Source organism: Ostrea edulis, chromosome 6, assembly GCF_947568905.1.
Source record: "Ostrea edulis chromosome 6, xbOstEdul1.1, whole genome shotgun sequence".
Lineage (NCBI taxonomy): Eukaryota > Metazoa > Mollusca > Bivalvia > Ostreida > Ostreidae > Ostrea > Ostrea edulis.
In genome coordinates this window covers 59,024,854-59,092,956 of record NC_079169.1, presented here as the reverse complement: position 1 = coordinate 59,092,956, position 68,103 = coordinate 59,024,854, and the positions used below count along the sequence as shown (strand labels likewise).

Here is a 68,103-nt window from a genome sequence, read left to right as displayed (position 1 = left end):
GTAGAAGCTTTTGAATAAATTGTGCCTCACAAGAATATAAAAAACAGGCGAGCTAGCAAAGGAGCACAATTCCTGCCCATAGGAATTCCAACAAACAATTGAAAGACGACTACGAAGATATTGTCAATGAGGATTGATTTTATATTGTTTAAGTGTCACTTGCCCCTTCCCTTCTCTGCGTTTGGAGCCAAGGTACAAAGGAGCGAAACTGCGAGTGCTAATATCGTTCCTTCGCCATCGCAACTTCACTCCTTCGTCTTCACATCTTCAAACTTTCGCCTTGCCCTAAATCAAAATAATATATATTCCTTTACAATTTAAAAAGACTTGTTCAATATTTATTTCAGTGAGGAAGAGTTTGCACATCCCTGCAAATGGTCACCCTGGTATATCTGACTAATGTGGGGGAAAAATACATTTTCTGTGAAGATTTGCGAGACCTCTCCTTCAGAAAGACGTTGTTTTAACTTTTTTCTTAGAACATGAATACAATATTCACCATACTTTGTTTTCAATATACGAATGTGTTTGGGAACTGTTCATGGGTTTTAATTCCTGGATATAATCATATTACTTTGACTTCAAGATAAAACGTCATCAAAGTTCAATACAAAACTGACTATGGAAATAGCAAAGATGTGAAATTACCATAGTCCATGGCTTTCGTAAGATATTGTTTTAACCTTCGTCTACTACTGAGATCTGACAAACCTGACAATGCTATAATCATTCACAGTTAGAAGGTCTCATAATAAACATACTACTGAGGCAAATTAGCCAAATTCATAGCGCGTAATAACACCAAAAGAGGACATGGAACATGAACAAGAAAACAAACGGAGCATACATATAATAGTTAGTAGTTTTAAAAACACGTCTGCAAACTTCTGTCAGTGGCCTTGAAATAGGTAACGTATTACTTGAAATTTAAACAGCAGTTAAGCGCCGAGCATAAAATAGCTTGTGAACACTTCTCCTGCATGGCTCATCCGAGAGACTTGAAATTTTGTACAATACTTCAACGCCATTTGCAAATGTGCATATTGTAGGAACAGGAGGATACAATTGTTTTAGTGGATCTGAGGGGTGGAGGGTGTAAAATATTTTGTGAACCCTTCTCCTATGTAACTTCTGGGAGTTCATATTTTCTATGTTCCTGCTCATGCTTTCTCCTCCATACCATGCAATGCATGAAGGGGAGGATGTCTCATCTAAAACACTTCCAACTGGGTGGGTGGGGGGGGGGTGTCACAAAAACAATATCTAGTTATTTAAGTTACAGGTCGTGATAGTAATGACTTCTGAAACATCACAAAGCTTAAAGTAAATCTGCATACATGCACGATAGATCAATACTACATGTAAGTGTAATTAAACTGTAGTATAAAACAAGCACATTCTCTAAAACAATGTCAAGTTCTAATACAATGTGATGATGAATCAGTTATCATGTCTGCATCAAATATTTAAAATCATGATGCATTTTGATTTCAAATTCTGAAAATTGGATTGCATATAGTACAGACATTATTTGATTTTCACGTACATCAATCATTCTACTATGACTTTTACAATATGACAAAAGGAAGTCATTTGCGTACTTTATAAAATTAAAGTAATGTAAAATGATATTTTTTTTTCCCAATTAGATCTGAATAATTAAACATCTAAATTGTAATTCATATCAGATTGATTTTAAATGTGAACCAATCTGGATAGGAATGCACTACCAAGCAGACGTCGTCTGATACACGCGGTCATTCTTTAGCAAGGATTTTCCTCCTTAAAATCATAATACTTAACCTTTAATCACACCTCCGATTTATCAGCATATTTCATATCTTTTAAATATAAGGCACCTCAACTGTTCATGCATGCTTACGACATTTATTGCATTACACTTTCAAATTTGTATTAATTTCACACCATGCATGCTTATTAAAATACTTACAGGCTTTTCCAAAGTTATGCACTTTTGCAGTCACTTTCTCTTTACAGGAACTCTTTCTCAAAATATGGGAAAGAGTTGCAAATCTTTAATGTATTGAATACATCTCGTATATTCTGCATTTCGTTTGAAAAATCCAAAACTCATCCACACTAAGCTATTGCAGCGTGATCTCATTCCGTTCTCAGCGTTCCTGTCTGTCTTTGCTTTCTTTCCCTTAAATGGATATTCTTTAATAAAAATTGATATTATCTACTATCAGGGCCGTAAATTAACCTTCAATTTGGAGGAGGCAGGAAATTAGGCGGGGGTCTGGGGGCCGCCCAGGCCCCCACACGCTGAGCACATTTTGTGCACACTGAACACATTTCGTGCAAAATCCTTGATTCTAGGGCCTTCTAAGATGTTACTTGACTAACTCATTCTAAAAGAAAGATTTGGAATGCTTTTTAAGGGAGGTATCATGTTCTTAGTTATTGGAAACAACATAAATTCTAATGAACTTTAAATTTTAATTTTTTTTGGCTCAAAAGTTGGAGGAGGCAGCTGCCTCCTCCGCCTCCATGTAATTTACGGCCCTGACTATATATATATAAACGTAAAGTTGAGTGTTATAATTGTTTGTTTGTGCTTTATATTAAATATTCTATACAATTGCATCGAGAGATCCACTCTCCTTATATAAAATATCTTAAACACTGAATGACACAGCGACTGTGTGAGATTGCATCAGTGTGTACAAGTAGCGCTTTAGGAGCATAACAAAACTTCCTTTTTAGGGAAGTCGTTGTGGCCAAGTGGACTTACGCACTGGTTTGACAATCTTGCTAGGCGGTGGGTGCTGTACGTCGCTGGTTCGACCCCGGGCTGGGGCGAAAATTTTCAGTACCTAGTTGTGATTATTAGTGTTTTATATATATATATATATATATATATCATAATGTAAAAATCACAAACGATTTATGTGCGTTTTTCAAGTAGACGGTACAGAAATTTGAGTAGCCTCTCAAAAATGCTTTCATCTTCAGAAATGTCGATTATGTAATCTTTATTTTCCCCGCTGATAACCTTTTTTCATTTCTAAAGCCTGAGTTATCTTTAACTTTGCCTTTTCACAAAATTAGCCATAGCTGATAAGCGAGGTCAACCGAATACCAGTCAATATAACTACATGTACGTAACATTCAAACAGATATCGTTAAAATTCTGCATTTCTGGAAGCGGTAGCGATATTTCGCATTTACTTTTGGTTGTGACGTGGAACAAGACTACTTCAAATATTGTTTGCATGTATACAAAATGCAGTTTATTAGTATTGGTGTTCACAAGATGCAATTTTTCTTTCGATTTTCATTCAATGTACGTCTAATGAAGTCGATCGGTGTGGCGGTGACACAACACCAATTTATATTCGACTTTAATCCGACATTGCCGGGAAGTATTTTTTTTTAAATTGAAAAAAAAAAAATCATTGCCATTTTGTTTTATAAAATTGCTTTTATACATTTGTATATTTTTATATAACATAATAGTTTACGTAATTTTACAACTATGAAGTAGCTTGTGGGGGTCTGGGTTAAAATAGGTCCTCAGTACCCCTTGATAGTCATAAGAGGCGACTAAATGGGGCGGTCCTTCTGATGAGACTAAACAAATGAGGTCCCGTGTCACAGCAGGTGTGGCACGATAAAGATCCCTCCCTGCTCAAAGCCCTAAGCATAGGCCTAAATTTCGCAGCCCTTCACCGGCAATGGCGACGTCTCCAAATGAGTGAAAGATTCTCGAGAGGGACATTAAGCAATATACATACAACTATGAAGTCATTTATCTAACGTTGACTTTATCTATATACATAGTCACTGGTAGTCATCAAACATCTAGTGGTTGGTTGACAGGGGATGCTTAGTCCTCCTAGGCACCTGTTCCCACCTCTGGTGTTTCCAGGGGTCCGTGTTTGCCCATCTATCTATTTTGTATTGCTTGTAGGAGTTATGAGATTGATCTCTGTTCGTTATCTTCACCTTTCATTATTTAACGTCCTGCTCGAGAATTTGTCATTGATATGAAAAGACCTATGCTCGGCTCTTACACCTTTTTAACAGGGGAATCCTTATCGTGCCACATTTGCTGTGAATTTTACGGTCTCATCCGAAGGATCGCCCCCATTTAGTCGCCTCTTACGACAAGCAAGGGATACTGGAGACTTATTTTACCCCGGAGACCCACGGGAATTTAATAGCTAAAGGAATGCAATATAATATGCTATTGTATCGTTGGCATTTAAAAGTCTGTGAAGAGAAAGATGTTGGACGAGTCTAATTGGGAAAAAAACCGCATTGGGTACACAACATTTATGCTGACACTAGTGTAATTTATTCAATGTGGTTTTGTACAATGCCGATTTATAATGAACATGATACAGTACACATAATATTATTTTACAATCAAGGCCAAATTCATTATTTACACCATTATGGTTTAATTATCTGGAGATCGTGTGACAGTTTAGTAAATGACATTTTTGTGTTTGTCCGACACTCAATTTTGTATTCCTTATAGGAGTTGGTACCGTATAAGTTTTACATTATGACCCCTGGGTCGAGGCCTCTGCTGGTGGACTGTTAGTCCCCGAGGGTCTCTACAGCCCAGTAACTAAGTACTTCGTTACTAGCTTGAAAATACGGATGTATATTTAATTGCTGTTATAAAATTTAGAAATTCATTTCAAAATTAAGGATTACCTCCCTCATGCATAGCTCTTATCCTTGGACGAATTTGGCTCCACTTTTTTGGCACGCTGTTTTTGGCTATATTTAGCTCTAAAACTTCATAGTTATTTCGGATTTCAAACATTTCGGTTGAGCATCGCTGAAGAGACATTATTTGTCGAAATGCGCATCTGGTGCATCAAAATTGGTACCGTATAAGTTTTACATTGATCACTGTTCGTTATCTTCATCTGTTCATATCTATGATAGTGAGAATATTGTAACAATACGCATATACTATTGTTTAGAATTTGTTAAAGGACTTTTCAAAGGAGGATTTTTTTTAGCCTATATACACAGTCTATATGACCTTTTTGAAGTCAGTCAACTGTAAAATAATTATAAATAACATTTTTCTTCAGTATGTTTTAATAGTTCATCATATTTATACACCCCGCAACAAGTTGGGGGGGGGGGGTATCCTGGAATCGGGTTGTCCGTCTGTCTGTCTGTCCGTCCGTCTGTAGACGCAATGGTTTCCGGGCTCTAAAGCATTATCCTTTCCACCTACCGTCACCATATCATATATATGGACTACCCATGGGATGAAGATGTTCCCCTATTGATTTTGGGGTCAAAGGTCAAGCGCACTGGACATCGAAGTAGCAATATGGTTTCTGGGCTCTAAAGCGTTATCCTTTCCACCTACAGTCACCATATCATACATATAAACTACCCATGGGATGAAGATGTTCCCTATCGATTTTGGGGTCAAAAGGTCAAAGGTCAAGCGCACTGGACATCGAAGTAGCAATATGGTTTCCGGGCTCTAAAGCATTATCCTTTCCACCTACAGTCACCATATCATACATATGGACTACCCATGGGATGAAGATGTTCCCTATCGATTTTGGGGTCAAAAGGTCAAAGGTCAAGCGCACTGGACATCGAAGTAGCAATATGGTTTCCGGGCTCTAAAGCGTTATCCTTTCCACCTACAGTCACCATATCATACATATGGACTACCCATGGGATGAAGATGTTCCCTATCGATTTTGGGGTCAAAAGGTCAAAGGTCAAGCGCACTGGACATCGAAGTAGCAATATGGTTTCCGGGCTCTAAAGCATTATCCTTTCCACCTACAGTCACCATATCATATATATGGACTACCCATGGGATGAAGATGATCCCTATCGATTTTGGGGTCAAAGGTCACGTGCACTGGACATCGAAGTAGCAATATGGTTCGGTTTGTCATGCCATTTGTTTTTTACACTCAGAAAAGAGGTAGTTTATACCTATTACCAACACCCTTTGGGAGATTGGGGTAAGCGGGGGGTATTCTTAGTGAGCATTGCTCACAGTACCTCTTGTTGTATCATGTTTTATATACATGTAAATATTTTTTTTATGCAGTAGTTTGAAATATACGACCAGTCTCATTTATTGCAGAAGTAATCATGACGCCAGGATTTTCATCAAAAAGTCGATTCTCAATCGACCTTTCGTTTTCAACTTTCTACGTAGGTGGTCACACGGTACGATTTTAATCGAAAGCAAATCGGACGAGAAGTTAGAAGTAATCGAACAAAATAGCATCGTGTGACACTCATTTACACGTCACAATGAAAGATGAAGATAACGAACACTGATCACCCTCATAACTCCTATAAGCAATACAAAATAGAGAGATGGCCAAACACGGACCCGTGGACACACTAAAGATAAGATCAGGTGCCTAGAAGTAAGCATCCCCTGTTGACTGGTCACACCCGCCGTGAGCCCTATATGACACATCTTCGCTAGCCAAGGGTTTACGATCCGCTCCGCTTTACTACAAACCCTTGGCAGATTTAGCGCGATTTTCGTAGCCTCAACTTTCAGCATATGATTGGACGCAGGGAAAGTCCACTGCTCAATCAGAGAACGTGTTACGTTAGATCACGTGCAAAACAAAGGAATTTAAATACTTACAACTGTCACTCGGCCGTGTATCAAATACATACCCAAACCAACGATGCCACGTGCGCAGTTCAGACTCGAATCTGCGTAAAGAAGTGTATTTTATTTTCTACAATACCGTGCCATAAGTTTAATATCAAACATCTCTTGTAATTCGTTGTCAGATTTAGACAGTTGCGTCTGAGCTATTTTCCTGAATTTGGATTTCACCTTACACACGTGGGGTTATTGTTAGACGTCGACTCAACGACTACATATATTTCATGGGTTCACACATGTTTATTTTCTAAATAATATTCTCACCGATTTCTTTTTCAAGTATGCAATTAAGAGATGGTTCAATTTATTATTGATATTTTGAATGATTTGCATACCACATTGCGTTAGTCGCTGAGCGCAGCCATTTCCAAACATCTTTTAAACAGTAGTTGAAACACGCATTTTCATTGGATAAGCATGATGTAATCCAAACAGGGTTGTTTTCTCCATCCGCTAGAGGGCGCCACTCAAAGGTACGAAAATCGCACTAAATCTGCCAAGGGTTTGTAAAGAAGCGCAGCGGATCGTAAACTCTTGGCTAGCGAAGATATATATGACACCGAAATCAAAAGAAAAACGGACCAGCAGGGATCAAACGTTGATGACCATGGTTATTGCAATATTTTTGAGCCGTAGTAGAATGGAAATAAAATTCTTGTTTGTGTATATTGAAGGATAGCCTCCTTGGTTTCGAAATGTTATTTGAAATATAAAAACCTCGCCTTTTATATTTCAAACTAACATTTCTCGACCTCGGAGGTTATTCTGCAACATACACGAAAACGCTATCATTTCTTAATCAGCCTTCCAAGTACGAAACGGGTACGTTCTACAGTTTTCCGTTGCACAAGATTCATTTTACACATAAATCCTGATTTGCTTCGTCGTGACCTTAACCACACTGACCTTCTACACAATAGGGATCATGTGGAAGACTACCAAGTATGGTTGATTGGTTATATATTGTTTCGAGAATATTCCACTCATATGGAGACATCATCATTGCCGGTGAAGGGCTGTAAAATTTAGGCTTATGCTCGGCACTTACGACCTTTGAGCAGGGAGTGATCTTTATTGTACCACACCTGCTGTGACATGGTAGACGGTTTTTGCGGTCTCATCCGAAGGACCACCACATTTAGTCGCCTCTTACAACGAGGAAGGGGTACTGAGGCACCCGGATCCCTACGGGATTAAATTATCTACTTATTATTTCAGTAACACTGTGCGGTGTGCAGAATTTCATATTTTGCAAACTGTTTTAAGTCCCGTCGAGCATATTCAGACGTATTGCATAGCGATCGAGGCCGTAGCAGTGAGGGATCCTTAACGTGCCAATACTGCATGGGACCTCGATCCAGTATTAAAATCCTATCAGAAAGACCCATTTACTCACTTAATGCCGAGCCCCGCCCGATCCAGGGCCGCGTCAAACTGATGAGGGATCTGTTTTTTTCTGCCACACATGTTGTGACTGGGGGCCTCAAGTTTTTACGGTCTCATCCGAAGGACTGTCCCATTTAGTCGCGTCTTACGACAAGCATTATTCTAACCCGGATCCCCCTCGGAATTGGAAGGAGGGGTGTGTGTGTGATATGAACAGGTTATACACTGGAATCGCAATAGTCTGAATAGATGTTAATACTGATACAATGTAATAATCATCATCACTTTATGCTTATTATACATGTACATGTTCTCCATGAAAAGTGAAGATAACGAACAGTGATCAATCGTGTAACTCCTATAAGCAATACAAAATAGATAGTTGGGCAAACACGGACCCCTGGACACACCAGAGGTGGGATCAGGTGCCTAGGAATAAAATGTATTTTGCTTTGTTATTTACTTCTTACATTGACATACATTTGTAAAAATAGATCACACGAATTCTTTCTGAGAAGTGTTAAGGAGAAATTTAATATGGATGAAAAGTGGAGGATATGTAAAACAATATTTTGTGAAATTAAAAACTTTCAAATTAACCTTTTATAGTCCAAAAAATGCAATTATAGTAGAAGTGAATCTGATTTTTTTTAAAGACCCTGCTGTACTCGAACCCGCGATCTACAGTTCAGTAGTCGACGTGTTAACCTACGGAGCTACTCAACTAGACGATTATTTTTTAATGAATAGGCAAATATTGCTGATATTTCTATTTTCATCCACGTGTTAAAAGGAAGTCAGCCATTGTGATGTAGAGTAGCTCCTTAAGTCCTGTCTCTTTGGCGGCGGGCTGGAACAACAATACTCACCGTTTTATAGTGGAATGTAAACACATATGTAACACTTAAGTGTTATAAAAGGTTAAGCCCTTTAGGGGATGCATACACCTCTTTGGAACTTAATCCCACCTCTGGTGCGAACAGGGATCTGTGTTTGTCCTACTTTTTTATAGGATTTATAAGATTGACCATTGTTCTCACTGTTTGTCTCCATATGAGTGAAAAATTCTCGAGCGAGACGTTAAGCAAGATACAATCAACCAATCATCTTTTCATTACCCCGTGGGGATCCGGGTTAGAATAGGTCCTCAGTACCCCCTTGCTTGTTGTAAGAAGCGACTAAATGGGGCGGTCCTTCGGATGAGACCGCAAAAACCGAAGTCCCGTGTCACAGCAGGTGTGGCACGATAAAGATCCCTCCCTGCTCAATGGCCATAAACGCCGAGCATAGGCCTATTTTGCAGCCCTTCACCGGCAGTGATGACGTCTCCATATGAGTGAAATATTCAATCAATCAATCATCTTTTCAATGAAAGTATTTTCAAAGTGAGCATCAATAAAACATGGGGGAAAATCTCTTTTTTTTGTTTTTTCTAGCTTTTACAATAAACTTTTGTTTTATCCACCAAAATGAGAAAGGAATTATCTCATTATGAAGAAGGGCCTTTACTCCGAATAAAAGACCTTGTCAATATAACAATGCATGTATTGCACATTACGGTGTAGCATCATTAAAAGTTCTACGTATGTTCTTGGGAAATTTGTTGTTTGTGGGTTTTTGTTTTATTTTCATATGTATAATCATCTGACGTAATTATCGCGATCCATTGAAATTTTCATCACAGGTTTGGACATTAATTTCAGGATAACACAAGACAAATCATCTACAAGGGAATTCCGTTTAACTTTCTGTCCAATCAACAATAATGCATGCCTTGGTGTGTTTTCCGAGCTGTTGGTGTCCACCAAACGTGTGTATACGCAGTGCGCCGTAGGTCATAATTTTTAATTGACGACAATGGAATTTCTAATTATAAAATTTTCTTTATGATCCATAATTAGGCTAACGAATGATGATGATTTGCAAATTTTTAGCAGACGTTCAATTCTACAGCCATCACATCCAATTTACAAGGTTGGAAAATATTTGCATGAATATATGATTGAAGACTAGTATTTTCAGGCCCCCTTTGAAACAAGAACTCGGTTACATACAGTTTTGACATTTATTGTATACAAATAAATGACTAGAAGACTATATAATCTTCACCAGAACACGAGATCCATGTTCCATATCAATCACCTAAGCAATGGTAATTTCCCATGTAAACCTTTCAAACCATATTTCACCCTAGCTGACCCCGAGTTCATGGTTTCAACATACTGCAAGATACCCTGTAAGCGGATGCTTGCATATGTACTCTTATGTTTTTTCGGAATATATTTAAAAAGCAATGTTCTTCCGCATACCTACATTTGTATGTATAAATTTGAAAGTCTTATTGTAATCCCACTTTGGCTCCGGGGGTCATAGTTTGAACAAATTTGAATTCTCGTAATACAAAGGAAGCTTTCATGTCAATCATGAAGTCGACAGACTTCATCAGTTTTTAGATTTTCTGTGGTTCTTGGGTTATTTTCCTTTGTAAAGAGTTCTTCATTTGAACCGTCTTGAACCCTATATGCTTTATGGCAAGTTTAAAATTGACCCACTGGTTCTGAGAAAAGTCCACGCCAAACAGACAGACGTCGTAAAAGGTTCATGTTTTGTTTTATTCTGCTTAACGTCCCTCTCGAGAAATTTTCACCCATGTGTAGAAGTCACCTTTGCCGGTGAAGGGCTGCATTTAGGCCTACTAGATGAAACTCTGCGTATGCTCAGGAAATCACAGTTAATTAACATTGCATAAAGAATGTCTTATATTGCGTGTTTAAATTGTTGCACATGTACATGCTTTGAATGAACGATATCTTGTAATTGAAATGAATTTTAGATTTTTCCTTAATAACTGCATGTAATAGTAATGTTATATTTATTGATATCATATACAGTAAATAAAACTTGAATATTAGAAAGTCACTTGGAGCTCCAAATTAAATTTCCTCATGTAACATAAATTATCTCTCTAGATTCTCGAGAGGGACATTAAACAATATACAATCAATCTACGTATTGAAAATGATTTTACGAATATATAATATGCAATCCGTCATGCCGAATAGCTGACCAAAGACAAAATGAATGGTCGTTTATAATTTCAAAATTTGAAACGCAGTATAGCGATTGTGTTTATAATGATAGTTTTTGTCCAGTGCGACAATTTTAAAAACTATGAATACACGTCGTTTCTTCTCGTCAAACGCAATAATCCAAAAACATAATGCACTATATGGATGCCAAACAGAAAAACTGCTATATCGTAAACAGTGGCCAGATTTCTTGGACATTGTCAGGTAGTGTACAACCTGATTTCGGTTAAAAAAAAAAAAAAAAAAGAGAGAGAAGGAAGTTATAAGACGCAAACTTCCCAGAACAGTCCCGGGCCATTCGATAGATTAATTGTATCTTGCTCGAGAATTTTTCACTCATATGGAGACGTCACCAAGACCGGTGAGGGGCCTCAAATTTAGGCCTATATGCTCGGCGCTTATTGCCATTGAACAATGAGGGTTCTTTAGCGTGCCATACCTACTGTAACACGCGTCATCCGTTTTTTAAGGTCATCTCCGAGGACCCGTGACATTCACACCTTGATGCCGAGCATTTGGCGATGGAACTGCCACTACCTGTTTTAACGACTTTGGTTTGTCGCGGCCGGGATTCGAACCCCGGCCTTGGAACCGCATGCGGTGCGAACGCTCTAACCTCTCGGCGACCGCGGCGTATTGGACAGCATCCGACTTATTAATTACTTTAAAGATATGTTTCATCACAAAACATGTTCAACCAAAATAAAAACTTGTTTGTATTTATTCATGTGATTGTGCACATAATAATAATAATAAATTCTTTTATTTATACAGGATAGCACAATTAGTACAAATGACTAGTTTACATTGTGGTCCTGTATAAAACATATTCACAGACAGATAAATGAGAGAATAGAAAAATAGATAACATAATATAAAATATATACATAAAATACACACACGATATCACTGGGGGGAAAATAAACATATACATATATATATATATATATATATATATATATACATATACATATACATATATATATATATATATATATATATACACACAGACATCATATCCATATATCACTTATTTGAGAAATAATGCTGCAAATATGCTGATTTAAAAGATGTAATAGAACCACAGCTTCTGACAGACTTGGGCAACTGATTCCATAAAATTGTGGAGGATACCTTAAAAGACTGTTTATAATATTCAGTTCGAACTTTTGGTAAATATAAAATGCCACTATCACTACTTCTTGTTGTTCTGGAACTAACTTGGCTGACAAAATTAAAAACGTTCATACATTCTGGTGTCATGTTATTAAGAACCTTAAAAGCAAGCACTAGTTTTCTATATACAAAATAATCATGAACAGGCATCCATTTAAGAACACTAAAAATATCAGCTGTAGAAGTCTGAGTTACTTTCACCTTCAATATAATTCTGGCTGCCCTTTTCTGTAACTTAAAAAGTCTGTCAATATAAACCCTGTTTTTGGCTGAGCACCAAACTGCGCAACAATAGTTAAAATGAGGAAATATAACAGTGTTATAAATTTTCAATAATGCTGCATTATTTGTCGCGGCCTTGACATCAGTGACTGTTAATAAATTATTACAAAAATCGTAACAGTGACCTATCATTAGGTCAAGTGCTGTGTGACGTGTTTCATGCCGGTTGTTGGACCGTTCTTGACGCGCTGGTTTTGGCTGCGGATGGCTCCGTTTGTCTGATCGGGATGTGGGGCTCGCGGCGGGTGTGACCGGTCGACAGCGGATGCTTATTCCCCCTAGGCACCTGATCCCACCTCTGATATATCCAGGGGTCCGTGTTTGCCCAACTCTCTATTTGTATTGCTTATAGGAGTTATGAGATTGATCACTGTTCGTTATCTTCACTTTTCATATAATCACGTAGAAAATTTAGAACATAGAAATCGCTTTTAAAAAATTAGGCCTATCGATGTGTCAGATCGTTGGTCTAGGTATAGGGGGGACGTCCTTCGTTGAATGAGATGTACGGTATATAAGTAAAATAATTATAAATTGATAAATATGGGCCGTAGTCAAAACTATTATAAGTATAACTAACACTGAACACCCACACAATTTTATGCCGATCATCGCAACTTCTCGGCTTGCCGGAAAGACCCGAGAATATGCGATTGGTTGTAGCGTCGCTTTGTTTTGGAAATTTCCATAAGGCAGATTAAAGATGGAAGAAACAAACAAGCATATTTTATTCAACAATCATCAAAACTTATTTCTTCTGTAAGATCAAAATCAAGCATCGATAAACAAACAACGAATTAACTTCATATCGTATTATCTTTTAAGTTGTCATTTACAAAATTAAGGAAACCTGGCTTAGATCCGCCACTTAACTTTCATTATTTTTTTAAATTTTTATTTTTTTGCTATTTCTGGGTAGTTTATTGAAAACGAAAGTAGGTTTCTAATTGATTTTACTAATCAAATAAAATTCTATTATAGGTTAAGGACTTGACCTCACATATGAAACAATTTTAAAGGTGCAAGCAGTAACTCTGGAGCAAGCGTTTCGGAGTTGTTAATTTATAAGCATAGATGTTTGGCTCTTACGGCCTTTGAACTAGGAGGGATCTTAGGGCCTGGATTTATGCGCTTTCATCCGAAGGACGCCCCCCCCCCCCCCCCCCCCCCCCCATTTAGTTGCCTCTTACGACAAGCAAGGGGTACTAAACATTAAACCAGTTACCGCAAAAAGGTGCTTGAAAAAAATCACACGTACAATCAAGTTGCCGTTCTTTTCTATTAAGACTTTATTTATACTTTGTATTCCCTAGACATATATTAATTAACATTTGCAAGATGCAACACAACTTTTTAGAAAATGACGATATTACTCACAAAAGATTTAACCATACACGATACGTTTAGCCTTTGATCGGTAAAACCATTTATATAATGATTATAACCTTTTCATTTGTAACATATCAGAAACAAATGTGGGCTCTAAATGTCAAACTCAATGATTTTTACAAGTAATTCCTGTTTTTGAAAATTGTAGTATTATAAGGATTTCTTTGGCATTATAGGGACTATTTTTTTCTTCTTCTAGAAATGCACATTGACATCCGTATAGTAGATTTCAGATTGGTCATGTTTCCATTTACGGCAAAAAGATTTTTGCGCCCAATAATGCAATCTTAGATAACAATAATTGTATAATTTATGGTTTTAAAATATAGATCAACTTTAATTTACATATGTATATTCAACTTCATCAAATGGACGTAATGATTTATCATGTCATTTGTTTTCACTACATTCGTATCCCGTGGGAATTCGGGTTAGAATAAGTCCTCAATACCCCTTGCTTGTCGTAAGAGTCGACTAAATGGGGCGGTTCTTTGGATAAGACCGCAAAAAGCGAGGTCCCGTGTCACAACAGACGTGGCACGATAAAGATCCCTCCGTGCTCAAAGGCCATAAGCGCCGAGGAGAGGCCTAAATTTGCAGTCCTTCACCACCAATGGGGAGATCTTTAAGTGAGTGAAAAATTCTCGAGCAGGACGTTAATTAACATACTACATTCGTAAAACCAAAGAAAGGCGACAGGTCATCGTGGTTCAAGCGTGACCGGGAGGTTGTGAGTACGAGCCTCGCTTATGCCTTTGCCATGTTAAATAGACGTCAAATACACGTGTAGAGTACGAATACTATATATTTAATATAAAAAAATTCTTAACATATTTTCCTACTATACTTGTGTCTAAACATACCTTCAAATATTCATTAAAACTCCCAGCTTCAAATGATTTCGTTTGTTGATATGTTAAGAATTTTTTAATATTATTTATGAGACAGCAACTCAAGAATACAACGATATAAGGCCTCAACCGTGCACCGTAAATCGAAGGTTTTTATAAGGAGTGGATCTGTAGCTCTCTGTTATATCAAAATATTTTTCAGAGAGCTACAGTTTTGCAGCTATTATCTCTACAGCTTACAGAAGGTTGAAACTGACTATTCAGAACGACTTATGAGGGTGATCGGTGGGGAAATAACATATTTTGGATAAATTATTGGTGCTGTATAAAAATAATTTCTTTCTAGAAGGGGGGTATGTACATAAGCTCTATACAAGCTATCCACACTTCAGGTGCCTGTGGCCAAAATGGGACCATAATTGCGGTTCAAAGAGCATGTAAGAAATATCTTTACAAATCCTCTGAAAAACATTAAGTCTACAAATTATTCAGGTATCCTCATGTAATGCAGGTTTGGTTTTTAAACCATGATCCCTTGGAGTTAGGGGAAAGAATACATAGCGATATAGAGAGAAAAAGGTAGAACCACAAGCCTACTATTTATAGAATAAAATTGCATGTATTATCATGTAAACAGTCTCTTTTCGGGAGTATTTGTTGTGATGGATTCAGCTTTCAAACCATGACTCTTGGATTGCCCACAACTGGGTTTATTAGCTTTCCACAGAAATATATCTGGAAAAGCCTTTAAAAATCGTCCCCTCAACAACCACAAGTCTACAATTTGTCAAATCATGATGTTAAATTCAAAGTCTGTGAAAATAAGGATCCCCGGGGCCAGGGTGAGACCATTGTTAGGTTTTACATAGCAGTGCATGAGGGGAATATCTCTTTTGAAAGTCTCTTCTTAGACACCACCAGTCAATGATATATCAAATCATTGTGTACTCAGTATCCCCGTGCAGTGTGACACAAGTTAGTACGTTTTAGTTAATTACAATATGATACACGGTTTTCTGTTTATAAACATTTCAAGTACATTGAATGAAATGTGCAGTCAACCTCATGTGGTGTAGATTCTAGTTGGTCCACACCACGATCCTGGAGACGGGGTTGCACTACAATAAGACTTACAAGAATTAGAGAGATTATCCACGTGAGCGTTGTGGCCCATTATTGTTGTTATTTATATAAATCTACTATGGCATTTTTTTTAAAGAAAAGAAATGGTCAGTTTCCTCCTGTTTTGCTCTGAAATTACTAACTCTAATAGTCTAGTTTATCATATTTTATATTGTCAGCACAATAGAGTGGTTAAGTTCAAGCAATGCTATTCAATGATAAGAATACATGTATGTCCATTTGCATTATGGAATTGCTACACGTATTTGTACATTGCACGTGTCAATAACAGAGACGAATTTCCTCAAAATTACAAGATCCCTCATTTCATTAATTTTTGTAGAACATTTAACCGGTTTGCAGTGTAGACCCCCCCCCCCTCCCTTAAAAAGAGCCTAGGTTATATTTATCCCTGGAAAAATGGGCCCAGCATAGAATTTCACCCTAGGAATAATTAACCAGAATCCATCTTTCTCCCGTAGAGAAAGGCTCCCAAGTATAGAATTTCCCCATCCCCTTCTATTTTTAGCTATTTATCCGTTTCCGGTTCTATTACTAGAATTTACAAAATAATTTCTACTGAAAATGTGAAATCTTATATTAAAATTTATTTAATATAATTGTGTATATTTTGTCGACTTAATTGATTAACATATTGAAATGAAAATAAGTATATATATTTGAAAACAAATTTTCGGTCAAAATAATCGATTTGCTTGACAAATAAATAAACGAATTAATTACCTCTACATGTATTTATATTACAGTATATCTACATGTATTTTAGTTTTCAAAAGATTTTGAGCTTATCCTGTATTTCCACGTAAGCAAAAATAAAAAAAAACATCTCGTGATCTCTAAATGTTCAGTAAATATATATGGTGATGAAATCCCACGGACTAAATAGAAAGCATGAGTGAAGAAATTCTATGACACATTCGAACATATTCCCTACTTAAAAACTTTTTCTGCATTCATTTTTTTCTCTCTCTTAATCCCAGACACTGTGCACTGTAATTTGCTGTGAGGGAGACATATTCATTTTCAAATCACACATGAAGTAAAATAAAATGTCACCAGACCCTCACTGTCTTTTCTTAATGAACAAATTACAAGTTAAATGAATAATGAATTTGTTCACCTTAAGTTTTGTTAATGTTATGCGAAGTTAATTTACAAAAAAAGCATTTAATTACAAACGTGAAATGTTGAGGCCAGAGTCCCGAGATCCATAATCTTAATGTCTTAACCAGATGTTCTTCTAAGTGTCAGTAGTCGTCGGCAATCATAAATGTTTTCAAGGATTTGGAATTTTAAGAGTTTTGGTATTCAAAATTTTTCCAATTACATTCAGTGATATTTATCAAATAAGATTTGTCCATGTAATAGAAAAGTGTATGAAAACAATGCAAGGACTTTGACTTTGAATTACGAAAGAAAAACCCAACCGACAATGTAAAAAAAAAAAACACCCCGAAAATACAAAAACAAAATCTCTGATTGAGACAATATCATTACTATATGTAGCGCATAAAACCTACTAAAATGCTATTTGAATATTGTTGTGTTTATAATCATAATATTCTGTATACCACACCATGTATGCAAACCCGACGAGAATTCAGACAAATATTTTATTCTACAAAAAACAATTAAAAACAAACAAAAAGAAAAAAGGTATTTCAAAATGATTTTCACAAAATGGAATAAAAAAAAACCCTCATAATGACAAAGGCTCATTTGGACAAAGAAATATAATTTCGATACGTTGATAATCGTTCCATGAATTAAAACTGTCGCAAGATTGACAGTTTCCAGTCTATGAGCCATTCCTGTCATATTCATTAGTAAATTGAGAAGCCCAGAAGGTATCGATTATTTTGTTATACCATATTGAGGCAGTTGATTCTCATATCATATGTACATTATAACATTGCTTATAAATTGAACTATTTAACTTGAAATATCGTGTTTTTACTCAAAACTTCACCAGAATGAGGAAAACCTTAATGACAATGTGCTGAATAATGCACCGTGACTAATCACTCAATCGAAAAAGCTTAGAGGGGAAAGCCAGGATAAAATTTACCTAAATATAAATAAGGAACTAAACACGATGATTTACAAGTCCCTGACCTTTCCTTTCCCGCCAACATTATCTACGAGTAATATTGTCACAATAAGAACGGGAACACGTGTACCTTAATAGCAGAAAATAAATAAAAATCTGTACCTTCACAGGCTGGACGGTCAGCATCAGCGTATAAATAATTCATTCATTGACATTTGTCAACTCTTTGCTTTTTGCGGAAACATGAAGGTTCACGACATTTTTATCATCATTTAATCATACCACAAATACTTTTATAGCTGTTTGTTTAAATATCAATCATCCATGGTGTTGTATTAATTAATAATGAACAGTTCATGGCACTGATAAATGTACAGTATCATTGCATGTTAGACACAGAATCATAATAAATTTAGCATAAACTATCATGCATATTTCATCAATGCAAATGATAGAACAGAAATTTGTAATAAATAATGAAAACTTGGTTGAAGGGTGCGGATTTTATTAATCTTTATCAACAAACCGGGGCTTTAATGGGTTTTTTCAAATTTGAAAAACAAAAATCCGCATGTTTGAATATTCAGTGTGCATTTCTTATTTACTGACCACAGCATCACAAATCAAGGTCATGCCCAATTCATGCTCCGAATAAATAGTGAGAATTCATTAAATTAATTTGATAGTCTACAGAGATTAATCAAAATGAAAATAAGAAGCCAACCACACACACACGCAACATGTGTAAATGAAATTATTGCGATTAAGGAAATGTAATCTCAATCAAGTAATGACAAAATGACTGTCCTCTTACAATCAAAGTTCACACCCCCACCATCAAATGTTTTAATTTGAATTTAAATGGTGTATAAACATTTGTTCTCAGAAATAGATATGTATTGTTCTATAGAGACTGCTAATTTTTCAGGTGAGTAAGCATGATCCTTTTGCAATGCGTCCATTCTTTGACTACAATTTTCGCTGATCAGACTACTAATGATAGAGGAACTGCTAGTACTAAATTGAATATTAGAATGTTGTAATGGTAAGTACTAAGCTGCATGCTAAGTGCCAACCAACCACTAATAATACACGATATACGTACCTAACGATGTAACCTCTCGAAAATGTGATCAGGCCCTCGACCCGTCTCACAATGTACCAAATATCATAACGTACACAATTTCTATGGACTTGGGTTTTCTCGAGTTCGAAACTACCCCCCCCCCCTCCCGACTGTATGTAAGGAGACAGGTTTTTTTTCACATGATTGGATATGCGTGATTGTTCGTCTTTATAGATGTATAAACAAATTTCCATATGATAATCTACTTCAAGCATCAGAAAGCTCATCGTCTCAACACATGCCAAACTACCGGGCAGAAAGCTGATCTATTTGTTACAGATGTACCCGTATCGAGTACAGAAACACGGTACATGTATAAATCACCGACTTCAGACAAAAATAATTACCTCATTTGCAGTGAAATGAAAACGAAGGTCAAAGAAATCATCAATATTGAACTATGATTTTGCAGTTATTAATAACTGAATAAATGACGTTTAATTATAGAAATAGAAACCATGTCACTCGAATGACTTTACCAAAAGCCGCGTAATTAAATATGAGAAATACGTTGCGTCCTTGAAGCAGGAAATGGTTTTGGGTGGGGTTAATCCAAAATGCAATACATTATTCTAAGTTTGTTCACTTATTCTACATGCCGCAGTAATGGCAGCTACACAACTGATTGATTAATGAACCAGATCATTGCATAATATAATCCAACTACATGTATATATACAATGATAAGAAATCACATCATCCTTTATCCTTCCACGATAAGAAAAATAAATATTTTCGACACAATTTCAAATGATAATATCAGGTAGCCACACTTCAGACATTAAAATTCGTTATTCCAAAGAATGTTTTCACCAATAATTTTCAGAGAAACCTTTTAAGCGTAATGGTGTCTTTTGATATTCCGTAAGGAGCTAAGTGCACAATGGAAGAAGAAGCAGATCATTTTATACCTCAGCAACAAAATTAAAGTATTTGCCATTTATCTTTGTGACACTTGAAGTTTCAAGGTCGGGATGACGTATATGCGTATTTTAATTTAGAATAGCATTTTCATCTTCCTTCGTCATCCCTCCTATGCCTGACACAGGTATATATAGGTGCAACTAACCCTTCCCTATCAAAAATAAGAAAACAATGTGACATTACACCCCGGACAATACACAGTCAAGAATTTTTATCACCTTTTTCACATGCAAGTATATATCGGGATTTAAAAAAATCTGTTATACATAGCGAAATGCTGATCCGGGTAAAAATAGATCCTCCTTAGGTTGTCCTAAGAGGCGATTAAATGGAACGGTCGTTCGGATGAGACCGCAGAAACCGAGGCCCCCGTGTCATTGCAGGTGTGGCACGATAAAGATCCCCCCTGTTCAAAGGTCGTAAGTGTCGAGCATAAGCCAAAATTTTGCAGCCCCTCACCAGCAATGGTGACGTCTCCATATGATTGAAAAATTCTCGAGAGGGACGTTTAACACTATACAATCAATCGAATACCCCCTCCCCAATAAGGTGAATAAGCCTACTACTCTTCTCCCAATGAAAAAAAAAATCGTTGGATAAAAGAATCTCCAAAGCAGAAATTGAGAGACTTATTACGGTGGCGAATCATGTGACTTTGGCATGACCTAATACCCGGAAAAATGATGACGAAAGTCAACAGAAGGGATAATTCAAACGAGTAAGTAACACCTTTATCAATAACAATTTGTCCCATTACTAATATCAACATTTGAAGGATTTTCTCAGAAACAGTTATACACGAAATTGGCAGTACTACGTGAGATAGAAGCATAGAACATTGACAGGTTTTTGTTATCTGTCAAAAACTTTCCGGCCGGCAAAAAACTGTCATTGTTCTTTGCTTCTGTTTCACGTATTACGGAGATTCTAAGGGGTTGTAGCCCCCCCTCCCCCCCCCCCCCACCATCCCGGAAGGGGCTACGTTATTGCAGCTACATATGTGCTGATGAAATTTTATTAAATCCTACGTATACCATTCTGGTCATGGAATAATGATAGCGTTTTAGTAAGTCCTGCCATTCTGATATAGGTTTGTGCAAGTTCAGCCTTCACCTGTGATGAACAGATGGAAGAAATTCCATCATATACGACAGGGGATGCTTACTCCTCATAGGCACTTGATCCCACCTCAGGTATACCCAGGGGTCCGTGTTTGCCCAACTCTCTATTTTATATTGCTTCTAGGAGTTATGAGATTGATCACGGTTCGTTATCTCCTCCTTTCATACATCATGTGCATCTATAAGTTTTCATTTTTTATAAGCCCGTCTTTAGACTGAACGTATTATGGTACAGCGATGTATGTCCGTCCGTCCGTTCGAGGTTTTCTGTTTCTAATCTCATTTCTCTGTTACATATCAAGCTGAATCTTGCTACATGTATGTAGCTTCTTTGTGGATTACTCGAGATCATGCTGCAGTTTTTATTTCAACCTTTCTTGCAGGAGTCTAGCCCTTTATTTGAAAATTATTGTTATATGGAGGGTACATAATCTGACCGGTTAACTCTTCCCACAATTCTCAAATGAGGGCTATCTTGTTTTTACAGAGTGTTTGTATGGATATTGAAGATGTGCATGTGGCAAGGATTATGATTTTCTTAATTTTTTGAGAACATTACAAGTTGTTGAACTTCGTCCGTTTTGAGGAAATATATTTTGAAATAAAACGCATGGTTTGTCCTTTTAACCCCTCTCACAGTTTAGAAGCTAGGGTCTTTATAAATAACTTGAAGATGTGCATAGTGGAACTATTTGAATTCTCATTAATTTATTCTCAACAATTTTTAATTTTCTGTGATATTTAAAATATTTACAGGTTGTTGAACTTGGTCAAAGAAGATGGGTGAACTTGGCGAACAATAAGCCTATTCATGATTGGGCACCGATCGCGAATCGGGAGTCTAAAATCCACATTGATGTTACCCGTATTTACAATAGATACGGTACCGTACTGAAACGCTGTCCAAAATATTTAGAATTGAAAACAAATATATAGATCATACTTCAAAGAAGAATATTTAATCAAAATCATCATCATAATTTCTTTCACAGGCAGCACCATGTATATAAGACATTAAGCGGTTTTTAACAACACCTGTTACACTGATGTCTGGAGTATCTAAGGTTCCAAATGGCACTGCATATATGCGCGCATCACTGATTTTAACTACGTGTAACTCCGTTTACCTGATCAAGATTAGGGCTAACGGCGGATGTGACTGGTCGACAGGGGATGCTTACTCCTCCTAGGTACCTGATCCCACCTCTGGTATATCCAGGGGTCCATGTTTGCCCAACTCTCTATTTTGTATTGCATATAGGAGTTATGAGATTGATCACTGTTCGTTATCTTCACCTTTCATCCAACAGTACATGCTCCGCATTTACATTGACATATTAACTGATGTGAATGAGAAACCTCAGATGTTTAGTGGTGTAAATCAAATATAAATTCTCAAACATTATTTAAAGTGTAATAGTGTTTTCTGTATGATGTAGTATTAATGCTTTGATTTGGATTCAGTATTTCCCCCAACAAATGTTTTGAATAGCATTTACAACCTACTGGTACTAAAATACCAATATAATAAAGGCATCAGTTTTTGCCTCTTTTGGTATAACTCTGAGGCCGGTTTTACAGCTACAGAACGCACATTTGCTGTTAGATTTCTCCACCGATACAAATAGGACAGAAACAGACACTAGATTTGCTTTTGTTTTTGTACTGAACTGTATCTCACTGTACCTTTCAGACAGTCTACACTGGTTTGCATATTTGGCTTTTGTCATGTACCTCGATATTTTTCTCTTCGTGTAGCTTCATTAGCGTTGCTGAGATTGTTCTCTTTAACTTTCTTTTAAGTTGTCGTTTACATACAGAACAGCCATACTTCACAGGAGGCCCCATATTTGTTTACATTTATTCACTAGCTGCATGTTCGAATCAATTACTTGTGATCGTCATTATGACTGCATGCTATGAGTAAAACTTAGCATGTAAAACTTATACGGTACCAATTTTGATGCACCAGATGCGCATTTCGACAAATAATGTCTCTTCAGTGATGCTGAACCGAAATGTTTGAAATCCGAAATAACAATAAACTTGCTAGAGTTATTTAGGAAAAAAACAGAGTGCCAAAAAGTGGAGTCAAATTTGTCTAAGGATAAGAGGTATGCATGAGGGAAATAATCCTTAATTTTGAAATGAATTTCTAAATTTTATCACAGCAATTAAATATACATCCGTATTTTCAAGCTAGTAACGAAGTACTTAGCTACATAAAATTCCAAAGACAAATTACTATGGGAAGTCTAGTAAATCGTAAAAAAAAAAAAAAAGAAAAAAAAAAAAGGCACTAGGTGAAATTGGTATTCGAACCAGATATGCAATCTTGGCCTGTCCAAAAATTCTATTAGACTGTCGCTATATCACCTCGACTACCCATCCCATGCATAATCTCCGAATTTCAAGCTATCTAACGTCACCCGACATGGACATAGAACTTTTCCTGATAATCCGACGGAAGTTATACATAAGAATTAAGCTTTTTTTCACAAAGTGGGTCATGTCTCCATACTTTTATTCACAAATGAACATGTACTAACATATTTTACTCAGTTTACAATGGAGACTTGGCCCACTCCATACGAAAATATGCTTGGAAAAGTTTAATTGACAGTAATGTTATGCGTTTTTCGCGTATACGTAATTTTAAATAGGATTTTTTTTTCAATATTCCTTTGAATTGAGCACATCAAAAGAGCATTTTTTTGGAAATTATGGATTGATTGTTTTAACTAGAATGCAATTTTTTTCTTTTTCTGGAGAGCTTCAATTTTAACTTTGATATTCCGTCCTTCTGTGGGTTCTCAGCTCGATAAGTCACCCATCTTCGGGGAAATATTTTACACACAGAACTCTTGGTTTGTCTATCTACCTCTTGTCGCAGTTTTAAGCAAAGACCCTTTATTAATACAATGCATAGAAAGTATGTCACAGCCTGATGATGACCGATACTACCTGAAGCAAAGCTCTACAAATTATGGCTTAAGTTTCTTGCTGATGAAGAATACTGGAAGCCTATGTAGAATCCTATGTAAGCATTTTCACGGGCGTAGTATTGTACTCTTGATAAAACGTATTAATTTATCAAAAATAATAACAAGTCTGGACTCTGTTGTATTCAGAGTCGCACTGTCAACTACCCTTGTTAAAAATGCAAATGATATTATAAATCGAACACTAATAAAAATATATATGTATATTGTTTTTGTGCCCTATTCATCAACAAGAAACACCGGAAGTACATGTATATACACTACCCGGTTTTATACCGCCCTATCCAGCTGTCTTCCAGAATTCTTACACTACCCGGTTTTATATACCGCCCTATCCAGCTGTCTTCCAGAATTCTTACACTACCCGGTTTTATATACCGCCCTATCCAGCTGTCTTCCAGCATTCTTCGGATTATTAGACGCTTCTCTACAGTTTCCGACGTCAAATGTGTTGCGTCATTTTTTTATTTTTTTTATATTTTTTTTTATACAAAATAACGTTATGATAATCAGATACCACAATAGGATATTCTTGAATTTTGTCACCAAAACCACAAGACAATCCTATGCCTGTTGTTTACTTTAACCAGCCGGAAGTTAAGTGCCGACACGTTTATTCTATATTGTGTGTATGTATTTATTGGTTTTATTACTTATTATTTTTCATCTTACATGTATTTTATTTATCCATTTTTATCAAAGAATTACTCCTAGCATCCATTGTAAATATTCCCGCCGCTGAAACCACTCCCATAGGAATTCTTGCTTAATGAAACTTCCGACGTGTGCCACTACTACTTGTGGTTCACCAATTCATGTTTCTTCTTTTCCAACTTAGTCTAACCCAAGTCCTATATGCGACATAAATCATTACTAATCAATCATCATTAGTTCGGCCGCGTAAAATGGCCGAAATATTGCCAAAACGGCATGAAACCGCAATCAATCAATCAATCATCATTAGTTTGAAAACGAAACGAAAGCGATTAATTTTACAATAAACAAGGGAATGTACAAAAAGTTATAAAATGAACCCAGATGAGGCAAGGAAACTTTCAAGAAATTAGTGGTAATTAAGATGTGTGTAGATCTTATACGCGAAACAGATCCGTAATAAATGTCCGATTAAAACAAAACGTTTTGAAATATCATGAACTGTAATATCGGGTTTTGAAAAAATAGATTTCCTCCAATCATAACAAAATCTTGTACACCGATCCGAATGGGATTTACACTAACATTTCCAACGGATATTAAGAGTTTGTTGGTTAGACAACAGCTATTTAACAATGAAAGATTTCAGTATCAATTGATTGATGTATTTGAGTAGATTTTACTTAGAAAACCTTCCTAACAAAATTCAGTCGGAACTACGAGCTTGTAGAAAAATGGCTTTCCGATGTCTGAGGTACATGTATATAAGGAGAGTAGGGATGCTAACCGAGGTTCTTGCTTGTAGGAGTAGCCTGTTACTATGTGTCAAGGAGCTACAAAGCATTATCGGAAATGTTATCACCGTGGGTATAGGCGACAGAGTTAATACCATCCAGGGTATTGTCTGGAATTTCCAATAGAGGCGACTAAAAGGCACCCTGTCCCAATGTCTTGATTTAACCCTTGTTATTTTATGTCTGACGCCTATGTAATGGTACATATATGTAATATCTTTAAATTAAAAGTCGAAGTTATAGAAACTCCTCCATAGTAAGTCCCGACTCTAGAGTGAGATTTTCCCGCTCTATTATGGATCTAGAAGACCCTCTGTAAGATCAACTCGGCTCCAAATTACAAACTGAAATGTAACGGATTCCACCATCAATTCGTTCGAGGTAATCCATCTTTCTCCATGATTCATTTTGCATGAATTTACTCAGTGCGATACTCAGCAAATATTTGCTTCCAAATATCTAAGAAAACTTGTAACATTTTCAATTTTTTTTATGTTATGTACAAGGGGAAAAAAACACCTGTCAAGGGATAAAGTCACTTTTTAAAATGTTGTGCCTGATATTTGAGATAACACTGTTCATACCATCTTCACAAGTCAAGGGTTATTGATTCATTATCTCACACTAACATCTTCACATCAGTCACCATTCAAAACATGGGTTCGAGACGGAGGATGACGAAGTAAGCTAAAATTAAATCAGCCAATGATATTCCTCGATTCAGATGCCAGTTACGAACATAAATGGCGTCTATCGACGAAAAGATAAGTGAAAAGCATTTAAAACTTCGTCTAATATTGTTTCTTCGAAGGAAATAAATTTCTGAAAATCAATCAACGGTATCTGTGTACAGGTAACTGCCCACAAATTCTACACCGTGTTGCCGTCACTATGCGTGTTTAGTTTCGTTTTCGGCCGATTATAAAAACCGTTTTCTAATTGACAGGCTGCAACACCAATTATATGCTCTGTCTTGAACCTATGTTGTGATTGGTGACTGATGTCAAGGGTTAGTGCGAGATAACGAATAAATAACCTTTGACTTGTGAAGATGTATTCGAATTTACACTACTATATTGGTGAACTAATCAAAAGTCATTCGGGTAATTGCTTTTTTTAACAAATATTGGTAGAGTTTACTGCTCAGTTGTGCTAATACACACATACCAGCCCTGGGAAAGTTCCATTGGGGAAATGAACGATGGGTGCAAAAGAATTATCACTCCCAAGTTTCACGCCTCAGTGTGTGAGGTTGATGTTCCACTACAAAGCGAGATTTGCGTGATGTAGTCTCACTTTTATTATAGGCACTTTTGGAGAGAGAGAGGGGGGAGAGGGAGAGATTCTAAAATGAATCGTCCACCACAAGGAGATACAGAGCTCAATTTTAGCGGATCTTATTCCAGAGATCGATGTTGGCGGAGAGATAAAACTCAAAAGGGTCAATCTCATTCTAGAGCCATATTTACGGAGGATGTATCATTCTTGATCCCGACTTCGGGGGGTGGGGGGGGGGGTGGGGGTGGGGGTCACTCTGTGGGAAAGACTGGCTCTGGAATGGATCTTCCCTTATGGGGGAATTTTAATCCAGAGGCAGACTTCCGGGTTCAAGTCTCACTCTATTACACATTACATAAATTCTTTACAATCTTTAAAGTATGCATCATTCATACATTTTTTCACTTCTTATAGCTATACATTTACGCATTTGACCTTTATGGAAACCGCATACTATAAATGGTGTTCATTATTTTAATCAATTCGATTTATTGTCAATCATTACCGAATAATAGCCGCCGATCCTTGATTTATTTAAGAAAGGGTGATTTGTTCCATCAATGTTGATTTGTACGCTCCTGAATTCGCTCGAACCATTTGGAATTTTTCAGACAACTTACTAGAATACAACGTAGGTTTCTGCAAGTTGCTGTGTAGTTTTTAAGTGTTTCTCTCTTAAATCTAAGCTTTTCATTATTATTGTTTTCAAATACACGAAGGCTCTTCTATCATGTGGACAGCATGGTGTCCATTACTTCTCAAGCGATATCCATACTCTTTCAGCAGCAACTGTTATGTATACAGCTTGATTGAAAGTTAAAACTCAACGAAATTTAAACATCCACTGCGTCCGTTTGTGATGAAGGACAGCAGCAATCCACGTATTTCTCTGTAGAGTAGACCATCTACTTCACTGATATGTCTCTCATGTACATATGTGTGCCTTTTATAACTGCACGTATCAACACTTCATCGCGAATTATGTCCCTTTGCGGGGTCAGCCAAAGGTCAATCGGTGAAATCTTTACGCTACCAAATGTAAGACGTTACTACTGTGGAATTATACCTAATTATCAAGTTTTCTTAGAAGTTAATGGGTTGTCCCACCCTGGGGTATTGTTGTAGTTGACTGCAATTGATTAAAAGATAAGAAATGTCAAAGCTACAGATAAAAAAAACACTTAGGCCAACGTAGGGAAATACGATTTTTCATCGGCAGATGGCGAACAAGGGACATAACTAGCGCGAAGTGTTGATACGTGTGTTTTTACTGAGTTTTCATACTTATGCACGTCAGCTCTAGGGACAAAGAGTTGTGTTGTACTGCGACGGCATCACGTGACTAATAGTACGATTACAAGGTGAAATACAAATTTTAAAAAATACATAAGAAAACGCATCTTAATTACAAAATAATTAGATATATGTAAAAAGGATTCCATGTGTATGAAAAATAATTAACATACTTAATCTTTTCCGCAGCGCAGGCATGCATTGTATTTGAAAAGAACACTGTGACCAATACTTTTAATTTGATTAGGTTTTGTCACATGATTAGGATTTCTTGCTTCCAAATTTTGGCAGTGGTTCTGAAAAAAAGCAAGAGACACATGAGTGTACATAGTGTTATACTAAAGATGTTCACAAAACTCCCCTGCATAAAGTTGACAATCGAAATTCAGAATTTTTTGTTAACCCTGATTCGTCCTATATTTGTTATATTTAAACTCTTAAATCAAAGGACTATTAAACTGCACATCGCTCAGACGTAACATTTTATACTACTCCTTGTGATCTGTCAAATTAAACTTCTACATTTATTATCAAACAAAACATAAGACACATCGAAGATAGAAAGGACGAATTCTTCTCATTTATTAGACGCGATATTGCGTATGCTGTGTGCATTCTTTTGACACACAGAAAACTGGGTGTCACGGTTCTTGCTTTTGTGTCAAGGTTAGTTCAAGGTCACGATTTTTTCATATCAAGGGACCCTGAAATCCCATTATAGCAGACAGAAAATTGTGGATTCTTATGGGCTTAGTATATTACAAATTCTGTCCGTATTTGCAGCATAAACGCTATGTATGAACACATGGACATGTATCTGTCTTTTTACAAAGCAGAGCTAAGCCCACTAAACACAGGCTAATTCAATAAATATATTAGACCAATTATCCTCTATAAAATTTCTTGCACGTTGATAGGCATTTATAACTCTGGTTTAATAGGGTACGCAATGGCATAAAATAGAGTGGGGTTAACGGATCATAGCATGGAAGGGACACAAGATAATTTTATCACTATGTTTTCTTTGGGAGTGTATCGCATCTAAAACTGCCCCCACCCCAAGAGGTAGCAAGTTCAAATTAAATACATTATCGATATGATGAATTTTCTTTGTTTATTTTAAAATTCCTATTTTCCGTTACTTCAGTTTGTCTGCAGCTCGACCAAGATCGAACCAATTTGAAGTTTTCACTCGTTAAAACGGGCTGATTATGATACATGACAAATGCGCCGAATGCATTATGCATGAGTGGTTTTTTTTATATCAGTTAACGCCATAAATATGCAAGGTGTTTGCATTTTCCCTCAGTTTTAGTTAAACAAATTGATCATTACGTCTTTGATTAAGTTCACAGACAGTATCAGAATGATAGAAAAAATAAATGAGGAACAATTTAACCACTTTAGCTCATACAGATGTATCCACTGAATTACATGACAGTTACTTACTACCATGAAATTTTCAGTTCAAAGAAAGGAAATGTTACGAAGAAAAATATGTTTGTGTTTACGGTCACATGCTAAAAAAAATATATAGAATTGACGTATTTGCTTCACCCTTTTTTCTTATGATTTATTTTTTCAAAATAGGTCTTGTCATTCTTGGATAGAGGAGAGCACCTACACAGAGGGTCACCGTCTCGGGGGTGTTTCCTGAATGTCAACGTTCTTACGGGTCAAATAACGTGAGGGATACCGTGTATTGTTTTTACTATAAAGGAAGGGCTTCCTAAAGGGAACATTAAGATTGGCTGAACAGAATAAAAGTGTGAATAGATCTTAATAAACCACAATAAATTATCAAGGGATTTTCTTGTCACAGGGTGGCAATCGTTACTCTTACTGTACACGGCATGTGGTTTTATTTTAAATATTCATTTCGTTATAGGATTAATTAGGGCTCTTGCAAAAATTGGATTTTCTGTTTATGCGAAATAGAATTGAATTTCCATGACCTTTTGAATATATATATATATATATATATATATATATATATATATATATAAAGCACTAAATAATCACAACTAGGTACTGAAAATTTTCGCCCCAGCCCGGGGTCGAACCATTATTTAGTGCTTTATATATTAATTAATTGATTAATTGATGTATCGTTTAGATCCTAGGGGTAAACGTAAGGTTGGGTGTTATAATTGTTTATATATATATATATATATATATATATATATATATATATATATATATATGTTACATGTATCAACTCGCTAGCATTAGATGTTGTGATACATACAATATTCTGTGTACTTTGATTTTACTTTAGTAGTGATTGGGTGGATTATTTTATAAGACCCCATCATTGCACTTATTTACTGCCTACCTGGTTCTTTGAATAGTCCATGTCGAATATTCACATATATCATACATGAATAGTCCATGTCGAATATTCACCTATATAATACATGAATAGTCCATGTCGAATATTCACATATATAATACATGAATAGTCCATGTCGAATATTCACATATATAATACATGAATAGTCCATGTCGAATATTCACATATATAATACATGAATAGTCCATGTTGACTATTCACCTATATAATACATGAATAGTCCATGTCGAATATTCACATATATAATACATGAATAGTCCATGTCGAATATTCACATATATAATACATGAATAGTCCATGTCGAATATTCACATATATAATACATGAATAGTCCATGTTGACTATTCACCTATATAATACATGAATAGTCCATGTCGAATATTCACATATATAATACATGAATAGTCCATGTCGAATATTCACCTATATAATACATGAATAGTCCATGTCGAATATTCACCTATATAATACATGAATAGTCCATGTTGACTATTCACCTATATAATACATGAATAGTCCATGTCGAATATTCACATATATAATACATGAATAGTCCATGTCGAATATCCACCTATATAATACATGTATATGTGTTAAACGAGTAAAAGTAACTTGTGATTTAAAAAAAAATACGACGAACAATATAATTCCAGGCTGCTTTTGAAAGGTCGGAAATCGTCAGGGTAAAAATATAAATGTAATATGGGTCGAATGATCGATTCTCTCTGCGCTAATTAACGTTTCGGTAGAGTGTTATGTACAGTGTACCCACCACATTTCCCGCATGTAAGGTCACATCCCAACTTGCTTGCCACTTCCTCTTTTTCGCAGACACTAAACTTGTCGCGGAGGTATTTACAACTGGGGTACCTGTCGAAGCATTTCACCCCGGCCGCCTTTGTAACATAACTACTATTGCATATCTCGATGGCACTCTTTGCATCATATAGAAAACCGAAGTTCTGTACAACGCTTCCGCAGTCTCTCCGGCCTGTACATATCCTCAGCTGCTCCGGTGTGGGATTGCCCACTACAAGGAAATATACACTGCATCACAACTATTCGATGACTCAAACGCTATATCTAAATTCCTCGGGGAAATGTGGACAAATTAGAGGATAAGATTTAGTAGTTTCTTCAACACCATATTTGTAGGAAAATATGGATTTGTGATTTTGTAGGTGTAGTTCTGTTTTACTTTTTACCTGTATTAAAATCAAAGCCCATTTTTATCGGGATGCCCATTTTTATTGGCATTGGAAATACATGTTATGCCTATTTTGACCTGCTTTGAATTATGCCCACTTACTTTTCCTTATATTAAGATGAATGCCCACTTCAACACAAACACGCATTCTTGTCTTCATACCAACAAGATACACCGCAACCGTCGCTAGAATACCCGGATATACATTTAAATTTTTAACGAGATTCAGTACACACCGTCACGTTTCCTATTGTGCAATGCCATGTTCATCTGTCTGGTTTCCATGTCGGAGAGATAGTCGGAGAACATCTGTACCAGATTGTTACTGTGATGTGAAAGACTTCCATAGCCCCCAGTCCCACAAACCATAACAACGAGTATCAGTACCAGAAACTTCATGGTGATCTACGACCTTATACCTACAAAAAATGTCTTCATATGAGTGATCATTCTACGACAATATGTACGCATTCCAATTCAATTCAATTCAATTTATTCGCTCAAACCATGTTAAACGGTACATGAAGTACAAGAAATATAATACATGCAAGAAAAATCGTCAGAGGTTCATACAGTATATGGAACAATGGGAATAAATTGATCTTTCAAAATCAGGTTAACTGTTGTAGATAACCATTTAACATTTACGCAATAACCTTGCTCATTCCAAATATTTGAAAGTCCATATATATTTAAATTTTTTGAACACAGTCAATCCAAGGGTTTTTATATCCAACTTTATCATATTGGGTACAAAAATATCTATAAACAATATTAACAATTTTATTTTCTGAGTATAACAATTTTGCCCAGTATGTAATCATTCTTGTATAAACCTTGATATGCAATGGGAAACGCCCAGATTCTCCATATATCATATAATTAGGAGTTGAGTTTTTCAAATTAAAAATAGTTTTCAGAAATTTAAATGTACACGTTCAATCATATCTAGATTTTCAAAACCCCCAAATTTCACATCCATAAAGTAAAACAGGTACACCGTATAACCACTTTATTCCAAGGTCACCTTCTTGATGTACGAATACTTTCATTCAAGCTCTGACTAACATTTTTATGGAGAATATGTGTTCCCATGAATTATAGTTTCTCAGAAATTCTTATCTCCAACATTCATAACTATGGTGGCATATTTCTACCATCACTTGTTCGTTAATTATGTCAACTTGTCAAATAATGTTGTCTACTTGTCAAGTAAAGTTTCCAAACACGAAAAGTAACCGTAAAAATGCTTTCACGCTCAAAATGTGTCATCCACTTAACAAAACAAATGATCTGATAAGTCAACACAATAATTTTACAAGGCGAATAAAAATCTCCCAAGTCGATATAATGTTCTGACAATTCGACATAATGAACTAACAAGCCTAACCTATCCTTATGTCAATTTGTCAGATCTTTTTGTCAATTTGTCAGATCTTTTTGTCGATTTGTCAGATGATTTTATTGACTTCTCAGATAATTATGTCGATTTGTCAGACCATGATGTTTATTAGTCAGATATCAAAACGGAAAGTAGATATCAGCAAATGGTACTAGTAAATTGGGAATGACAAGTCGACATAATCATCTGACAAGTCGACATACATGTAATTATCTGATATGTGATGGCAGAAATATGCCACCATATATCTCATACGCGTAGTGTATATCGCTAGTTTGATATACCACAGCTATCTCAAACTCCCGTTGTTTATGGCACTTCCGGTCCGAACTATTTTTGAGGTACTTATCAATAGGATGCATGAATAAAAACAAGAGTACAGCACACGGTGCAACATACGCCCGTTAGACCTTCAATGTATCAAGTTGTAAGATCCTCAACCTTACAGTTAATTTTATCTTTTGCCAACAAGGTCAGACATACAGACGGACAACGCCATACCATAACACGTCTCATCTATGACGGGCATGTATAAAAACCCTAATTCTTTAAAAAAAATCACAGCAGTATTTATCAAATTTAAAGTACATGTATAAACTATGCACTAATTAATTTGTTTTGTGGTTGATAAAATAAAAATCGGTATCAACTCTTGGTCTATCGGAAAAATGATCTGGAAAGCGGTAAACAAATCAATATACAGGTATCAGAAATATATTGTGTACAAAACTTGCGAGAGAATAGTATAATATTGCGCCCACTGACATAATGCAAGTCACAGTTCATAGAAATGTACACACCAAAAACAAATACAAGTACTTCGAAATTACGATTAGAAAACAGAGAGAGATGTTTAAGAATTATTGTCAACAAGGAAACCAGTCCGGCCCGGTGGACAATCCATAGACAGCCCAGCAACTCGACCAGCTGCAGTAGCAAGAAGTATTCAACAGACCACATCTCTCGTCTCTGGAGCCAATTCTAGATGAGCGTCGAGCATAGGCCTAAAGTTTTTCGGCCTCATAAAGGCGCATTTCTTACTGATATCTTGCATGCAACGTCACATAAGTCTTACATTTTATCTTATGACTATGCTGCTGACTATACGCAGGAATGGTGCTATAGAGACTGGGCCACTGACCTCTAACAAAAGCTTGAAAATGAAATCAGGTCTGACTATCAAATGTGCGAGAGTTTTTGGTAACCTTTAAATGTGTAATTTGGCTTGACGGTTTACTGATGAATTCGTGTTTGCTTATGCAGAATCCCAAATACATTGCATGTAGAAGGGCAAATTCGGTCCTGGCAGGACAATAGTAGAATACTGACTTGGTGCATTCGATTCCAGAAATTATTCCGTCTACACACTTTTAAAACATTTAAACAGTGTTTGAGCATGGACTTAGATTTAAAAAAAAAAAATCATACTCGGAATCCTTTCCGCTAACTCATGGTTAGCAGTGGGCGTCTGTTCTTGATTGCCAAATGGAATGGGTACAAGTAAACTTATTGAATGGGCTGAGAATACATGCCGTCATGTATCCAAATAATAAACCACATGTTTTTATATGAAGTTATAAACAAAAGAATGGCGAACAAGACTTCCAGAAAGCAATAACAAAGGTCACATTTAATATGTCACTTTCTCAATTTAAAGACTAGTTACATCGTGACTCGACTTAGCCATCTTTCTGACTCCATGTTTCTATTTCCTGTTTATGAAAATATCTGTCAAGCGATTCGTTTCCATGCCGTAATTTAATTATATTAAAGCAGATGATTTATCATAAAAACTGAAGTAAAATTTATGGTGGCACAGATTTTGTTTCAAAATTGACATTCTGTTCTCAAATAAGCATTTATTATAAATAGTTTGATAGATAACAAAATGATCGATTGGAAATGATGGCAGACATATCTAAAAATTAAAATTTGGAAACTGTTTTAATATAAACCATGATTTATTTGTATGTTTACAACTTTAGAATTATATATTCAACTGACGCTTTTTAAAAAAAAAAATGTAGAATAGATATTATTACTCTAAATTTATAGAAGATTTTAAACTTCCGTCGCATAAATTATGCTTTTGTTTTTCAAATTAAATAAGTTTAAGACAGTAAGAGAGATGGAATAAGCTCTGCATTTCACAAAATCTTGGGACTTGATAAATAAAGAAATTTAATAAATAAATATACAGGAAAATTCATTAAATTCAGATTTTGTTCAGGTAAAACGAATGTAAAAAAAAAACTTACCATGAAATTAAAAGTCCCAAGAGCACACTTCGTTCATCCGAGGATCGATCTCTCTGCACGTGTTGCAGCTATCAGTATCGCCCTCCATCACGCTAACATTACATTAGCGCGGAGCTCATTCACGACATTGAGGACCCAAACTAAAGAAAATCGTTCAAAGCGCGATAACTCGAAAATGATCAGGTCCACTTGTTTATTTCACTCAAACATTGTGTGCATGAAACTTATCTACATATATACGATAACTGGGGTCAAACAGACAAAAAATCGGGAGAACCATTGGAAGTCGACATTTTGAAAATGTTACAATGTTTGTTTTACTAAGTGTCCATAGTTCACAATAGCTATTAAATTCATTCAGAAGAAAACTTATAAATACAGGCGCAAGTGTCAAATTCGGCCGCAGCTTGTTGGTGACCATCAAAGCTATGTAAACCAAACCATTTAGAAACCTCATGTTTTCATTTTACATGCATTAGTCCTTCACCACATAGTTCACTATGGCAGGCTGAAGGTATTGTTCACATTTCAGACAATATCCTACTATATCAGATTATATCCCTGTATATTCTAAAGTAGCTTTTATCTCTATAGAAATAAAAATAACTGGTACATGTAGAATGTATAAAATCATCAAACGAAATAGCTTTTTTCACGTTTAACAAAAATACACACGCGCGCGAGCGCACGCACACACAATGTTGGGACAGATCTATTGCCGTCCCCAAAAAAACATAAACAATTTCCTTAAACACTTGCTCTATACTTGTGTCCAAACTTACTTTCACAAATTCATTAAAGCCCCATGCGACCAGAAAATGCACGGCTTCAAATGGTTGTGTTTGTTGACGTTGATTGTATATAGTCTATCATTGTACTTATTCATTATCAAGATTGTGATATATATCTATATATATAAACTTTAAATACTTGGTAACCAGTCAAATCGAACCCCGTCACTATCTATTCATAATCGTATGTATTCGTTCTTCATTTATCATAAACACGAATAAATTATATGAATTTAAAAAAAAATTCTAGACGAAAAATAAGCTCTTGAGTAATGAAAATGTTATGAAAACCTAGTCTGGTTCCTCACCCTTCATTTCAATAGTGAAATGTAAAAACAGAGTGGCGGGGGTGGTGACCAGACTAATGAGGGTCGTGAATCTAACATGCAGTGTTGATTCAAAAGTACACAAGTATGGAAATGAACAGGGTTCTCTTTATATACATACATTGTATATACACTGTAAAATCTGGGGTATAATTGAGTCTCCCTACTACAAACAAACGAGATGAGGATGACCCCCCCCCCCCCTATCTTGGAACCAAGAAGTCCAATAAACTAAAATAAAATAAAATAACGGTATTTTGTCCGTAAGTGATTTCCATTCGATAAAATCAAACGCCACATACGGACTCAACTAGAAATGAGAAATACCCTTCTCAACTTCGGGCTGAAAATGTTAAATTCAAGCGAGCTAGACACTAAGATGATTTTCCTTTTCTCTTTGATTCTAATACATAATTTTCAAGGAAGCATTACATATCTTCTTCCACAGGAGTAAAACAAAATCTAGATAATAAACAAAAAATGTTGATCTATGTCCTCTTTTTCAATTAAGCTCTCCGGAATACGCACTGTTCACTGACTATTACATGCTGTGGTTTCATCAGCTTTCGTATAGGTGGTATTGCCTAAAACAAAGGTTTGTGGATATTTCATTTCGCTTTTATGGTCGATATAACGATCTAATTTAGTAACATAGCCTGCCATTAGGTGAAATGCAGTTTGGCATGTTTCATACCAATTGAGGCCGTTCTTTGCACACTAATATTGACTACGGATTACTCCATATTCCCGATCAAGATATAGGGCTAACAGCGGGTGTGACCGGCCGACAGGGGAAGCTTACTTCTAGGCCCAGGGGTCCGTGCTTGCCCAACTCTTAAATTTTGTATTCTTTATGGGATTTTTGAGATTGATCACTGTTATCTTCACCTCTTCATGGTACATCCAAGAAAACAACGAAATATTGATATTCAACCAAAAAAAAAAAAAAAAAAAACCCACCAGTTCATCTTTTCAAACACTTCTCAGTTAATTTTACTACCAGCAACGTAGTTGCTTAAATTAAGGTAATAGAATTCGTGACTTGGGTCATTTTTATTTATAGCGAAAAATTGACTAATTTAAAAATTCTCAATATGGCGTCGCAGGGCACAAGGAAAACGAAAAATAATTATAGGTTATAGACTTTGTATGGGAAAATATGACGACAGAGTTTTTTGGCGCGTAGACGGACCGAGCTTGCGAGGTCCGTTCGCGACAAAAAACGAGGTCGTCGTATTTCCCATACAAAGTCTATAACCTTTTTATTATATACTTTCAATTTCATTTAGAAACTAACAATAATTTTATTTTTAACAATAACTTTATCGGTTTAACTGAGTAAAAGATGAAAAACACGAAAAATTTGAAAATTAACGGTGTAGAAATTTGATTGTGACGTAATGTTTGCGGGCCGGAATGTTTCCGGGCATATATCGTGTGATATATGCCCGCAAACTTTTAAAGAAAAAAGAAGAGATGAAATTGAAAGTATATAATAATTAGAAATATGAGAGAAATATACTCAGTAGCCAAGAAATAATAAGGTAATTTCGCCCTCGGGGCAAAAGCCTTTGGTTTTACCGCTTTTTTTGCAACCCTCGGGTGGAATTACATTATATTCCATAGCGACTCATGAAAGAGTCTTATAATCTCAAATGAATGGGTTATGAAAAAAAAACCTGGATACATCCTAGCTTTATTGACCCTGCTGGATAAAGAAACAAATTTCATTTTTGAAAATACCTGAGGCGACGCACAACGCTGGCACACCTTTCATGAAGAGCGTCAGTGTGAAATAGCGTCAGTATATTGTGAATTTCTTGTGATATAACTGTTATTCACCATTTCCATATATGCCCTTTGCACTACATAGTAGGGGTGAATAATAATTCATAAATACATATACATGTAAAACATACTGAATACTCTCGTCGCAATTTTACATTGAAAAGATAAACGATGCTACATTTTTGAGAAGTATATCTTAAACTGAAATTTCTTTCCATAGAATATTTAAAAATAGAAAACGTTTCCACCAAATGTGATGCTTTTATTTTAAATTCCAAATATAGTTTTTAATAAATAGCATTGACAGAACGCACATGCACAGTGAAGAAGAAAACATAGTTTTCGTGAATCTTTCTTGTGACGTCATTTATGTTTCAGGGGGGAGGGGGGTTAAAAAAACCTTTAGAAGATTGTTTACCTTTACCATCCGTTTTATCGGAACAACTCAATAAAACACATTCAATTTTATTACAGTTTTACTTTACACGATAGGAAATACAATTTTCATTCTTGCAGCGATTATTCTCTTCATCCACAAAATGAAAATTACAATGTTATTCTTGTTGCATTAAAATGAAAACAAGTAAAACCTGACTATATACAAATATATGTACATATATTGCGTTAGTAAATTATCTACTTGCTATAGTTTATGCTGTGTATAGGCATCGTTTGTCTCTTGTCTTCTTTCTTCATGGATATATTAAAACTCGGGTTTTTCTTTCCACCAGGATAAAAGTCGTCTACTTTCACTTTGCCAAATATATGTTTCATTCCTTTTCTGGGCGGAATGCCTTTTGATTCGTCTGGTTTCAAGCCAATATTGACAGGCTCACTCATCGCATTGTGCTTTGCTTGCTGTGGTCGAAGGCGGAAATATGAAAAGACGTGTGGGCGACAGAGTCTGCTTGCAAAGAAATTTTCATCGACTTCTGCAATCTTTTTCAGTTGGTTGTTTTTCACATCTAAGAGTGCTCGTAGGTAGGCCTCGCGGTGAATGTTGGGATTTATTTTCTTCCGTTTGCGGTCTTCTTCGTCTTGACTATTTGGTGTCCATAATCTTCCATAATTTTCCTGATCATATAAAATATCATCCACGCCAGCCATGTAATCTTCGTCATTTTGTCGGATCATATCCAGTCGTTTCTTCTGATCAAAATCATGTTCATCATCAAATCGAACACGTTTATTTTCATAATCATCCATGAAATCGCGATTCTTTCCAGCCGATATATCGAATTCTTCAGATTTACTTGTAGATTTAGAATCTCGTCTGGATTTCTGATGCTTGTAACTTGATCCTCTAATATTATTTCTTTTGATGGGTTTTCCACATTTTGGACAATTCCCTTGCTTTGCTGAAGATCTTGAATGTATGCACCATTTTTCATGTCCGCCAACAATATGGCATTCTGGGCATTTGATAGTGGACATATCGACATCTTCACACTGACACCAGTGGTCAGAATTACTGATTCTGGCGATAATCATCGAAGGTGTCTCCGGAATCCCGAACGATATTTCACCAGAACTTAACCTTGATCTACTTTTCTTGTCCATTTCCTGGTCAAGCGTTGAATGATTGTCCGCTGTCAAGGATTTACTAGTTGTATGTCTGCTGCTGTGAGTCTCTCGGGACGGTGGTAACTCTAAACCACCACTCGGAACTGAATCATACATACCACGGTGATGGTACTTAATGTGTCCATATTCATCGTCTTTCCCAGTATATATCATGTCTGCATCGTCAAGTTTTGGGGAGGTATCAGACGACTTTCGGGACTTTCTTTTACTTGGTTTCTTTTCGAGTCGTTCTCTTGAGGCATTGATACGATCGACGCTGCCATGGATTAAAGGCAATTTCTCTGAAAATTTTGGCTCTGGTAGGGTAAATTCAGAGGATTTACTCGTTCCCGATTTCGACTTTTGACCCCCAATTGGAGGCAGTAGGACCTCACGTTCTGTGGGTGTGGTTTGTTGGTTGCCATATTCCGATTGATTTTCCATTAACGCGGCATCTTCATCATTCCAATCCTCAATGTAATTAACTATAATATCCTCGTGATCAGGATCAGATCCGCTCTCGCTTTCCATCCACGACAATTTTCCCACTTCAGGAATTTTTTTTCCACCTTCGTCTTCAACGTGATCAAACATAGATGGTACGCTGTATCGAGAATTTTCGTAGAAATCATCATCATACCGAACACCATCAAGAGCCGATTTATCGAAATATTTCTTTCCATACTTAGATGGGGGTGATTTACTTCTGCGTGTAATTTTCACGCGAAGACCCCTCATAGGCTGTATCGGTTCAGAAATGGAGGGTGATGGAGCCTTACTGTCGATGATGACCGTTGGGTAGGGCGTTTTTGGCATGTGCTCGCACTGGGCGAAAAAACCTTTACTGAAGAGATAGCCATGCGGATGTTTGAATTTTCCATCAGGGTCAATGCGACTGCAGACGTAACAAAATCCAGCTGGAAGAGGTTTGCGTCGAATCTGAAAATGAGGAAATGGTGAATTAATTTTACGTTATTGTGATATTTCTCTTTCAAAAACTACCTTCGGAGTACATGACAGACATACTTGCTGTTCCGGACGAATACTATATCCGTGCACAATGACATTTTTTAAGGGTTTAAAATGAATCTTTTCTCCGATCCCCATTCTGCGAACACTTTTTAACGGCAATTATATTCACTTTCCATCAACGCCCAAGAATAAAATATATACATAGAATATTTGTGAGGAGACATGTTGGAGTTGTAGCAACACATAATGACCAGCTAATGACAATGCTACATTAACACTTAATCACTGACAGACGCATGGCTGATTTAAAATAATGACATCTGTCGTCAAATAGGAAGGACTCAAAGGGCAGTGTTCAGCGTGAATCCATCAGAAGTGTTACATAATTAAGCATCGATATCTTAGAGAGGAAAATTAACTCCATTTAATGTGAAATTTACATTAAATATTAATAGTTAAAGTGATTGTTTGGATAATTGTCAAGCCTGATTTACCAATGATTCCCTAAGGGTACCCATCTTAACAGAAGAATGAGAGAGCAGATATATTTGTATGTTACACTTGTTGTCGTTATCTCATAAGGCCTTCTGAATTGTAAATTCTAAATTTAATGTACAGGCGTGGAGAAGAACGAACATTGTCAAATGAACTTAGGAAGCTTCATTGTTTGGCGGATTATTGAAGATTGTTCTTTTATATCAGCCAGATTAGAGTCGCCCAAATCAGATACGGGGTACAGGCAACTTCGGTTGTATCTTTTTAAACTTTTTAAACCCCTGTGAATTGTTTAAAAGTAGACAAAGGAACTGTATTTAAACTTTGCCCGACAGAGCAGAGACATTTCAACAGAAGATGTTTACAATGTATATATTGAAGAAAATTAGCTTTACATGCCTCTCCAAATTCAGCTGGCAAAATATGTTTATACATATTTGGTCTCTTTTATAAGTGGAGATGGATTGATAAGAGGAATTTTACACAGATTAAAGATTTAATCAGAAATCTAAACAAACAGGATGACGACGGACGTCGTATTTTTCTTGGCGACATGTAAATTGGAATGCAATTAAACACAATATTTTCTGGTCTGAGACTGAATTTACTATAGCATATAGAAATTAATATTTCAGTACTATTTCATTTTGAAACCTTTTGGTCATACATTACGCCAGTAAGGACAAATATGTTACATCTTCTGATAGATTATTGTAGGGTTTTTAATGTTACATGTAGGTTCAGTATTTTGAAGAACACCGAATTCCACTCTCTTTTGTTCTCGAAAATATCTCTTCACTTACATCTAAGTATACTACGGCAATTGAAAGATGGTGTAATTTACATGTCTATGACATATGGATTCTGGAGTGTATAGAATGTGATGTATTCGACGGTTGTTTGTTTAACGTCAGATCCAGGATTTTTCACTCATAATGAGACGTCACCAGCTGTGGGTGAAATACCACAAATTTAGCCTGATGACCGTAGCAGAGACGCTAGGGTTATTTAACCTATCAACGTCTGCTTTACATGGGACCTCCATTTTTAATGGTCATATCTAAAAGACCCGTGATTCTCACTTCTAAATGCCGAACGTTTGGCGAAGGAGCAATCACTACTTATGTTTACGTCTTAGGTTTAACATGACACTAGCTGGTTCGAACTCACGACCTCCCGGTTACGATTGATTGATCGTATATTGTTTAACGCCTCTTCCGAGAATTTTTCACTCATATGGAGACGTCGTCATTGCCGGTGAAGGGCTGCAAAATTTAGGCCTATGCTCGGTGCTAACGGTCTTTGAGCAGGGAGCGATCTTTATCGCGCCACACCTGCTGTGACATGGGACCTCGGTTTTTGCGGTCGCTCTACTGCGAGCGGTGGTATATGAATTGTTGTGTATAATATACAAGATTGTTGTGTTTAATATATAAGATTGTTGTGTATAATATATAAGATTGTTGTGTATAATACATGTATATGAACTGATTAGTACAAGATAGGAACAGTTTTGTATGATATATAAATTGTTGTGTATAATATACAGTGTACATGTATGAATTGATTGAAATCATAACTTTGTAACAAATTAATAAAATTAATGACAAATGCAAATTCAAAATTTCCTATTTCCCAAAACCATGCAAAACACTATAGTTATGTATAAAGTGCATGTATGCAACAAAATAATATTTCTTAAAAGCAGCAATTAACATCCCTTTAGAGTAAGAACACGTGGTTTCTACGGGGAACGTTTGGTGGCGTTTTCTGTAGAATATTTATACATTGTAGGGAATTCATCCTTTTATTATCGTTTCCGAGGGTGATGTTTAGATATCCGTAAATTTCTTAAAGCGTACCATATGAATAATATATTTTCTATGAAATTGTTACTTGTCATATCTTTCAGAATTTCAAAATCAATGATACATGTAGATCGCATGCACAGGCCGCTTTCATACACTATATATACGAATGTATACACAATGCCATGTGAATAAAAAAAAACCCCACATCTATTCAAATTTAAACTCAACATTCTAAAAATGATAACGATATCCTTTACACACAGTATATAAGAAAAATGATTACATCTACTCAACACTGCAAATCTATAACAAATTAAGAGCAGTGTAAATTATTTTTTTAATATAGTAAATCAGTTTGGTACCCGAGAAAAGAGGGCAATCGGACATGCCATTAGTAATGCATAAGTAAAATCATTTAATCTGGGAAAGAATAGAAACTCGTTTCACTTCCGAAATCAAGTACTGTATTTGCTTGTTCGCCTGTGTTCGCCGATTTACCCACACTCACAGGAAAATGCTGAAGGGTCACGTGATCATTTGGCACTTCTGGATTCGAAAGTAAACCTTTCAGCCTGCGCTGGTTTCGTCTGATCTTAGCCAGATCTAGAGGCTCAGCGGATATGCCCATGCTGTAAAAAAATATGAAAATAAAAATATAGTATTACCTCTTTTTCTTTGTAGCGAGATGCGAGGAGACTTACAACCTCATCCCATCGCATGGAAGAGAGGATGCGAGTATTTTGTCGGCGTATATTCCCTGGTAAATCTAGTGTCAACATGTTGGACGAAAAATAACAGAGGTCCACCAATAGAAGGTTCAAGTTAACGAGCACCTCTAACACACGTGTGCTCGGTAAAGAAAAATGAATTCTTTTCTAGGCGAGTTGATCTACACCGGGATTAATCGAGTCCCATCAGTAATCATTTATAATATGTCACTGACAGTTTGCATATCTTTACAAAACTCCGTATCTCGGTGCCTGAAAAATTCAGTTCCTTATCTTTTATGTTAAAATATAATCGAAAGCACCCTTCACAAATCAAAACTCAATCAGTCGATATCAATTGACCGTTTTCAGATTATCTGTAAACTTTAAGGTATCCACACGATTGCACTTTTAATGCTGAAGCACTCATCTGAAGTCATCTGCATGCCCATCACATTTTTGTTTCACTGAAGATAAAGTCCTGAAGCTTATATAGGGAGCGTAATTCGGAAAAAAACAATGTGATTAAATATGCCTACGTGAACGACCAAAGAAAATATTGCTTCAAAATATCCTTCTCTTATCTCTCCCGTGCCCTATTCTAGATAAGTCTTAAAACACCAAAGCAAAGCAGTGACCCGTGTATGACATGACATCCGAATTAACTATTACACAGATTATTTAAACATATCAAGTGTGCTATCCATTCTTATGTCACGTGCCTCTAACCGATCAAAACAATAGTATTTTCCATATTCTTTAGATATCAATCAAAGTTCGATAAATATATTTGCACACATAATTTCACATCAACATGTTTACTTTAGTATGCATCCCTATACGTTAATAATTCTGTAGATCGATGCTCTGATAAAATATACATTCTCATCATACCACAAAAAAGAGGCTTAAGGGGTTTTCTAGCCTTTTCTGTGATATTGATATTTCCTTCCACCGGTATAAATCTTTAATTCAAGTTATTACAGCATGTCAATATTTGCCCCAAATTGCAAACCATGGACTGCAATTACACTTGGATATCAGAAGTCTATTGAACGTTTTTACACATCTCTTTGGTGCCGTTAAACCAATTGACACTTTGCTAGTGTTGGCATGGTCAACATCTCAAAACCTGTGCTAATTCTAATTTAAATACTCTTTCATTACGTCACGACATAAAGACAAAACGAATACCCATGTTGGTGGTTGAGTGAAATCGATACTTCAATGTCTATATCTGATTAGACTTAAACCTGTCAGTTTAATTGGTATACTCTCAGTATATAGATTAATGTACTCTTAAGAGTACAAATGGTGCATGCTATCGAACAAAATCTTTACAAAATGAGACACCTTTACATTTGGATAAACTTGTGGTTAAAAATCCCTTCAACATACGATGAAATTTTGTTTCAATTTATGAGAAGTTTGTCAATATGCAGTTTTGCAAAACCTATTTTAAGCAGTATGGTATTCCACTCTGACTTAATGTCTGTACATCGACAGAGTTCTGATTATTTGTGATCCTTTGTGATGTGATACTGAGGAGATTTATATGTATTTGAAAGCTTAAGGCTGAAATGAACACGCACACATACATGTCACTCTCCAACGACAAAAGATGAGCTATTGGAGAACTACAGTCCCACATAGTGATTCTATTATTTTCAATAGCTAGGATTAAACATGATCCAGAAAATCCCGTATATTTTATTACTTTTCATGAGCTGGGAGTTTTTGTATCTATATACACATAGTTGGTTAGTCTTTTATTTGTCTGTAATCTTCTTTCATCTACTTTTTTCAAGTTCTATAAAACACGTGCAAAAAAAAATTCCCCAAACAGAACAATTTTTCCCCATTCAGGAGTCATCTTACAAGAGAAGGTATTCTATCGCATTGTGTCTTCCATATGATATGATGATGATAGAACTTTAATAAAAGCCTAAAACCCTACCATTATCCAGTAGGATTATTGTATTTAAATGTTAACATCTATAAATTTACGAGCATGTATGAATTCAGCCTTGAACTCTGAGATACCAATAAACACACAAAATATATTTCATGTTTTTTTCATTCTCTGTATTTCTATGATAAAATATTGTTAAAAGTTTGTCATGTTCAGTGTTAAATGCCGTAAATATAATTCCTAGTTGGATTTAAGAAAATAGTATTCAAGTGTATGTTTTTGTTTAGATGGAAACGATTGCATTTAAGAACAACTTGCAATTTGTTTTTTAAATTCAATCATTTATGATGACCTACATGACACCAAATATAACAACCTGTTCGGGAAAGACTGATTTTCTACTAGGAATACCAGTCAAAAGTTCACATATTGTCGGAGAAGTGTAAAATCATCACAAGCATCCCACCTCTGCTGTGTTTAGGGGTCCGTGTTTGCCCTGCTCTTAATTTTGTATTCCTTATGGGATCACGAGATTGATTACTGTTCGTTATCTTCATATTTCATCAAACACCCTCTGGGACGACAGTGGATTAGGCTTAAATTTTAAGACATAGTATGGTGATTGGTAAGTTTTCCACTGCTAGACATTTCACGTATTTTGGGGTAATGTCAAACTTTTTTGCAGCACTTGTCAAAAGAAAAATGTTATCAACATATAGCTGAGACTGGCAGAAAAATGTGACAAACATATAGATGAGACTGGCAGAAAAATGTGACCAACATATAGCTGAGACTGGCAGAAAAATGTGACCAACATATAGATGAGACTGGCAAAACAATGTGACCAACATATAGCTGAGACTGGCAGAAAAATGTGACCAACATATAGATGAGACTGGCAGAAAAATGTGACCAACATATAGCTGAGACTGGCAGAAAAATGTGACCAACATATAGCTGAGACTGGCAGAAAAATGTGACCAACATATAGCTGAGACTGGCAGAAAAATGTGACCAACATATAGCTGAGACTGGCAGAAAAATGTGACCAACATATAGATGAGACTGGCAGAAAAATGTGACCAACATATAGCTGAGACTGGCAGAAAAATGTGACCAACATATAGATGAGACTGGCAGAAAAATGTGACCAACATATAGCTGAGACTGGCTATGACATAATCCGTTTACTGTATCTTGAATCACTTCTCTTTCCTATTTCGCACAATATCACCTTGGCGCCATTTTTTATGTTGTAAATTTTGAATTGAACACGTGACAGCATGCAGATACACTGTACATGATCATCTATACCTATAACACAAATGTTCAAGGCCTGTTGTAGTAGATGATAAACTTTTCGGCAATTTTGTCGATATTTTCATTATCAATCTGGAATAGTCCACGTTAATGAAGAAATTCTACGATGAAGATTTCAGAATTCTTGATAATGTTAATGACAAAGGGAGTCGGAAATTGGCCCCGCACTTCCTTCTTCTGTAACATACATCGATGTGGTCAGTAAACTACCTCGGGGTCACCACGTCTAATACATATTTTGTAATGCCCCGAAAACCTGGTAAAAGACACTTGTCATTTTCAGGAGTGGCAATTAACACAAGTAAATTGTATGTCAACGTCTAAACTTACCTTAAGCTCAATCCACAAGACTTTTTCGATTCCAATACTCAGTTAACAATTTGTTAATGAAATTATTTACATGTTTTTCATTATCTTAATTTTTCTTAGCGACACCATGTGGTCTGAGGCAAAAATTTAAAGTTCGCTGTCTTCAAATTCATTGTTTCGTTTTTACTAAGCATTTCCTTTTGAATTGTTTTCTGTTGTATATGTTCACTTATCGATTTCCCTTTAATGACCCATGACATACTGCAATACATGAATTTTCCCAACACAAATCCAAAATGAAAATAGTTTATTTTTATAAGATAATATACATTAGGGTTTAAAAGTCGCACGCGAACTTCCAAGTGTATGGCAACAATTCCATTGTAGTGTGTTGTATACAGGCAGTAGTGATTACCTTCAAACAAGGGTGTAGGAAAAGGGGGCAACCGAACACGTGTCCCCCATTTTTCAAAGCAGGGGGTACAACCGTGTTTGTGCCCCACACCTTTTCGAATGATACCAGTTATGTAATTATCATTGAAATTGAACCAAATTTAACTAAGGTCCATTGTGTCATTAATATACTGTTGCTTTTCTTAGAGTTTATCTATTTTTTTCCCTATTTCATTTCTTATACCGCAATTAAGAATACGGATTAGGTTTTCTCTTCAACCAACTTTTCATTCAATGTATCCGGAGTTTTACAATCTCAATCATCTAAATGTTTGTCTATACTCCCCACAAACGTCTGGACGCTTTCTGTAGCGCCATTAAAAGCGTTAAGGATGTTATTGAATGAAAATGCGTTTGCAATAGTACCTAATAAGTATTGCAAGATCCTGGTATGAGCACAAAAAAGATACTTAATCAGTATAATATGAAATACTGTTTCAATCAATATTTTATCGGGATTTATGGTAAATGTTTATTTTAAACCAGGTTTATTCCAGGTGTCACATTCAATTTGCGTAATGGCTACGTAAAGAAGAATCCAAGCAGATCTTTTCGAACAGGAAACAATGTTCTAAACACTAAATCTGGTTTCCTTTCAGTGGAAATTTATGCTTCAATTCTCTAGATGGTGATTTAAAGTAGTTCCCATGGATATTATCTCTTTGACTAGCCAATCAGCGTCTTTATTAGAATTTTGATAAGCCTCGTTTTGAGTTCAGAAAATACTAAACAAAGAGTTCAGACGTTTGTAGGGATTATAATGGATGATCGAGGTTAGATTATGAAGAGGGGCCTCCGTGGCCGAGTGGTTAGAGCATCGCGTTCAATATCACACGGTCTCTCACCTTTGGTGGGCGCGGGTTTGAATCCCACTCGCGCCGGTGAGAAAGTTTCCAAGTTTTCTTTCGGAGGGTCGGTGGTCTCTTCCCAGGTACATTATATCTGGGTTCTCTCTTCCACCAATAAAAACTGGGTGCCATCAAATAACTGAAAAATTGTTGAGTGTGGCGGAAACACCAATCAATCAACCCATATGAAGACAAAAAGGATTTTTGGTTATGCTGTAACGGTTTTCGGCATTAGTTCAGTCAATGACACTGAATAAGTATCTGACTATATCATTGAATTGCTATAGTCTATACTTTGTCTATTTCTGTAGCTTTGAAACCTTATACAGAATGATGAGTATATACCAGCTAGATCATAAGTAGTTTCAGTTTGAGTGATTGGGTAAGAAATCCAACAAATCATGATTTAAGACCACCCCACTCCCTCTTCCCCATGAACCCCTCATAAGCTGTATTTTTAGAGAAAGGAAACGTTAAATATATATAATGATAATCGACTCCTTTCATTTGTATTCGCATATATATATTGTCAAAATAGTGAACTAATCTTAAAGTGGTTGTTTATGGAACATCTGACTCTACTTTTGGTGTTGCCTGTTAAGCTTTACAATCAACATACATGTAACATATCAGCCTGATGACGTTGTTTATCGTCTGTCTGATGACGTTGTTTATCGTCAGCCTGATGACGTTGTTTATCGTCTGTCTGATAATCAAACAACAACTAATAACACTGGTCCTGCTGCTCTTCATCAGAAGGTTTTCAAAATATTCTTGTTTACCTGATCAAGATATAGGGCTCACGGCGGGTGTGACCGGTCGACAGGGGATGCTTACTCCTCCTTGGCACTTGATCCCACCTCTGGTGTGTCCAGGGGTCCGTGTTTGCCCAGCTATCTATTACTAGATCCAGCAATGTATCTTTGTTTGTAAGGGTATTCATGTAGTTTAGGAATCCAGTATAGGTATGATAACTCATATTCATCCGACCCATTGACTGGGATATTAAATGGGTCTACAACTGAAGCATGGTTTGAAAGAATTTCATCTTTTGAAAGGGCAGTTGGAGTATGAAAGTAAAGATAACGAACAGTGATCAATCTCATAACTCCTATAATCAATACAAAATAGATAGTTGGGCAAACACGGACCCCTGGACACACCAGAGGTGAGATCAGTACGATTTCCAAAAGTGGAATTAATGCTAAGTTCGTTTAAAATACAGCCTTACAAAGACAATGTTGTTACAAGCTTTGTCAGCTGGAACCAAAACATATTCTCCATGTAACAAATCTAATTCTTTTATCACTTCTGGTTTACTAAACACAGAAGGATAGATGGTACGTACTTTTGTTTTGATATGTCTAATGCGGGATTTTGATATTCCTCTTATACTTTTAATCCATTCTGACAATGTATGAAGTTCTTCTTTTGCATATTTAGCACATGGTCTGGCACAATCTTCGACAGAATTCATAATAGAGATGAAGTTCTATCGCCAATTAAAAGACCGAGGTTCTCTGTATTTAGGACCTTTTAGAATAAGTGATTTGAGGTCCTTGTTTTCACCTATATCAACATCACCAGTAATGACATGTCCAGCTTGACTATAGTTGAAAGAAGAACACGTAGGTGGATTAAGTATAAGATAATTTATATATAGGCACTGCAAAGTCTGTTTATAATCAAAAAGTTTGGATGCAATAATAGAAGTATATTTGTAGGAAATACTGGGTGTAGTCTTGAACTTGAAATAATTTGGAATACAGAACTGAACTCTTTAATGGCGATGAATGTGGCTTTTGTTGACAGCATCTATTCCTTTGTTTGTAAATTTGAACTTAAGGAACTGGCGGCATGAGTTGGAAGGAATATCATCCATGACCCGTGGTGGTTTAAATAGCCTGTGATTGGCAACATCCATAATCATAGAGTTCAGTCTATATTCAGGTGTTGAAAAATCCAAGTATAGACTAACTGTAGCTTCTTCAAATAACGTATGTAAAACTCGCAATGGAGCAAAGTAAAGTTTTGTACGAATATGATGTGGATCTAATTGTCTGTTGACGTAAGGTAAAAGTGAATCAAACGTGACATCATTTATACTTGGTCTTTTATATGAACGATGTTCATGACTGCGTTTTCGTCTTTGAGTATTGGGAAAGAGTCCCATCACATTCACGTTATTTCTTTGTGGACTAGTCAAATTTCCCACATAATATACATTATCATTGCATCTATATGGAAATGCAGTACCTAGGGTCCTGATCCAATGATCTTTTCGTTGTCTTCGAAAAGGAGTACTTAATGTTGGATTGTCTGTGTGATGGTAATTTTGTTCCCAAAATCCTGACCTTCATGGACAAGATGGGTGGTTCGATGAATTGAAATGCTTGCAAAGAAGTTGGTTACCACCATTATTTATTTGAAATATGTGCCCCGATATTCTTTTATTAAGTGAACCCTTAGTTAAAGCCACATAGGTTACACTCAATAGCATAGACAACGTTAAAAGATTTACAAGTCAAATCATCAAAAGTTTTGGTACAGAAACTAAGTCCGGTGAGATTACTACTAAATGAATTTCTAGTGATCAGTATATCACAAGTTTTACAATTTTTTACAGAACATTTTGAGATCGAGCACATGGTATCTGAAAAGGAATCATAAAAAAAATATCTCTTAAAAGAACATAACAGTCTTTAATTTGGGTATAAGAATTTTCGTTTCTGTACCAAAGCTGACAATTTGGCGATTGTACATAAGACAAATCTTTGATATCTCGAAGGATAATCCGAGGGACACCAACCGATCTATTGGAGCCTATGCCCCTTACAGACTCCACATTTTTACTGGTCAGCCAGTATTATTTCGTTATTGTTTATATTCATGACGTAACATATATCAAGCGACAAGTATCTTCGGGGACAAACTATCCACAATTTTTCCGTCTTGGGGGTAGATACATTCTTTATCTTATGCCCCATGTATTCGGATGAGGCATTTAAGGCGTTGAATATTCATCAGTTCGCTAATATTCAACGCCTAAAATGCCTCATCCGAATACATGGGGTATAAGATAAAAATGTACCAACTTTACTAGATCATTTTATTTTAAACTTACATTCAATATTAAGGAATGTTCCATGCTAAAGGAAGATAGAAATGGGCCACGGATTCTGATTGATAAAATAAAGTAATGTAAAGTATGATAAAATTCCTACCTGACTCTTTTAGTCTCTAGGTAATTTCAATCGTGCATAAGGAAAATCTCTATCTGAAAAATAAAGTCATCGACTTCTACTATTAAAATTTTAATCATGTATGATATTCCAGTACTTGTATTCGTTATACAGATTTGTTTGCGGAATCTGAATGGTTTTCTATTGCTTCAAATTGACATGTTGATATGACTAAAGATGTTTATCATGCATTCTATTGAAAAAGGGGAATTTCGATTTATAATCGAGAAGGCACTCTACATTTTTGTTTAAACAAGACATATTGTAACATGGATCCAATACCGCCCGAGCGTTACTCATTAAAGAAATCAATGCTAATTATGAGAACTAAATATTTGATCACTTAAGGTTCTTCACTGCAAATTACAAAAATCAATTTATTTTAATTCATTTTGAAGAAGAATTTAGGGGCTTGCTGTGATCGATATGTGAAATCAGCTTGGCATGTTACAAACCATTCTTGAATTACGACTTCCAACAATGTTCTTTGATTGGCAAAACATTTAAGAAACATATCAAAATGTGATTGATATAACATAATCCAATTACTTACCTCTCAAGTTTCTTATGTGTCGCATCACCCTTTGTGATGTTCATCAGTTCGCTAATATTCAACGCCTAAAATGCCTCATCCGAATACATGGGGCACAAGATAAAAAAATGTATCTACCCCCAAGACAGAAAGATCGCGGTCATATCGTTAGGTTTATTTGTTTACTCAAAAGACACAAATATCGTAAGATAATCTATCGTGATAGTGGCGAATGCCTGTATAATCTTTTGTCAAAACTCTCAAAACTAATACGCCATAAAAACCAGATATCAAATAACGATTTCATTGTTTGTGTCAACACCTTAAGTGAAGTAAATATATTATGTGTCTAGCTTAAATGTGACGATGTAACATGTAATTACTGTTTAGATATGCAATCTAACTCGTGTTCCTTTTTATTCAAACTGCCTACTTCAATGTCTGCGCAGCTGGCTTCTGAGTGAATGATAAAGACACGAGATATCAAATGGTTGCTGCGTTGTAAAAATGTTTACAATGGCTTAAAAACTTTCAAGAAGGAAAACACAATGTACATTGGGTATATAGTGAAACAAAATTTGAATGTTTTCACAGGTCTTTAAAGTGCCTAGTGATTGCCGCAAATTTGAAGGGGTTTATATCCGATCTATCTATCAATTTCCCAAAGTTGTCAAAATACACATGTTATGCCTACATGTTGTATGTGTAGTCTGAATTTGATTCATTGATGAAAACGCTACAAATGATTATTTTAAAAAGTTTGTTTCCAAATGATCAAGAATCATGAATTCAACAGTATATTTTAGTTTGGCCCTTGAGCATGCTAGTTGTTCAATATTGCGCAGGTTTACTACATATTGGGCAGATAACTCTGTATTTTCCAATAAATACATCTGTAGAGTTTGTATAAAAAACATGAGCTGTCAGTAATTTTTTAAACTCGGGATTTTCGTGATGTACACCTATTGCACTATAGCCATATTTTGGGATGCCCCTTGCATGTAAATGGAATGACAATATCAAACAAAGTAATTAGTAGGAGTTATTCCCCTTTAAACATCTGTGGTGCTTACCTCCTGTACCATAGATTATACCCAATAAAAATTCGAATTGACCAATTTTCCTTCATCTGAAACGTTAACTAAGCATATCTAACCACTGGCAATTAAATCTTCTATTGGTCTGATTCCATAAGGATTCTCGTTAAAATATCAATATAGTGCAGTGTCTAGTCTAACTTTAACACAAAACAACAAAACTCGGCACAAGCATATCTGCTGTTTGATTTCAGTTATCTCCACTAGTAATGTTTTTGTACATAGGCTGCGCCAGTCGTTTTTAAAGAGTGCACTTGCTGCGTTTTTTCTCGTGAATGACAGCGGCAGTATTGTCACGTGAATGACAGCGACAGTATTGTCCTATTTGCCTCTTTCATCTTCTCTGGAGAAGTCGCCACACAGGAAATTTGCTGTGACAAAGAACATTATTTCTCTGAATAATGTTTTTCTTATTTTCTTGCAATCTGCATAATATTATATTTGAAACCACTCGGGATTCATAAGCATAATGAATTTCTTAACAATTGAATAAAATAATACGTGTTTTGTTCGCCAAATATTATATAGTCTCCATTAACAAAAATAAAATTTGCGATTCGATGAACTGGATATTATACATTTGACACTCATAAACGAATTGTATCCGTGTTTCAGACAAATCACTGAATCAACTACTTTATTACAGTAGAGATTGGTATACAGTACATCCCAAAGCGCAGACAGACATCTTTTGAAAATCAATCAAATAATTCAAGCCTACAATGTACACCATTGATGCCAATTACTTAATGAAAATTTCACGCGACTGAGAATTGTGTACAAATCGACAGCATTTTTTAGTATATTGATGCCACAAACCTGACACAATAACACGCGGGATTAACATGTGGAGATACAGATGTAGCAATCGAAACTTCCTCTTAATAGACCGAGTTTACAGCTCATAATATGCAAAAGAATTCAGAATATGGCACTACAATGCCTCATCAAAGACGAGTGAATAGTCCGTTCCGAAAATAAAGCATAGTGTCTGTCAGTTCGATTACATATTACATGTTCTCACATTTCTGTTTTTATTGCATGACAATCAATGATTGATGAGTAGAGCAGTTCTGCAATTTCATTTTTTCCATAAATGGTGTAGAATTATTTCCCCTGATGATCTTTAATGTCTGTGATTGTGAATTGACTATTTTTGCTAGCAATACATCTTCGAAGCGAAAATTGAACTTTTGGTGACCTTAATGAAACTTCGACAAAGGGATAATAAAATGATGATGGAAAGAACAAAATGGTCAATATTCGAAGATGGCTGTCCATACACGGAATACAATCGGATTTTAATGACAATAAGCGTCTTCAGTGTTCCCCACGTACAGTCCCGTCTATATCACTCACAGTAAACCTACTTTCACATTTGTGACAACACTTATTCGCAATTTACCTTTCGGAAAGCTTACACCTTTTTCATAAAAGAAATGGTTATCATGCGACGATAAATTTGCGCAAGAAAGTGATACTAACAAGTCTTACGAATATTTCTCCAACACTAGGAAAGTAATTTACGATACCTCATGAATTTGAGAAAAGGTGTATGTCAAAAAGTGTATGAAAATCAAAATTGATTTAAATGATCGTTCGTTTGCTAAGCAGACAATCTGATTAAAATCAGATCTTTGATCCGCTCCGATAAAATCCGATTAGCTAAGCAGTTGGATATACAGTAGTTCTAAAGGTGGTTACAAGGTAGGCGGGAGGTATTTAACAATGAAGGGAGTTTGTTATCCTCATCATATAGGATCAGATGGTCGTTAGCAATCAGCAATATAAGTAGAAATCCCAAATCAGTTAATTAGGCTCCGAGTAGAGTTCGTTCATGAATGCACAACGCTACACCATGTACCACTATCCCATGTGATGTAATGAATATCATGATACAAATCTCAATATAATTACAAAAGCTCAATCAGCGAAAATCCAGATATTGTCATTCATATGTATATATGAGTACAATATGAAAATGCTCCATTTATTTCATAAGATTATCAGCGTGACATAACTCATCTACGTTTATAAGTCAACATTCCTTAAAAGTTTACATATAGATTGCTTAATAGAAAATAGCATGTTTAAAACAAACTGAGATGTGCCAAGCACTAGAAATTATTTAAGTGTGTTCAGAATTCACTTTTAAATTGAAAAACTCTGCTTTAAATGAAGCTTTTACTAGTAATATTTAACCTATGTAATCAAAAACATGGCACGAACCTTGTTTACATAACAAAGAATTGTGAGCTCTGTATCTCCCATGTACCTCAACAATTGACATTCAAATTTTTGCTGACCATTAGAAATGCCTTAGTGGAGCATTCTAAACATGAAAAATGGGAACAAAATTGAAATTTTCAGCTCAAATCGTGTCCATGCCCTTTTAATAAAGATCGTTGATCTAAATAAATAGTAAAAAATATGACGTAAATATAACCATATAATCAATCAATGATTAAAATTCATGACAAATTAATAGAACCTATGAAAATTCAGAAATAAATTTTTATATACATTCTACTGTATATAAGAAAAGCAAAACAATGCTTATATAAATCAGTCTATAAAATTCTATAATGTTGATTAGTTTTGGCTCATTTCTGTACACAGGATTAACGATCAAAGTCAATCAATTAACACACACATAATATCAGTAAAACAATTACACATCATAAAGAATCTCACATATGTACATTCACTCACATTACTAATCTATCAAATGACAATAGCTTGTGTCTTTATGCCTGGTACTTGTTATAATTTGTAAAGAAAGAGCTAGTAAGTGCTACTGACACTTTCTCTTTTACTGAATTCATGTTCACGCAATTTGATGTATACAAATCATTTCGCCATATACTCGCGTAAAATAAGTATATATCAACTGATGGATAGTTGCTTTTGTTTGTATTTCTGTATACATACATGTGTATGTAGTTTGATGCATCACCTGGGGCTGTTATATTCTACATGCAAACTGACTGTAAATTATCTTCATTTTCTTGACGTGTGCTTTCATTAATGTCATTCAGGTCTTCATCAGTCTCTTCTTTAGCTTCTACAAAAAACAAATTGACTTTTTTGTCAAATCTACAAAACGGTCCCTGGACTTGGTGGAAACTCAGCCATTCCTCTGGTGAAAACTGTTTCCATCCTCATTTCCAGCTGTCTTTAATTTATTTGATACCTCTGTTCGTGTATATTTACAGCGCGCCCCGTCCTTTCTCCTTCTTCGAAGAGCTGAACATAGTCATTAGCCTTGTTATTGAATCGTTTACTGATCCTTTTGAGAGCCCAGCCCTTCACTTAACTATTCTGGGCACATGCATATTCTATTTCACTACTAGAGGAATGTTTGGTGACTTTCTCTTTTGATGTCTACACATTTCCTTGTCCACAGAATTTTTACATTGTTAGATGATGTCATATTGTGTTGCCGATGTCTTGATGGATGATTTAGTCTTTCAGAGAATTAAATGTAATATCACATGTGTAGTCATCTACCACGTCTGTAACTTCATACTCAACATCCATAACACATGTACAGAAGCCTCCTGGATGAAATATAAATATTGAATGATTTTGTGATTTTTTATCATACATTACATCTATACATCATACTTTGCAATATCAAGTAACTGGTTTCTAAAGAAGAATTCCAATACTGATGTAGACAGGGCCTTGTTTTCTTGTGTGTGAAAGGTGAAGAAAACGAACAGTGATCAATCTCACAATTCCTATAAGCAATACAAATAAATAGTTGGGCAAACACGGATCCCTGGACACACCAAAGGTGGGATCAGGTGCCTAGGAGGAGTAAGCATTCCCTGTCGACCGGTCACACCTGCCGTGAGCCCTATATTTTGATCAGATAAACGGAGTTATCCGTAGTCAAAATCAGTATGCCAAGAACGGCCTAACAATCGGTATGAAACACCTCAGACAGCATTTCATCCATTGAAAGGTTGTATTGGTAAACTAGATCGTTATATAACGACCATAGAATTTGCAAAATGCTGACTTTAAACGAGACTGTTAGAACCCCTGCACCATCAACTTGTTTGTCAGTAGCCTGCTTCGATTCAAAAACTGATCATAAGCAGAACAAGCTCTTGCGTATCGAATCAGTTGAGATATATAAACACCATACGCAGGTGATAATGGAATATTGCTACATAAACATGGGAAGTTGAAGATGGAGAAGCTGAAATCATCCCGTTTGTCATAAAGTTGAGTTGTTAGTTTGCCGTTAATATCTATATTAAAAAAAAATATCTAAATATGAAGCAGAAATGGGCGACTCTGTGGTGTCTTTTATTTCGAGTTCACAGGGATATATCGAATCGACATGTGAATGAAAGTTATTATTGTTAATAGAAAACATGTCGGTATATCTAAATGTCGAACTGAAGGCCACAGCAAGATATTTCTTTCTTCTCACGTAGAAGTTTTTGAGTAAATTCTGCTTCACGGGGATATAAAAACAGGTCAGCTAACAAAGGAGCACAATGTATAAAATGTACACGGCAGAAATCAGATGATTTTTTTTTTGGTTATCTTGATTTTTTTTTTGCATAGATAACAGAAGTGTTCACCAATCATAATATTTTAGCAAGTCTTGGCTGTACTATGAATTTGTACAGAAATTGTGCACATGTTCTTCATCATACCTCCTGATTTGGGAGAGTTTCGTTGAACTTTCTTTTCCTTTTGGCAAGTATTATCCCTTTTTTGTCACCTTTGGATGCTCCAAAATCTGTTAATTTTACAAGAATAATAGTAAAACTGATGGATGATCCCCCAAACTGCTTCTAACTAATGAACTACTTCATATGGCGGATGACTTGCGCAATGATCAATACATGTAACTGTTAAAATACCGTTGAAGTGAAGGATTTGTTTATGTATAATGTATATGTTGCGTGACCTAGACCTTTACAAAATGACTTTGAGTGACCTTTGTCTGAAAGTCATTTGCTTATTACTTTGTGACATATGATCAAAACCTGTTCAAAAACTTGCACTAAGGAACTTTTTCCTCATTTAAGGAATATGTTCTGATCTCTGTTTTCCTGAGAGCAATTGTAAATGCAAGACAACATATTCTGTAGAAGAGTCTTACTCGGTTTAAAATTAGAATGTTTAAGACATGTTTACTATAACATCTGAATATTATTTCATGGATAAATATTCCAACATACATGAGCCAGTGAACGACACATTTATTAACAACAAAATCATATCCACTGACAGACAGACAGTCAGGAAAATGAACTGATGATTCCATTATACCCTCTAAACTAATGCAAAAGTCTCTGTGAGAGAACAGATTGCTACAAAATCTAAATGTCCATTAAGTTAAAAAAAACCACACACATGTAAACTGAAAATATCAATAAACTTCCTTGAATGTTAAAGAATCTCAATAAAAATTACAAGTGCCCAACTTCATTATTTACATAATATATACACACAGTTTGACTCAAATCTGTTCATTGGTTTATGAACATTGACAATGCCTTCAAAATGGAAAACAAATTCCATAAATTCCTTGAATTTTAAAAAAGCAGGTGCATATTCAAGATGTACATATTTAACGTTTTAATAAAATCAGCTCATTAGTGTTAAATAGATACTCTCTGGACAAATTATGCTTAAAGACAGACGGACAAACCGACGGACAAAATGATCCCAGTATACTTCATTTGTAATGGGACGTGATTATGTCACCTTCAATCATTTGCATGATGAAAGGTGAAGATAACGAGAAGTGATCAATCTCATAACTCCTACAAGCAATACAAAATATATAGTTGGGCAAACACGGACCCCTGAACACACCAGAAGTGGGATCAGGTGCATAGAAGGAATAAGCATCCCCTGTCGACCGGTCACACCCACCGTTAGCCTTATATCCTGTTCAGGTAATCAGAGTTATCCTCAGTCAAAATCAGTGTGTCAAGAACGGCTTAACAATTGGTATGAAACACGCCAGACAGCATTTGACCCAATGATGTTGAATTGACGAACTAGATCGTTATAACGACCATAGAATTTGCGAAATGCTGACTTCAATCGACACTGTTGAAACCCCTGTACCATCAACTTGTTTGTCAGTAGGTTACCTCGATTTAAAAACTGACTATACGCAGAACAAGCTCTTGCATATCGAATCAGTTGAGATATATAAACACCATATGCAGGTGATAATGGAATATTGCTACATAAATATGAGAAGTTGACGATGGAGAAGCTGAAATCATCCTGTTTGTCATACAGTTGAGTTGTCAGTTTGCCGTTAATGTCTACTTTCAATAAAATATTTAAGTATGAAGCAGAAGTGGACGACTCTGTGGTGTCCTTTATTTCCAGCTCAAAGGGATATATCATATCGACATATGAATGAAAGTTATTATTGTTAATAGACAAAACGTCATCGATATATCGAAATGTCGAATTGAAGGCCACAGCGAGAGATTTTGTCTTCTCATGTAGAAGTTTTTTAATAAATTCTGCTTCATATGAATATAGAAACAGTTCAGCTAACAAAGGAGCACAATTCGTGCCCATGATATAAGCTTCCCGTAAGATTCGTATCTCCTTGAGAGGTAGCTGATAAACTGTTATAAAAAACGAAGTTTCCCCCTCCAATACCATATCCAAGCCACATAGTACTCGCATTCTTGTGTAGGAAGGGTTGGTTTCTGAAATAAAAATAGCATTATATGTTACTGATTTCCTAATAGATGTATTCTTATGTAATTCATTTTACCAACCTGCTCTTCTGCATATTTGAAAAAGAGTAAATGACGAAGTTGAACGTAATACCTATGTACAATGTATATTGTAACAAAACAACAGTACAGGTACGATTATGTACAAACAGGTAAATTCCGAAAAGAGCATCCACATGAATTAATAGGGCCAAAACAACAAGCTATAGAAGATTTAGAGAAGAATTGACTTAAGGATGGATTCTTGTCATAATTCAGACGAATTAGAGTACATGCACCACATGTCCATACATGTTTTTTTTTCAATTTTAAAACATAGATCCACTTCACTCTTTCTCGCTTACAGTTCTAACATTTAACACTAAAATAGTCTCTTATGAAATTAAATTATAGGGGACTATATTCGTTGAAATTAACGGCGTAGTAATTTCAATAGTCTGAAATAACTTGCATGTACTTTTGCCTCCAGTAGAACTACAAGAACCTATTTTCAAAACTGCTGGGATTAATCTTGATGGAGATGGAGAAAGTAACACAACATACAAACATTACTTAATATTTTTAATTTGCCACCCCTCTTGTGGCCATTTTAGATGCTCTACCCCGGATCTTCTGAAGAGCAACAAAATAAGAAAACCACTTCCTCTTTCTTATATGATCGATGCAGGTATTCGTATGCTGGATCAAAATTCAGTTTGCAACAGCTTGCACATGGAATCCTTGATATTACACTGAATTTTACATTCACAGGCAATATTCACGCTTGAACAAGGGTGTTTTTCGGTTCTTGTGGAATGCTCCGTGTGCTTCAAGCTCTCGAAGTTCCAGTGGCAGTTTATTCCACAATTGTGCACCTAGTGTTTTTATGGCTCTTGCACCGTATTTGTTTGATGATTTCTTCACTACCAGTTTCCATTGGTCGGATGATGATCTCAAGGTCCTATGTGGCTGGTAAACAGGACATAGCTCTCTCATGTATGCTGGTGCTGAGAGAGAGAGAGAGTATGTTGACTTATTATGGTTGTCAATTAAACACAACGCGTTGCTTTACAGGCAGCCAGTGTAGTTGTTGAAGTACCGGTCGGCGAAATACTAGTATGTTGTCTGTAGCATGTTCTTGTAAGACAACATGCAGCGTTGTTCTGAGCCACTTGTAGTCGGTGCATGGGGCGATCGGTCATGTCAAGCAGGAGGGCATTGTGATAGTCAAGGTGGGATATGACTGTTGCATTGATGACCTTCACACACGCTTCCTGGAGCTGACTTGTATTTCCATTGATAGGTGGTTTCAGGGCAACACCGAGGTTTTTAACAGTAGACTTAGGTGTCAATATTGCTTCACCAATCTTCAGACGGATATCCTTCACAAGGCACTGTTTGTGGGCACTATCAACCACCATTATCTCAGTTTTTCCATCATTTAGTTTACGTTTGTTCAGTCATCCAGGTTCGGACACTTGCTATGCATTCCTCCATAATGTTGTCTTGATAGGTCCGCATGGCTGTGTTTTTTACACTCAAACGGCTGTAAAGTTGAGTGTCATCTGCGAACCCATGAAGGTTTATGGTATATTGGTTGATAACTCTCCTGAGTGGGAGAAGGTACACCAGGAAGAGAAGGGGGCCGAGAACAGACCCTTGGGGCACTCCGGTGGACAGTGGTACATCTGAGGACACACTGGTGTTGATCTTCACCGCTTGGATGCGGCCACTCAAGTAAGCCTGTACCCAACGGATTGCTGTGTCCGTCAATCCAGCTTCATCGTGTAGTCTCTCCAGAAAGAGGGTATGATCGATGGTATCAAATGCCGCACTTAGGTCAAGAAGGACCAGGAGCATAGCGTCACCTTCATCCAGTACTGCTTCTATGTCTGCTTTTATTCGCAGGATGGCTGTCTCAGTGCTGGTACCGGTCTTATAAGCTGACTGCAGATCATCATGAAGACCATTCCTGGTGAGATGGATATTAAGCTGCTGTGCAACAACACGCTCGATGACCTTGCTGATGAATGGGATATTTGATACTGGTCTGTAGATACTAAAAGTTTTCATATCAAGTCCAGGCTTTTTCAGACGAGGTGTAACAAGTGCACGTTTAAGCTCATTTGGAAAGACCCAGGTTGAAAGTGATGTATTTACCAGCTCAGTAATGGTCGGTAGCACCACAGAGAAAACAGTGCTGTTCTTCAAGAGCGCAGTGGGGATGGCATCCAGTGAGCAGGTCTTATTAGCACAGCTCCTGATGACCTTGTCCACTTCTTCCTGCGTCTGGATCTTGAAGGAACCAAGATGAGGCACTGATCCCGGAGTGATAAAAAAAAGGTACTTTGCAAATAAAATACTCTAGATTCCAAATTCCGCTGTGATTTGATGCATAATAATCACGGCGGGTGTGACCGGTCAACAGGGGATGCTTACTCCTCCTAGGCACCTGATCTCACCTTTGGTGTGTCCAGGGGTCCGTGTTTGCCCAACTATCTATTTTGTATTGCTAATAGGAGTTATGAGATTGATCACTGTTCGTTATCTTCACCTTTCATGAATATCTAGGAAAACATCCCTAAACGACTCAGATTAGAAAAAATAAATTAAATAAAAAATATTTATGAAAATCGAAAACATTTGCTAATATTTTTTTAAAAATCTACTGATAAAATTTTCTAAAAATATGCCACTTTGAATAAAAGATACATCAGGGAAATATATTGTAAACAGGAATTGAAATGATCAAAATTAAGATATATTACGATTTTTCTAATTTCAACCAAAACCGATCGGAATTTTAAAAAAGTAGTCATAGAGAACATTGTAATCTGAAAACTATATCCCCTTGATGTATAATGGTTTGCAATTTAAACTACTTTACAAAGGAATCTAATTCCTTGATGAACAGTGCATATAATTGGCAACAATATCATTATTTTAGTAATTTCTATCAATTTTGATCGGGATCGGTACTTTTTTCTCTTGTTTGAATATAGTGATTATATCTAAAATTTTGTCATTTCGTTTCAATTTCTTTTATGATATATTTCTTCGATATTTATCTTTTCTAACTGACATGTAGTTTGAAGATTTTATCCGTAGATTTAAAAAATATTCGCAAATAGCGTTTTCAATTTTCGTAAATATTTTTTTCTAAAAAAAAATAGAACGTTATGAATCTTTATATGGACATGGACACGATTTAAGCTGAAAGTTTTAAATTTTATTTTTTCATTTTTGATGTTTACATTTGTAGAATGCTTAACTAAGGTATTTCTAATGGTCAACAACAATTTGAGTGTCAGTTGTCAAGGTACGTGGGAGATACAGAGCTCACAATTCTTTGCAATGTAAACAAGGCTCGTGCCATGTTTTTGTTTACATAGATTGAATATACTAGTAAAAGTTACGTTTGAAGCAGATTTTTTTTTTTAATTTAAAACTTAATTCTGAACACAATGAAATGGTTTCTAGTGTTTGGCACATCTCATTTTGATTTAAACATGCTATTTTCTATTAAGCAATCTATATATGTAAACAAAAACATGGCACAACCCTTGTTTACATTACAAAGAATTACGAGTGTTGTATCTCACTTGTAACTCAACAACTGCTATTCAAATTTTGGTTGACTATTAGAAATACTTTAATTAGTTAAGCATTGTAAACAGTAACAGGAGTACCGCAAACGGTACAATATACGCCCGTCGGACAGTGAAATTCAACCTGGAAGCATAATGTGCACTCTGAATTGATACAGCACACATTCTGAAAGTCTTAAAGTGGGTCATGGTGCACTAATCCATCTGACATGTGAACTGATTATGTATTTCTCTGAAAGGGAGGTTGTGACTAAATTTCAGAGCAATACCTGTGACCATACCAACAAAAATCTGGAAAACTGTTTTACCTACTTTTACCCTTAAAGTACTGTAGGTCATAGTGCGCCAATCCAGCTAAAATGCTAACTGCACTTGTCTTCCTCGGAGAGGAAGCCTTTGACTAAATATCAGGGCAATACCTGTATCCATAATGGAAAAAAGCCCGGAAAACTGTCTGACCTGTTTTTAGTCCAAAAGTAGGTCAAGGATGGACCAATCCAGCTGAAATGCAAACTGAACTTGTATTCCTCTGAGAGGAAGCCTTAAACTAAATATCAGAGCAATATCTGTATCCGTAATGAAAAAAAGCCCGGGAAACTTTGACCTACTTTTAGTCCTAATGTAGGTCATGGACGGAGGTACCAACCCAGCTGAAATCCAAACTTTATTTGCATTCCTCCGAGAGGAAGCCTTTGACTAAATATCAGGACAATATCTGTATCCGTAAGGGGGGAAAAGCCCGGAAAACTGTTTCACCTATTTTTAGCTCAAACGTAGGTCAAGGATAGACCAATCCAGCTGAAAAGCAAACTGAACTTGTATTCCTCCAAGATGAAGCCTTTGACTACATTTCAGGGCAATATCTGTATCCATAATGAAAAAAGCCCGGAAAACTGTTTGACCTACTTTTAGTCCTAATGTAGGTCACGGACGGACGGATGGACCAATCCAGCTGAAAATTATATTCCTCTAAAAGGAAGCTTATGTGTAAATTTCAGGGCAATATCTATCTGTAACGAAAAAAAGGACCGGAGAACTGTTTGATCTACTTATCGCCCTAAAGTAGGTCAAGGATGGACCAATCCAGCTAAAAGCCAAACTCACTCTCACAATTCTTGAGGGAGATATTGTGACCAAATTTCAAAGTTGTACATGCATCCATTACGGAAATAAGTCCGGAAAACATGACCCTGGACGGACGGACAGCGCCATAACATAATGACGGGCGTATAAAAATGGGAAAATAAAATTTGAAAATTGTCAGCTCAAATCGTGTCCATGCCCCTTAAAGACATTATTTATTAGATATTCATATCATGCACTAGCTGCAGAACTGTGGCTCTCTAAAAAAAAAATATTGGGACAGAACATAATAAAATCATAATATTTTTCCAGAGAGCTGCAGTTATGCAATTAATCATGAACCAACTCACAGCGAAATTTAGACTCGAGAATCTCTTATTTGCAAACAGAAAACACCTTTTTCTATCATTCCGGGGAAAAGCACAAACAATTCATCTAAAATAATTCAGAACTTGTATCACTCTTTCGATGGTGAAAGTATACTTCACAAGAAGTGTATTAACGAGCCATTAAATAAAATTTTAGTGTAATGAACTACATCATGTATTGTCAGAAAACAACGGTTAATTGATTAAATATTGTTTTACGTCCCTCTCGAAAATATATCACTCATATGGACACATCACCATTGCCGGGACGTTTCCATAGTGAAAAATTCTCGAGCGAGACGTTACGCAAGATACAATCAATCAATTACCATTGCCGGTGAAGGGCTGTAAAATTTAGGCTTATGTTTGGCGCTTATGGCCTATGAGCAGGGAAGGATCTTTATCGTGCCACACCTGCTGTGACACGGGACCTCGGTTTTTTCGATCTCATCCGACGGACCACCCATTTAGTCGCCTCTTACGACAAGTAAAGGGTACTGAGGATCTATTCTGAATCTTGAAATATTGGGTTAAACTTTCAGGCAGACAATTGTATGTTGAAATCATATGTTAGAAGATATTGACTTGCATCACAACTGGTTAACTGATGTCAGAAATGTACTACAGAATTTAGGACTTGGATATGTTTGGAATAACCAGTATGTTGAAAAGAAATCAGCGTTCTTTCTTGTTGTAATCAATTGTTAAATGATTTATTTATACAAGAGATGCATTCATTTTTTGAAAGGTAGCATCTACCTGATAGTTTTTATCTTCAATACTATTTAAGAAAATGTTTACCAAAAGATTTTATTACAATATTGAGTAAATTTAGAATGTCTGCACATGAGCTGTTGATAGAAAAGGATCAATACTCAAACATAGCAAGGTCTCAAAAAATGACAAATGTGATTTTAACGAAATTGATTGATTGATTGTATCAAGCTCGCTCGAGAATTTTTCACTCATATGGATATGTCACCAAGACCGGTGAAGGGATTCAAATTTAGGCCTATGTTCGGCTCTTACGGGCATTGAGCAGTGAGGGTTCTTTAGCGTGCCACTCCTTCTGTGACACGGGTCATCTCCGAGGACCCGTAACATTCACACCTGGTGCCTAGCGTTTGGCGATGGAACTGTCACTACCTGTTTTAACGACTTAGGTTTGTCGCGGCCGGGATCCGAACCCCGGCCTTCCGCATGCGGGGCGAACGCTCCAACCCCTCGGCCACCGCGGCGTTCAACGAAATTGAAGACGAATACCATTTTGTTCTGTCATGTCCCTATTATTCCGATTTACGAAAAACATACATCAAACGAAATTATTTTACTCGACCATCCATGTTCAAACTTGTGCAACTTTTTTCGATAAGAAACAGAAAAGCATTATAATTTGGCAAGGTTTTTGATTAAACCGGGTGTGACCGGTCGACAGAGGATGCTTACTCCTCCTAGGCACCTGACCCCACCTCTGGTGTGTCCAGAGGTCCGTATAGTTTGTATTGCTTATAGAAGTTATGGGATTGATCACTGTTCGTTATTTTCACCTTTCATAAAGGCACTGAGCCTAAGAAACTGATAAGATATTATATGTTTGTCCATCCTCCATATTTGGTCACATGGTTATACTCACTAGTGTATTGCTACTTGATTATCATATAACTGTACCATACCAATGAGATGTTTCTCAATATTTCAATAAAGTAAACTAAACGTTGCCTTGATTTACTTTCTAATTCAGCTTGCGACGTCACGTGATCTTGAATATTTTGAGAGGGGCCATAAAATCACCCCAGAATGATAGATAAATAATGATAATTTTTTTTAGCTTGACTGCGAGTTAAATTGTATGATTTGCATAAAGTGTATAACATTTAATTATTTAATACATGAAATTCATTATACCTGTATTTAAATTAAACAAGTCTTTCCTTAATTTTCAGCTCTGTTGGTAGAGTTTTTAAATTGACTTGATTTTGATAGTACACACAGCTTACGTAATCACGCTACGGCGTGCGAATTTTTTTCTATTTTTAAAAATTGACACGTGAAACTCCGCTTACTTATTTTGACCAATAAGACGTCCTTCACAGAAATTTCATGCTAAAATATTGGTGTCTAAATTTTGAAATCTGCTAGCAGCATGTGACCAGCACGCTGGACGGTTGGAATATCTACCCAAGTCATATATAATACTGAATTAATGCTATTTTGCAACTGAGATAACACATTATGTAAATTCATGCATCAAATGATTATATAACGTGATGGGAGTACCCATTTCCATAAGGCTTGTTGGATCTAGGGTATAGAATCACTCGATACTACGGTCAACATTCTGTGACATTTACAGCAGCGGTGTATAGTGATGCTTCAATGACAAATACAACTATTCATTGCATCGAGATCAGTCCCTGTAATTAGCAACAGCACGGCACATTGGTGCAGTCTAGTTCAACATATCCTAACTTTCTTTTTAACTAGAACAGAAAAGTACTATAGCATATATATGTATACTATTTTCACAAAAGAAACCCGATAAAACATTCGTTATACTGGCCGTATATTAATCATAAGATGTGATCCGTACACATTTGTAATATTTTGATATTGTACGTCCTTGGGTGCAAATGATCAATAAGAATATGAATGAGGTATAATATTTCTATCAACATAGTCGAGGAATAATGCTTTTAATCAAAATTCAGTATGCAAACATTAAG

The 68,103-nt window shown here is 36.0% G+C and overlaps 2 protein-coding genes across 5 annotated transcripts; both read right to left on the bottom strand.

Moving 5' to 3' along the window:
* Positions 1–28,436: 28,436 nt before the first annotated feature.
* Positions 28,437–35,576, bottom strand: LOC125647779 (uncharacterized). Its single transcript, XM_048874591.1, has 4 exons — positions 35,437–35,576; positions 32,013–32,195; positions 31,342–31,599; positions 28,437–28,512 (listed from the first exon to the last, which is right to left on the bottom strand). The coding sequence occupies exons 2-4, from the start codon at positions 32,173–32,175 to the stop codon at positions 28,478–28,480; spliced, it is 456 nt and encodes a 151-aa protein (XP_048730548.1). The 5' UTR covers positions 32,176–32,195; positions 35,437–35,576; the 3' UTR covers positions 28,437–28,477.
* A 3,217-nt stretch (positions 35,577–38,793) lies between these two features.
* LOC125647728 (uncharacterized) lies at positions 38,794–52,693 on the bottom strand. Of its 4 annotated transcripts, none has more exons than XM_048874522.2 (4): positions 52,527–52,693; positions 51,956–52,008; positions 43,691–43,811; positions 38,794–40,843 (listed from the first exon to the last, which is right to left on the bottom strand). In XM_048874522.2, exons 3-4 carry the CDS (start codon positions 43,808–43,810, stop codon positions 38,978–38,980), a joined length of 1,986 nt encoding a protein of 661 aa, XP_048730479.1. In that variant the 5' UTR covers position 43,811; positions 51,956–52,008; positions 52,527–52,693; the 3' UTR covers positions 38,794–38,977. The 4 variants fall into 4 exon arrangements, with proteins under 4 accessions (XP_048730479.1, XP_048730483.1, XP_048730481.1 ...); XM_048874526.2 differs by having other exon boundaries at positions 40,931–43,811; positions 52,527–52,656; XM_048874524.2 differs by lacking the exons at positions 51,956–52,008; positions 52,527–52,693 and adding an exon at positions 47,452–47,567.
* Between the last annotated feature and the right edge of the window lie 15,410 nt (positions 52,694–68,103).

Bases quoted from the DNA above. Each gene is read 5' to 3' on its own strand.
- LOC125647779 (XM_048874591.1), bottom strand. From the start codon at position 32,175: ATGAAGTTTCTGGTACTGATACTCGTTGTTATGGTTTGTGGGACTGGG. The intron at 31,600-32,012 runs GTGTGTACTGAA...ATTTCCTTGTAG, and splicing joins GCACAATAGGAAACGTGACG to TGGGCAATCCCACACCGGAG. The intron at 28,513-31,341 runs GTGGGTACACTG...GCTTTTTTTCAG, and splicing joins CCTTACATGCGGGAAATGTG to AACCACTGCCAAAATTTGGA.
- LOC125647728 (XM_048874522.2), bottom strand. From the start codon at position 43,810: ATGGGCATATCCGCTGAGCCTCTAGATCTGGCTAAGATCAGACGAAAC. The intron at 40,844-43,690 runs GTGAGTGTGGGT...CCTCATTTTCAG, and splicing joins TGACCCTTCAGCATTTTCCT to ATTCGACGCAAACCTCTTCC.